This window comes from Spinacia oleracea, chromosome 2 (assembly GCF_020520425.1).
Source record: "Spinacia oleracea cultivar Varoflay chromosome 2, BTI_SOV_V1, whole genome shotgun sequence".
In the NCBI taxonomy this organism is placed as follows: Eukaryota; Viridiplantae; Streptophyta; class Magnoliopsida; order Caryophyllales; family Amaranthaceae; genus Spinacia; species Spinacia oleracea.
The window spans coordinates 26685581-26757669 of record NC_079488.1 but is presented as its reverse complement, the minus strand read 5'-3'; the positions used below and the strand labels follow the sequence as shown (position 1 = coordinate 26757669).

The 72089-nt window shown below is 38.7% G+C and overlaps 2 protein-coding genes across 4 annotated transcripts; both read left to right on the top strand.

Annotated features, from left to right (window-relative positions):
- Positions 1–23583: 23583 nt before the first annotated feature.
- On the top strand, positions 23584–33689 carry LOC110790673 (protein NUCLEOLAR COMPLEX ASSOCIATED 4). The gene is made up of 16 exons (XM_021995445.2): positions 23584–24017; positions 24468–24827; positions 24932–25024; positions 25111–25184; positions 25650–25711; positions 25822–25858; positions 26722–26813; positions 27202–27293; positions 28494–28574; positions 30870–30928; positions 31030–31204; positions 31294–31467; positions 32055–32181; positions 32308–32365; positions 32468–32573; positions 33454–33689. The coding sequence occupies exons 2-16, from the start codon at positions 24480–24482 to the stop codon at positions 33571–33573; spliced, it is 1698 nt and encodes a 565-aa protein (XP_021851137.1). The 5' UTR covers positions 23584–24017; positions 24468–24479; the 3' UTR covers positions 33574–33689.
- A 2633-nt stretch (positions 33690–36322) lies between these two features.
- Positions 36323–39867, top strand: LOC130466840 (uncharacterized). Of its 3 annotated transcripts, XM_056835412.1 has the most exons (4): positions 36323–37280; positions 37378–37518; positions 38257–38545; positions 39536–39867. In XM_056835412.1, the coding sequence occupies exons 1-3, from the start codon at positions 36504–36506 to the stop codon at positions 38542–38544; spliced, it is 1206 nt and encodes a 401-aa protein (XP_056691390.1). In that variant the 5' UTR covers positions 36323–36503; the 3' UTR covers position 38545; positions 39536–39867. The 3 variants fall into 3 exon arrangements, with proteins under 3 accessions (XP_056691390.1, XP_056691391.1, XP_056691392.1); XM_056835413.1 differs by lacking the exon at positions 39536–39867 and having other exon boundaries at positions 38257–39518; XM_056835414.1 differs by lacking the exon at positions 39536–39867 and having other exon boundaries at positions 36325–37280; positions 38324–38464.
- The last annotated feature ends 32222 nt before the right edge of the window (positions 39868–72089 follow it).

Genomic DNA, 72089 nt, shown 5'->3' with positions numbered 1-72089 from the left:
GTTTATGAATGTTTGGGCAGTTTTTAAGGTCGTCGTTGGTTTTCTAGCATTATTTGTCTAGCATTATTCGTGCGCACAATCATAACATAGTCACATAGTTCGCTACACATAACTACATTACAAACATGGATTTGAAAATTAAATATGCCACGTAGTTTATGATAGGCTTCTATGGGTAGTTTATTTGCGCCTGGCTTGGTACCGCTTCTATCGTAGATCCAACACATGCCCCGGTCGAGGTAGTGTTTTCAACAGACGAATTTCGCTCAAGAGGCCAACCCGCAAGTGCAAGCCAAGGGGGCATGCAGGCGAGAGGGACCTAATGAGCGAGCGATTGGGTTCGGGATAGGTGTACTACCTGCACAAGTACCGAGTGGGCAACATGTGCGGCGTATGCACCCCCCTATTGGCGAAAAAAGGTATCCTTAGTCCCAACTCCCGAGGGAGCCGAGATTCGTTATGCGGTTCTGCCCGTTCACATTAATATGCTGATTTTCAGGTCGTCCCAACTTGATGGGGAAATAAACGCGGGGTAGGATCGTTTCACCCTTCGGCTATTTTGATTACCTACAAGCACGAGTATTTCCTTCACTATCCCCAGTGGAGTCGCCACTGTGAGGGGGTCGAAAAAGCGCGAGGCTAATGCGTGACCTTGTCCCTCGTGGGTGTGACGATTCTTTTTATTCAATCAAGTGTAATTGGATTTCCCGTGAGTATACACCCAATTGACTAGTAATATAGGAGTCACCATTCAGTTTTTAACGACAATGAGAAAAACTGACAAAACCCGGTTATCGTGACATAAAGGGAGTGCAATTATGTTTGACCACGATGGCCGTAGGTTCCCTTGTGATCCCTGGTGTGGGGATCTCTCAATATACACCCGCAAGGTAGAGATTGAGGGTTCGGGGGACTGTAACTACCGAGAGGAGTACTTCGCTCGTCGATAACTCCAGAGGCAGGATATCCTTACTAGCTCAGCATAAATAATTGAAGGGACATGCGTTAACTATTAAACTAATCTGAGTTGATTTTAGCAATATGCAATATATAATACTAGATCAATCGCGATTATCTGATTTAGATAGCAATAAGGGAGCTAGCATGATAATCCGATTTCCCAAAAATATTATATTTGTTAGGCGTGATAGGACAATCAGATTTAGTTAGTTTAACAGTTCATAAAAAGGGCGAGGAAAGCAATTAAATCATCGAAAAGGGACACATTACGACGCACCCTTGAGAGGTGTGTCACGGTTCTCGGAAAACTAACCACTTTGACTTTGCTATTTCTCCTTTTTATTTAACGAATCTCAAATTATGGGACAGGATACGTTCTGTTCGATTTATGGATCGATTGCGACAGAACGCGTGAACAGTTTCGCAGCGAGAGGCTTAGGCTAAGGGGTTTAGAGTCAATACTCAGAATATATTATGTGTTGTTGTGTGTTTTCTTTCACGTCGAAACTAGGGGCCTGTTTATAGGGAAGAGTTCGTGGAAAGATAGAATTGTAGAGTTCTAATCCATAAAGAATTAGGAAAAAACACGTCCCAGGTAATTTCGGCGCCCAGCTCTGGGCGTCAAAGATTTCGGCGCCCAGGGCTGGGCGTTGAAAATAGAGATCCATGCAATTTCAGCGCCCAGGGCTGGGCGTCAAAGATTTTGGCGCCCAGCTCTGGGCGTTGAAAGTGATGTCTGGGCCGAATTCTTTGTCAGATTCGGATTCCTGAAATCCGTAGAGTTTGAGATTAATTCGAGTCTTTTAGCGCGTATTAATTTTGTGACGGAATGCGTCTGGGCCCGTTACGAACTCTAGGCTCGTTAGGATTTCAATTAATACGTAACTCTTATTTCCGAATCATATTAGGAATAGGATTCTCGCAGTTTTCTATCTCATTTAGGATTTATGTTGGAATGCAACACCTACTTCTGACAGGTTTCTATCTTTTATGATTTTGCCACTTTTAGAAGCTACTTTTTACGGCAGTTACTATTTTTAGCAGGTTTCCATAAATAGCTGGTTTCGGGTGACATGAAAAGGGGAATTGTGATTCGTTTATTTTATAGGAGATGCGTTGTCAAGTGGAGTTTTTATGCTTTCATCATCGAACCTTTCCCTTTCGGGAATGGGGACAAAAGTAGGTGTCTACAACGAGGTAAAACATTTTAAAGATTCTCATTTTCAGGGTTAGCTAAACGAGAAAACCCCCTTGTTTTTATAGGACATAAAACGAAGGAAAATCCAGCACATCGCTCTTTTTTGGAAAAACGAGAAACCAATCCTTTGATTTTTGGAAAAGGGAAACCATCCTTTGATTTTTGGAAAAGGGAAACCATCCTTTGATTTTTGGAAAAGGGAAACCATCCTTTGATTTTTGGAAAAGGATAAACCAGGAAAAGTTATCGCTGCGGCGACTAAGGACCTGTGCGGTTAGTGAAGCAGACCCCGCCCGCTGAAGGTGGGCGAGCCTGTCCGCTGAGGGTGGGCGCCCCGTCCGATAGAAGTGGACGAATCTGTTTTGATATTTTGAAAATAAGGACCTACGCGGTTCGTGACGTAGACCCCGCCGGCTGAAGATGGCGAGCCTGTTTTTGTTTTTGAAGATTTTATTTTCTTTTCATTTTGCCTATGTTTTATATATTTTTTTTTTATAAAAGGCTTTTATGATTACAACCTGTTGGTGGGTCGCAATATTTCCCAATTGGTTGTGTCCTATAAGTGGGTCCACACTGTGTATGTCTCTCGTTAATAAATAACGAGATTTTTGGAATACCGTTGTTTTTCTACGGGAAAGGAATATTAAGACAACGGATAATCTTACAAAAGAAAACTCACGCATTTCAGCACCCAGCGTTGGGCGCGAGAATTTCTAACGCCCAGAGTGGGGCGTTGAAAATGCAAGGGGAGACTGGTCTTTAAAAGACGCGACCCGTCTCCCTCTTCCCCATTCTTTCGCCATTTTCGTTCGAGCTTTCTACTCAACTTACTCATTTTTCACTCGTTTCCTTCATTTTTCTTCACGAATTCCACTCCAAGTCACTTCCTAATCCTCCCAGTGTAAGTAATTTTCAGTAATTTTAAGATTTTTGTCAAATTGAGTATTTTTTGTTGAGTGTTCTTGAACTTTGAAATTGATTTGGGGGTTTTTGATTTCGTGCCCCTTTCTTTCAATTAGATAGCTGAAAATGTTCTATGTGACATGTTAATTAGTTTGTGCATGTCAATTTTCACAAGTATGTTGGTTTTTGTTGAATTTGGACATATTATACTAGTCCCCAAGTGCACCTACGATTCTAGTGTTTTCTTGCAATGTAGGTGTTCTTGGTATACTGCTTGCGTTCTTCATAATTCATGAGTGACAAATTATGAAAGAATTTTGATTTTGTTGGAGTTAATTTTTTTTAAGGAGGTTTTTGCTCAATTTGAACTTAGTACCGTGTTTTTAGGGAACAAAATTGTATGACTCCATTTTATGAGCGGAATGCACTCTTTTTAGAGATGGTAAGTGCCATCTTGTTAAAGGTATAATACCTTATTGTTATGTCGTTGGCCAGCATGTCTTGCGAGTCATCACCGTCTTCTGGCGACCATGTGGAGCGTGGTATGACACGTCAGTCCATCGGTGCGGGACCCCTTTGGGTGGGTCCTGTGTATTACGACGGTCGGGACTTGCATTACGACTTGGAGCATCACGTGACTACCCGTCTTCACGCGAGGAGGGATACTTCAGTCCGTGGTTACGGTGCGGCGATGAGCGAGACCGTCTTTGGCTATCTGAGTTTGGACGCCCAGGCTTTGGTGAGGGAGAGTTCGCAGTTCCCGGTAGTTGAGACTTTCTGGGAGATACTGCGACTCAACATCTCCCTATCTTTCTTGCGATCATTTATGAGATGGTGGTGGGACACTACCAATACCTTCCATTTTCCTTGGGGCAAGACGACGATTACTCCCGAGGACTACACCGCTTTGACAGGCTTGGCCTTTACGGGGATTCCCGTTCGACTGAGGTCTGATGGCCCGCTGCCGACTGTTGTTGAGGGCACTAGGCTCATGGGCTCGTGGCTGGGTCGGAGATTGCCTTCGTACCAGGCCCGTGGGATACCCTATGCTGATTTGATGTGGGGTCTGGAGCATGGGGTGGAGGAGTCGCCTTTGAGATAGGCCCGGCTGTTTTACCTCCACTTCATCACTTCTACTTTTCTGTCGGGTCCTACTGACACCTTTGACCCGAGGTGGATAGACTTGGTGGAGCACGTGTCTTCGCTAGGCGCCTACTGCTGGGGCGATTTGGGCTATGCGACGCTCGTGGGCCAGATGAGTTTGGCGGTGCGAGACTCGGACCCCTGTAGACGTCATTTCATCATCGCATTGGCGGGGGTGCCGCGCTTGATTGAGGTATGTGCCTCGCTCTCTTTTTTTGCTTTCTTGCCTTATTGGGCTTTTTGATGTACATTTTGTTTTACTGCCCATTTTCTTTCTTTTATAGCTTTGGGCCTTTGAGCATTTACCTTTGCTGGCTCCCCGAAAGGGGCAAAGGCTTTTGGAGTACCCTGCTGGTCGTCGTTGGGGCTGGAAGAAGAAGCTGACGGCGCATCCGCTGCCTGATACCGTGTGGGATCTCATTCGGGACGGGAACCCCGAGCATGTAAAGCACCTTTTCCTTATCTCGTTTCTTATTATTTATTTATTTTTTTTATTTTTTTATTTACTTTTTTGTGTGCAAGATCTGATTGTGTCTGTATTCACAAATAGGTGGTCTGGACCCCATGGATCTCTTTTAGGGGTGCCTACGCTTCGGTCAGGGATAGTTATGCCCTGAGCCAGATGCGGGTTTTATTCATTGGTCGCCGTGACCCCGTCTGGTATCTGGGGGAGCGGGTATGTATGCAGACCGTTGGAGTCTTCTCGGTGCCTCATCCTCCACCTGCGACCATGTTGGCCACCCGTTTGATAGGCGAGGCCTGGAGGGTTCATTCGAGGGCAGGCGTCCCGGCGACGGAGTTGGTGATAGCGGGAGCTAGCTATCATCAGTTCATCCTGGATTCTCTTCGTCTCCCGGAGCCTGGCGCTGTAAGTCGCTCTTTTTATTTTTATTTCTTGCTGCATTCCCATGCTCGTACCCATATATTCATGTTATCGTGTTTCGTGCAGGAGCATCCTGATCCTGCGTTACGGGGGTGGGTGCCTCCCGATGCTCGGATCTCATATATTGGGGAGGGTGGATCCGAGCTTGTGGAGATTATCCCGGAGGGCCGGGTTTTCCATGCTCCGCTCCCTGAGGGAGTATAGGCGGTATGCACCTTTCATTTATGCATCTTTCTTATTCCCTTTTTTGTTTTCTTTTGTTACTGACATTCCCATTTCAGGTCCCGGCCCGTACGGCCAATGCGATGATGGGGGTGATCAACCGGTTGAAGTCCGCGTTGGTTCGGGCCCGATCCGCACTTTCTTGCAGGATCCCCCGCTCTACTCAGGTAATGTGCCTGCTTTTTGAGGTCTTTTTGAGATGTACATTTTCTTTGGTTTTCTGTCACTTACTTTTCTTTTTGTTTCTACAGACGGAGACAGGGCGAGTCGGGGGCGATGACGCGGGACCGTCGGGGTTTGGGGGACGCGGCCTCGAGGAAAGGGAACGGGAACGGTACTCGCCCCTACAGCATCGCCGTTCTGACGTGGGGACGAGCACTTCTGGGGAACGACCTGGGCCGGAGCGTGGGCGACGTTCCCTGTCAGTGGCTCGTGAGCCTAGCCCCGAGTTGCAGCCACAGCCTCAGCATTGGGGAGGTTCAGCCTGGGGATCCTCGCACCATGGGGGGTGGATGGGATGGACCGGTGAGGCTTGGAGGGGTGAAGCCGAGGACGAGTCTTAGGCTTACTTCCACCTTTGTATTTTATTCATTCTCGTATTTCGCATGTATATATGATTTATTATTTTTTTTGCGAATCTTTGGTGCAAGAATGTTTGAGCCTTCATTGGGCTTGCTAGGTTGCCTTTATCAAATGAGGTTCCAACACGTAGCATTATGACGGTACTAAACTTTCAAACCAACGACAATTTTTGAAAAAGAAAGGATTCCATATATTGTATTAAAAAAGAGTGAGTTTTTTACAAGAGTGCACATGTACTAGACTAGCCGACTACTTGGGGGGTATTACATATGTATATTTTCTCATGTCTACATTTGGGGTTTTCGTCCTTGTCAACTCGTGCCATACTCCTTTGTTGGGCTTGTACCTTCATAAATTCCTGTGGCTACCTTTTTCTATTGGGACTTTTAGCCTTACTCGTGCATGGGTCGGGGTATAGTGCCCTTGTAGTGTCTTTTCTTCTCGATGTGTTCCATGACTTTATTATTCTTTTTTTTATCGGACCGAATCCTTGATAAGGATTGCCTATGTATCTTTGTCAGAATCAGGTCGTGCGTAGTTCTAATTATATTTTTTTTTTGAAAAGGGTGTTCATTACACGCATGCTACCCCCCTAAGTGTTCGTGATTCTTTTGATAATCCGAGAAAGAAGTACGAACACTTGCAGAAGCGGGAGGACTGGTGGCAGAAGAGAATGACGCCCAGGTATGGGCGTTGGAAAAGATCGGCGCCCAGGTCTGGGCGTGAAAAATAATGGCGCCCAGCCCTAGGCGTTGAAACTAAGTTCTTGCGAGCTTTTTCGTTTTTTATTTTAGTGAGCCTTATGCCGTTTTGTTAGAGTAGTGTGCAGAATGCTTGCTTATGAGTTTAATGTGTATTACTAAATGCCTTAACTCCGGACTGAACTTTATTAAATATAATACCTTTTCAATTGGTCTAAGTTCGTGAGGTTAGCGAATTCCGCTCCATCTATGTCAGCCAGTTGGACTGCACCGCCTGGTAGGATGGTTTTTACAAAGTATGGTACGGTCCAATTAGGTCGGAATTTCCCTCGGGGATCCGTGGTAGGTGCACGGGCCTCTTTTAACACGAAATCACCTTCTTTGATATTTCGAGGTTTGACTCGTTTATTGAATTGCCTTGCGATACGCTTTTGATACACTTGCACGTGATGTAAAGCGCTCAACCTCCGTTCGTCTAAAAGGACGAGCTCGTCGTACCTAGCTTGGATCCAATCGGCCTCGGGTAGCTTGCTTTCTAAGACGATCCGGAGGGAGGGAATTTCCAACTCGATTGGTTGGACTGCTTACATTCCGTATACCAAGGAGTAAGGTGTTACTCCAATAGAGGTGCGGATTGAGGTTCGATAACCCCATAATGCAAAGTGTAATTTGTTGGGCCAGTCTCTATAATTTTCGGCCATTTTTTTCAATTATGACTTTAATGTTTTTATTGGCCGCCTCTACCGCGCCATTCATTTGCGGCCTGTAGGGAGAGGATTTATGATGTTTGACATGATATTTTTCGAGTAGGTTTTGGACTTCGGCCCTAAAGTGGGAACCTTGGTCGCTTATGATTTCATGTGGAACCCCGTATCGACAGAATATCTTCTTTTCGAGAAAGCGAGCTACATGCTTGGCCGTTAATTTCGCGTAGGAGACTGCCTCTACCCATTTAGTGAAGTAATCAATTGCGACTAAAACGTACTCGTGTCCCCCTACACCTGTGGGTGTTACTTTGCCAATTATGTCTATACCCTAGGTAGAAAAGGGCCATGGGGAAGTGAATGTGTATAGTTCTGAGGGAGGTAAATGGTTAAGGTTACTGAAAATTTGGCATTTTGGGCAGGTTTTCACAAAGTGATGGCAATCGGTTTCCATGGTGGTCCAATAATATCCTGAGCGGGATATTTTTCGGGATAGCATTTTGCCGTTCATATGAGGTCCACACACGCCGTTATGGTATTCTTCCATTAGTCTTTGGGCTTGGTTTTGGTGAACACAAAGTAACTTGATTTTATTCGGCGTGTATTTGTATAATTCTCCCAAGATTATGCTATATTGTGACGCGAGGAGGCGTAGGGCCTTTTGTGCTCGCGGGGAGGTGTTTGGGGGGAATTCCCCACTTGTTTTATAATGAAGGATGTCCGTATACCATGGTTCTTCTTCGGTATTTTCAGGTTCGGAGTCTATGGCACAGCAATAAGCCGGCTCTTTTCTTCGTTCGACCCGAAGGGTCATTCCGTCCCACTCACTCGGGATGTTGAGCATCGAAGCTAACTTTGCTAGTGCATCCGCGAATTGGTTGTCGTCTCTTGGTAAGTATGTATACTCGATTTTTTCGAATTGCTCAACTATTTGGTCTAAGTGAGCCTAATATTTTGTGATACTAGTGCTTCGGACTTTCCATCTTTTGGATATGTGGTTGATTATTAGGGAAGAATCCCCGAAGACTTGTTAATGTTTGTCCGAGGCTAACCGCGGCCTCTAGCCCGGCTATGCAGGCTTCGTACTCGGCGGCGTTGTTTGTGACCTCGAAGTCAAGTTTGACGGAAATTGGTATATGGGCCCCTTCGGGACTGACTAGGAGAACTCCGACACCGCATCCCTTTTGATTGGATGCACCGTCGAAGTATAGTGTCCAATAGTCGTCTCGTATCATCAGAAGTTCCTCGTCAGGGAGGAGGTAAGCTTCCGTGGTTTCCTCATTTGTAGCATGTTCAGCCAGAAATTCGGATACCGCTCTTCCTTTGATTGTTTTTTCTGGCATGAATTTTAGATCGAATTCTGAGAGCATGGCTAGCCATTTGGATAAGCGACCGTTTAGCGCGGGCTTTTCGAACATGTATTTTAAGGGGTCTAGTTGTGACACTATATGAACGGTGTGGGCTAATAGGTAATGCCTGAGTTTTTTGGATGCCCAAACGAGGGCGAGGCAAGTTTTCTCAAGTTCTGTATATCTCGTCTCGTACTGTATGAACTTCTTGCTCAAGTAGTAGATGGCTCACTCGGATCCATATACACACTGTGAGAGCATAGCTCCCTCTGCAGTATCCGTGACGGTTAAGTATAGACGTAAAGGAATTCCGGGCAAAGGAGGGGAAAGGACGGGTGGTTTGCTTAGGTATTCTTTGATTTTATCGAAGGCAGTTTGGCATTGTTCATCCCATTCCGCTTTTTCTTCTTTTCTTAATTTTTTAAATATTGGCTCGCAAGTCATAGTAAGCTTGGAAATGAACCTACTAATGTATTGTAGCTTTCCTAGGAAGCCCCTTATCTGTTTTTCAGTTTTTGGTGGGGGCATTTCGGTAATGGCTTTAATCTTGGATGGGTCGATCTCGATTCCCCGTGTACTAACCACATATCCTAGTAATTTTCCGGAGGTTACCCCGAACACACATTTTTGTGGATTTAGTCTCATGTTATATTTTAGGATTCGGGTGAAGAATTTCCCAAGTGCCGGGAGGTGACTGTGCCGGTCTTTAGATTTGACGATCATGTCGTCTACATAGACCTCGATTTCTTTGTGTATCATGTCATGAAGTAACGTGGTGGTTGTTCTTTGATAGGTGGCCCCCGCGTTTTTCAAACCAAAAGGCATTACAATGTAGCAATATGTACCCCAAGGGGTAATGAAGGTTGTTTTTTCCATGTCTTCTTCTGCCATAAGTATTTGGTTATATCCTGCGTACCCATCCATAAAGGAGAGAAGCGCATGTTCCGTTGTGTTGTCTACCAATATGTCAATGTGAGGTAGAGGGAAGTCATCTTTGGGACTGGCTTTGTGGAGATCTCGAATCTTTTTTAGCTACGGGGACAATATTGGCCACCCATTCTGGGTAGTTGGAGACCTTTATGAAGCCCGCGTCTAACTGTTTAGTGACTTCTTCTTTTATTTTCAAGGCTATCTCCGGCTTAAGTCGTCGTAGCTTTTGTTTTACTGGCGTCATTTTGGGATCCAGCGGAATCCTATGCTCAGCGATTTCTCGATCTATTCCGGGCATGTCTTTGTAGGACCAAGCAAAGACACCCTCGAATTCCCGTAAAGTGGAGATTAGATCGGTTTTTTCAGTGGGAGTTAAGGTGAGGCCAATTTTAATGAATTTAGGATTTTCTTCTGTTCCAATATTTACTGATTCTGTGTCCTCAATTATATGGGTTTTGAGTTCTTGTTCATTTACAGCTTTTATTAATTCGGTGTATTCATCTTCTGGCTCTTTTTCGTGCTCATTAGTGGCGAGGCATTCTGCATTACTACTCGGATTTTTAAGCAGCATATACTCAAAAGTTTTGTTTATCTTATTAAAGTCGTGAAGCATTACATCAAAAAGATCTCCTGGAGTGGATATTTCCGGGTCTAAACTAGTTTTGGGAGGGATTACAACTTTATTAGGTTCAGACTCGGATTCGGACTCGGATTCAGACTCGGATTCAGACTCGAATTCTTCACACATTGGGCCCTCTCCCGCAGATATCTTGAACTTCATTCCACGAGCATTAGTCCATTTGAAGGTCTTGCGCCACCCTTGTTGGGTTTGGTCGACCTTTAGGGGTGATGGAGCGATCAGTTTAGTGGGATCAAATAATTCATCTTGAAGGGCCAATGCCATGATTTCTGTTTTGTTCCTTGTTCTTTTCTTTTCTAACCCAAACAATAGCCCGAAAGCATGTGCGTTGGGGGAGGCTTTTGGCATCGTGCAGTTCTTTGAGGCGAGTGGCCTTTTAGAACGTAGAGGGTCGTGTCCCAGAGCATGCATCTCTTGGGTTTGTGCGACCTCTAGGAGTAGATGTTCAGGATATGCTACTTCCATTGCGATCCTTGATGGCTATCACGGGTAGGTATTCAGGGGCCCTGTATCAACATTATGGAGTAGGAGACACATTAGTTTATTTCACGAGTTGGTCTTTTAGACACATTATGACTACCCTTAAGTCGGACTAGTATATTTGGACTATTGTGTGTGCACTTTGAACTCTTTTATATTTTCGAAAATCTTTGCCCGTGTGACATTCAAGGTTATTTTAATCAGCATGCTCAGTTTTAGTGCCGAACATAGTCGTTATAGGAAGCCTAACAACGACACAAGGAGTTATTTATTTTATAAGTCGTTCTTAGAATCGAGTGCCTTTTTTCATACGTCCTCGTAGCAAATTTGTTACAAACTTTTTTTTATTGCTACGTATACTTCATGCGCGGGTACCGAAGCTGATGTGCCTGACCAAAAGGCCAGGCAGCAACTTCAGCGCCCAGCTCTGGGCGTTGAAAATGATTGGCGCCCAGCCAGGGGCGCTGAAAATGCGTCCCTGACTGGTACTCGTATTCTGTTCGCGTATCCTTTTTTCGTATATACGACTTAATTTTGCGTGCTCACCTAATAACGTCCTTTACACGTTGTGCAGCGTTTGTGGGATCCGTTACAGGCTATCCTGGGCGTCGCTTATTTTTTTGGCGATCGCCCGGGGCTACGGAACACGTATTTTGGTATAACTCTTTGGCCAATTGGTGTCTATGAATGTTTGGGCAATTTTTAGGGTCGTTGATTTTCTAGTATTATTTGTCACACACAATCACATAATTCGCTACACATAACTAACATTACAACATGAAGCAAAATAATATGTCACGTAGTTTATGATAGGCTTCTATGGGTAATATCTGCGCCGGTTTGGTACCTCTTCTATAGTCGATCCAACACATGCCCCAGTCGGGGTAGTGCATTCACGAGCGAATTTCGTCCCAAGAGTCCAATCACGATGTAAGCCAAGGGGGCATGCACCAATGAGAGGGACCTAGTGGGCGAGCGATTGGGTTTGGGATAGGTGTACTACTAGCGAAAGTGCCGAGTGGATAACATTCGAAGCGTATACACCCCCCGGGTGGCGATGGGTATCCTTATTCCCAACTCCCGAGATGAAACATGCCAAGGGAGCCAAGATTCGTTATGCGGTTCTGTCCGTTCACATTAATATGCTGATTTTCAGGTCGTCCCAACTTGATAGGGAAATAAACGCGGGGTAGGATCGTTTCACCCTTCGGCTATTTTGATTACCTACGAGCACGAGTATTTCATTAACTTCCCCAGTGGAGTCGCCACGATGCATAACGTGTTTTACTAACCAGCTATGTGGGCCATTCATGATAATGAATGGGTGAATGGTATATATATTGTATATGTACTGTTTTGCAGGTTATGAAGTGACTAGTATGGCCCAAATAGGATAGAAAATATGGTCTGCGTACCATTAATTTGAATGTAATTGGTCTAAGGTACCAAATTTGTTTTTCAATTCAAATATGGTCTGCGTACCATCAAATAGTTGTAATTAGTTTAATTATAGCTTATCCTATTTGAAGAAAATGGCGCCTCCCACAGAGATTTTCAAGACGGACTTTGAAGTTGAAGCTTCAAGATGAAGTCGGGCCATACTAGATCACATTTATCTTATGCATGTTTTAAGTTATTTATTGCTTTTAAATATGTCTTAAATCTGCATGAGATCGAAGCTTGATTATGTTGCATGATTAAGGATTTTAGTTCACTTAAAATCTAACCAACATAGTAAGAGCCTTAAGTTCCAAACTTAAAAATTGAGTTAAAAGGTGCCATGCCAAAATAACACTTACTTGGATATCCTTTTTTCATCGATCTTAGTAATAGTTTTCCGCCATAGCGAGGTGTTACTTATCGATACTAAAGGGGTAAGGTACACAAATAATTGTGAGTACGTGTTAGTTTTGGTAAAACTCAACGATATAAGTAAGGAGTCCTTTTATGTCGTGGAAAAATCGATAGGTTTACCTAATAAGTTCTTAGACGTACCTATCAACCAAGAGTAGTTTCTACACTATTAGCAAAAGGCTTTTGCTTACCTAAAAGATTTTAGAATTGAGTCTTAATACATAATGTGCTTAATTCTTCTATGGTTTGTAGGATCTTGGAATCATTTTATTCACACCTGCCGGAACACATAACTTGAATAAAATGCTTAATGAACATTGAATTATGCATGTATGCTAGAATTTAAGTTTATTAAGAGAAACTGTGAATGATTATTTATTTGTTTATTCTTTTTCAATTGTAGTTTTAATTATGGAAAACAACAATTCATTCAACATTCGATCAATTCTCGAAAAGGAGAAGTTGAGCGGGAAAAACTTCCTTGACTGGCAAAGGAACTTGCAAATAGTTCTTATGCAGGAAGAAAAGGAGTATGTCCTGGAAGAGGCGATGCCCGAAGCCGCAGGAGAAGGGGTCACTCAGGCAGCCCTCAATCGTTGGATTGATGCCAACAAGGATGTGAAATGTCTAATGCTTGCAACCATGAGTGCAGATCTACAGAAAACGTTCATCAACTCAGATGCTTTCACGATCATCAGTGAGTTAAAGAACATGTTCCAAAATCTGGCTCGGGTCGAAAGATTCGAGACTCATAGGCAAATTCTTGAGACCAAGCTTAAGAAAGGCCAGCCCGTAAGTCCACATGTTCTCAAAATGATTGGACTCATTGAGAATATGAGTTGGCTGGATCAGCAATTCTCTCAGGAAATGGCTGTAGACACCATCCTCCATTCTCTTCATAACGGGTATGATCAGTTCAAACTGAACTACAGTATGAATAGTCTGGACAAAACGCTCACTGAGCTTCACGGTATGCTGAAGACCGCTGAAAAGACGCTCAAAAGTGATAAGCAAGATGTGCTTATGGTGCGTGGGGGAAAGTTCAAGAAATCTGGAAAGAAGATGAATGCTAAGAAAGGTGGCAACAAGGCCAGCCCAACTAAGCAAACTGGCGCCAAGTCTGAAAAGAGGAAGGTCAGTCAACCCACTTCTGAATCCGAATGCTTCTACTGCAAGAAGAAGGGGCATTGGAAGAGAGATTACTTGAAGCTAAAGGAAGATCAGAAGAACGGAACAGTCGTTCCATCTTCAGGTATTTTCGTTATAGATTGTACACTTGTTAATTCAACTTCTTGGGTATTAGATACAGGTTGTGGCTCACACTTATGTTCCAATTCACATGGACTAAGAAGAAGTAGAAAGTTAAGCAAGGGTGAAGTCAACCTACGAGTGGGAAATGGAGCACGGATTGCTGCATTAGCTGTAGGAACTTATTACTTGTCGTTGCCCTCTGGGCTAGTTTTGGAACTGGAAGAATGTTTCCATGTTCCAAGACTTACTAAAAACATCATTTCTGTTTCTTGCTTAGATGCTAAGGGATTTTCCTTTTTAATAAAAGACAATAGTTGTTCGTTTTATTTTAAAGAGATGTTTTATGGATCTGCTAGATTAGTCAATGGACTTTATTTATTAGATCACGACAAACAAGTTTATAACATAAATACCAAAAAGGCCAAAAAGGATGATTCAGATCTCACCTATCTGTGGCATTGTTGATTAGGCCATATTCACTTGAAACGCATGGAAAGACTTCAAAAAGAAGGAATTCTAGAACCATTTGACTTAGAGGATTATGGTAAGTGCGAACCATGTTTACTTGGCAAAATGACAAAGCAACCTTTCTCTAAAGTTGGAAAAAGAGCAACTGAACTATTGGGTTTAATCCATACAGATGTATGTGGACCAATGAGTACAAATGCTAGGGGTGGTTTCAGCTACTTTATCACTTCCACTGATGACTTCAGTAGATATGGTTATGTCTACCTAATAAAGCATAAGTCTGAATCCTTTGACAAATTCAAGGAATTTCAGAGTGAAGTAGAGAATCAATTAGGCAAGAAGATTAAGGCACTGCGGTCTGATAGAGGCGGTGAATATCTGAGCTATGAATTTGATGACCATCTGAAAGAATGTGGAATTCTATCAGAATTGACTCCTCCTGGAACACCACAATGGAACGGTGTGTCTGAACAGAGGAACAGAACCTTGCTAGACATGGTTAGATCAATGATGGGTCAGGCCGAACTTCCAATAGAATTTTGGGGACATGCACTAAATACAGCTGCACTCACTATAAATAGAGCTTCGTCTAAAGCTGTTGAAAAGACTCCATATGAGTTATGGTTTGGAAAGCCTCCAAAAGTGTCTTTTCTTAAGATTTGGGGATGTGAAGTATACGTCAAACGATTAATTTCAGACAAACTTCATCCAAAATCTGACAAATGTATCCTTGTGGGCTATCCAAAGGAAACAAAGGGGTATTACTTCTACAATACATCTGAGAACAGGGTGTTTGTTGCTCGAGATGGTATCTTTTTGGAAAAGGATCACATTTCCAAAATGACAAGTGGGAGAAAAGTAGACCTCGAAGAAATTCGAGTCGAATAACAAACTCTAGAGAATGCTCAAGATGACATTCAGGATGAAACTCAGAGATCTTTAGAAGTTTCTGGTGAGAATCATGGACAATCTAGAGATGTAACCCCGCGTAGATCGCAGAGATATAGATCTCAACCGGAAAGGTACTTAGGTATTTTGACGAACGAGACCTATGATGTTTTATTACTTGAAAGTGATGAGCCTGCGACTTACAAACAAGCTATGACGAGCCCTAGCTCCAAGCAATGGCATGAAGCCATGCAATCTGAATTAGACTCCATGTCTAAAAACCAAGTATGGGATTTGGTCGATTTTCCAGATGGCTACCAAGCCATTGGAAGTAAATGGGTTTTCAAACTGAAAAAGGACAAGGATGGGAAACTTGAAGTTTTCAAAGCTAGATTGGTTGCAAAAGGTTACAGGCAAGTCCACGGTGTGGATTACGATGAAACCTTTTCACCAGTTGCAATGCTAAAGTCTATTCGGATAATGTTAGCAATCGCTGCATATTACGATTACGAAATATGGCAGATGGATGTCAAAACCGCTTTCTTAAACGGCGTTTTAACAGAAACTGTGTTTATGACACAGCATGAGGGTTTTGAGGATCCAAAGAATGCTAAAAAGGTATGCAAGCTAAAGAAATCAATCTACGGATTGAAGCAGGCATCCAGGAGCTGGAATATACGTTTTGATGAAGCAGTCAGTGACTTTGGTTTCATCAAGAACGCAGACGAATCTTGTGTATATAAGAAGGTCAGTGGGAGCAAAATTGCTTTTCTAGTATTATATGTCGACGACATATTACTTATCGGAAATGACATTCCTATGTTGAACTCTGTCAAGATTTGGCTTGGGAAATGTTTTTCGATGAAGGATCTAGGAGAAGCACAGTACATATTGGGCATCAAGATTTACAGAGATAGATCTAAAAAGATGATTGGACTTAGTCAAAGCACTTATATCAATAAAGTACTTGATAGGTTCAAGATGGCAGACTCCAAGCGAGGCTACCTACCCATGTCTCATGGAATGACTCTAAGCAAGACTCAGTGCCCAAAAACACTTGATGAGCGTAGACGAATGAATGGGATTCCGTATGCATCATTGATTGGTTCAATAATGTATGCTATGATATGTACATGCCCGGATGTTGCGTACGCACTCAGTGCTACGAGCAGATACCAGTCATACCCAGGAGAGGCACATTGGACTGCTGCCAAGAATATTCTGAAGTACCTGAAAAGGCACAAAGATGACTTCCTGGTCTATGGTGGAGATGATGAATTAATTGTTAAAGGCTATACGGACGCAAGTTTCCAAACTGACAAAGATGATTTCAGATCACAGTCTGGGTTTGTCTTCTGCCTCAACGGAGGAGCAGTAAGCTGGAAAAGTGCTAAGCAGAGCACCATTGCGGATTCTACAACTGAAGCGGAGTACATTGTTGCACATGAAGCAGCAAAGGAAGCTATATGGCTAAGGAAGGTCATAGGTGAACTTGGTGTAGTCCCCTCCATTAAAGGACCAATAGCCCTGTATTGTGATAATAACGGAGCTATTGCACAGGCAAAGGAGCCTAGACACCACCAAAGAGTCAAGCATGTACTTCGTAGATTTCACCTTCTACGAGAGTTCGTTGAAAGAAAAGAAGTCGAGATAAGCAAGATTGGAACTGATGACAACATATCAGATCCATTGACTAAACCTCTGCCGCAGGCGAAGCACAACTCGCACACTGCAGCTATGGGAATCAAGCATATTGGAGAATGGCTTTGATGTCCTTGTTTAATGTTTTAAAGTTTTAGAGTTTAATTCTTTGTAAAACATTATTGGTTAATCATTCACAATAAATGAATAGAATTTATTTTTCCATTTAATTTGTGGTTTATTAAATGATGAGTCCCTTCAATTTGACGAAATATTCAAGATAGACTGTCAGGACCAGTCATGTGACTAAGAAATGTCTATCAAGTGAACTTGAATGTCAAAAGTTGAAAATGGTCCCTGGTCGGAGTTTTCTATAAAATTGGACGCATAGAAAACGTTAGACGACTAGAATGCAAGATGACTAGTAGTTCTGTTTCTTGAACTATGTGGACATGGCAATGTCATAATCATTTGCATAGATACTTACTTTGGGAAGACTAGTATCGGACAGACCTATGAAACTTTACTGTAAGAGATGAAAATCTTTCATAAGTAAAATTCATTAAAATTATTAGACACTAAATCCTCAATACCTGAGTGATTTGAGATTACTTGTTTGAGAACTGGTTACTTTGACGTTGACCAACCATCGCACCGTAAAAGGAGGCTATAAAGGCAACGCTCGGGTAATCACCTATCAAACGAAGTCTAATCTCAAGATCGCAAGATTGGGATTGTCCTCCCATAAATCGGGATGAGATGCTTAAAAGTTGTACAAGGCCACTCGGAGAGCTAGAAACTGTAAAATGTATGGTCGTGCTCGGATGAATCATAGGCTATGATTATCTGTTTATTTGATCAGTTGAACTCTGAAACCGAGAAACACCTCTGGACATAATAAGGATGACAACTCTTACCTTATGTTCAAGAGCAAGCATCGAGCGACAAAGGAATTAGGTAATGCACACTTGTCCCCAAGGACAAGTGGGAGACTGAAGGAAATAGTGCCCTTGGTCCAAGTATGCATATAATATTAAGTCTAATAAATGCGGTTCAGTATTAATTAACAAGTTAATAATTCAGTGAGATCAAGTGAGCTGAATGCCTAGCTAGAGGCCGCTTCAGTTCAAGTTGAATTAATTATATTAATCCACAGCTTACTCTTGACTGAACCCGTAGGGTCACACAAATAGTACGTAAACGGATCAAGTATTTAATGGCATTAAATACTCCATCTATGGATATTCGGAATCGACGGATCTTGGTTCCAGTGGGAGCTGAGATCGTCAAAGGCAAGAAATGAATACTCCGGAAACGATGATATTGCCGGAAACGGAAATATGGATCGTATCGGAAATATAAATATTATCCAAGTCGTAGATGTTGCCGGAAACGGAAACATGGTACTTATCGGAAAATATTAATGGAAATGGAAATATTGCTGGAATCGGAAATATTTCCAGAAGCGGAAATATTGTCTGAATCGGAAATATTTTTCCGGAAACGGAAATATTAAATATTTATTCGAAACGGAAATTAATTCCGGAATCGGAAATGTTAAATATTGTTCGTATCGGAAATAAATTCCGGAATCGGGAAATTAATCGGAAGCATGTCGTACGAATTAGCATCGGACGAGCTTGCTAGACGAAGGCCCAGCACGAAGCCAGGCCCACGTCCAGCAAGGGAAACGCACGCCACAACACGCTAGCCCAAGGCTGCGCCAGGCCCACCGCAAGGCAGGCCCAGCGCGCGCCAAAGGCTGCGGCAGTCGTGGGCTCTGTGGCAATTGGGCTGCGTTGCTCGGGCTATGCGCGCGCGCGCATAGGCGCCCCTCGTGGGCTGCTGTGCGTGCGTATGTGTTTGTGTTCACATACGAAACCTAAAGCGTATAAGATTCGTTTAATGATTAAATTCCTAATCCTAAAAGATAAATTAATTAAATAAGAGTTCTACTAGGATTCTAATTTAATTAATTCGTATCCTAGTAGGATTTCAATTCTCTTTCCATACCCCTATAAATATGTGGCCTGGGTTCACAATTTATAACGAGTTTTTTTTCAAGTATTCAAAGTGATTTTGAGAGCAAAAATTCAGTCACATTCTTGCCCATAATTGCCGAAAATTATAGTACCTTAAGGGCGATTCTAGTTGGTCAATCTTAAGGCGGATCCGGACGTGCTGTGGACTATCTACGGAGGGACGACACTTGGAGTCCTAAAGACTTGTTCTTGTTCGGTTCGGGCGCAACTAGGGAGGGCACGCTACAAAGTGTATGCATCTAAATTATGCTATATGATTATGTGTAAATAATATGTTTCCTGGCTTTATGGTTTTTCCGCATGATTTATGTTTATTCATATGTATCATAACCTAACAAAAAGTACATTAAATTTCAAGTACATTAAATCTCATATTTACTTATACTAGTTGTTGGACCGTGCGCTAGTGCGCACGATCCCCCAAGGTATAAAAAATTATATTGTATAAATATTTCGTAAAAGACGGGTATTTACAAACTTACGATAAATGTTTGAAAACAATGCTAAGGGTCAATTTGCGCGTAATTGATAATACGAAATTTCTTACACGTGGCCACTTGCTATAACATATACTTTTCTACACAACTATTATGTCTTGTACTGTTCACATTACATTGTTTATTATCAAATAGCATTGACATCCAATGAAATCTTCATTCTTAAACTATAAAAAAAAAAAAATCTAGATGACCAACCTACGTAAGATTTGAACCCACACCTATATGCATTTGCATAATGTTCCTCCAATTGAGCTAGTAGAATAGGTTAGGTTGGTCACTAAATTGCACTTAAATAAGTTAGAACTATGAATCGAAGAATCGAAGCATGCTGCTCATTTTGGGTAGAGGCAACACCATGTGCTCGAAGATGCGATTGCAGGTTGTGCTTTATTTTGTCTCCAGAAGAATGCTTTCAACATACATGAATACATGATTTAGTCCTTATCCCAGAAGCACACTCAAGTCCAGTAAAGTTTCGCAAACATTAAAATTCCAGGAAGGTATTTGCTTCAGAACTGGCGTTGTCTTTGTGGCTGTATGCTGACATGAAAAAAACATTGTTTTGTGCAGTCAATTTTCCGCTATAAATATGTTTTGAGTTCTTAGTTTCAGAATCATGCAGGACAGACAAAGCCATAAAAAACCATTGGAATAGTTGTTTAAAAGAAGTCGATGCAACATTTCTTCATAGTTCTACCAAAAGTGTAAACAAGGCTACATTTGAAATAAATTGTTTTGAGAGAAAGTTAGATTCTTTGCAGAGGTCAAAGCAGCTGCAAATTTATATGAAGACAGGTTGGCACAACATCTATCTATGGTATTGAAACATGCTTTAAGACATATTTAAAAGCAATAAATAACTTAAAGCATGCATAAGATAAATGTGATCTAGTATGGCCCGACTTCATCTTGAAGCTTCAACTTCAAAGTCCGTCTTGAAAATGGATTTGAAACTCTGTCTTGAAACTCTGTCTTGTATTTCTAGGGGCTCTACTAAATTAGCCCCTAGAAATACTCCCAGGCGATCAAAGGCTAGACTAAATCGGTCATGTAGGATGTTGTTTGATGAATAAGAAGCCACTCTTGACTGGAGTAAATCTTCAGCTATCTGGTACAACTAATACATATACCTGTTTGAATCTTTCGACAATGACAAAGTATAAGGCTACACCTGTAACTATGTTAACACTGAATTCTCACAAAAGACCTCGGAGTGGTGGTATTCCTATTGGTCAGACGTTCAGAAGTTTAGACAAGTCCTTCCTGAGGTATATTGGAGTCGATTATGTAGAGAACAATGACTTGAAACTAATAATCCATTGTATTTTTCTACGCCGCCAAGTCATGTAAGAACCCTATAACAGATGGCAGTCCAGAATCTATATTGAGGAACTCTGCGATGAGCTTTAAGATCCCTAAAACAAGAATCAAACTACTATCAAAGTGCACCAATCATATACGAAGTATTATATTTCAGAAAAAAGAATTCCATAGATGGTTTTCAAAAATAAATTAGGAAGAATTTAATAGAAAATCAGGAAACCAAATATGTTTCTACACACACCATGTCTCTAACCCCCCCCCCCCCCCACCCCCTCGACAAAATATAGGTCAAAACAAGGCCGAAAGAGGGAAACTGAGTCATTCAGCCTCACTCTTCCAGCAACTTGAATTTATATGCTGTTTCAAATAAATGGACGATAAATTCTGTAAAATTGAAAACCAAATTCTCCAAACAGTGTTTCATAGAATGAATAATTACGTACCTTTGATTTCCCTCTCAGCCATCCCAGCAGGAAGGACAAAAAACTTAGCTCCTTTGCTTGCTGCAGCACTCATTTAAGATGGAAAGGGAGCCTAAATTGAGGATGATATATACCTACATAGTTTTACCAAAAAAACACCAAGCAAAAAAACACCAAATGAGCCTCCCTCAAAATAAAAAACCAACGTAACCCCCAAACATTACACCACATTCACAATCGATGACACAAAATCCAGCACAAACAGACTCTAGTTGTCTGGATTACAAGGGAGGGGAGCGAGAAACATAAATCACATGAAGCATGATAAGAACCCAACCCCATGATTCATGCATATCCTCCAAGTAAAACTATTAGTAATGCAAAATTGAAATCCAACGAGAAAATGCTTTTATCAAACTTAGACCTGAATCTTGAACCACGAAAGCTGAGATAACTTAAAATTTAATTGATCATGAAACTACTCAAGACTTTTTCATCAAATATACAACACAAAAATTGACTTCTAACTCAATTAACACCCTTTCATTGAATTTTTAAGTAACTCCTTATAAACTCCCAAACAAAATATGGATCGAACTCAAAATTCTAACAATTTTAATAAAAAGTTACATTGAAACATACATGTATCAAAATTCACCACAAAATTAACCAGATTACAAAATAGGGGAAAACCTTGGCATAGCAATCCTTCCAAACTCGACGAGCAATATGATGACCACCCAAATCAAAACCATTAAACTTGATTTTCCCAATACATCAGATGCTGAGTAGGCTGATGTTGAACTAATAGTTGAAAAAAAATCAAAATCAAAATCAAAAAACCAAATGCATTCAATAAATCAATAAAAGTCAAAATCCCGATTGACTCCCCAAGTTAAAAAATCAAAACCCTAGAAAAATCAGTGTACCTCATCTTGCAACATATGAAGGGGAGTAGGTTTTCCGACATTATCGAGACCGGAGAAGAGAATTATGGTCTCTTTCTTCCATAAACCCAATGATGCGAGAATTCCATAAAACCAAATGAATAGAAACATTGTTTAAGTTTTTCGATTGAATTTGATGAATTGGGAACCGTTTTGAATTTAACCACGTTTCCTTGGCCAAAACAAAATTGCAAAGGTTATATAGTAAACAAAGTCTATTAAGTTGTGGGAAGTTTGCTAGGGATTAATAATGATATAGGTGAGTTCAGGAAATAGACGAGAAAAATTGAAGCAAGCTTTACCAACATTGTGAAATAAACAAGAAAGAATAAAAGGAAATGAAAGAAAAACGAGTATGTGAACACCTTCCAATATGGGTTTATAATCAACGATACATAAAAAATCATAACTTATTCCGCCTAGGATTACTAATGGTTTCGGCCAATGAAAAATAAGATTTCTAATTTATTTTTGAATTCAAAAAATAGAGTGCCACGTAGATAATTAATTAGGTGCCACATAGATATTTAGATTAATTAATTAATTAATTAATTAATTACTAATATATACAATTCCATCCAAAATCAAACGCTCTAATAATTAAAAAATAAATCTAAATAAAATTCATCCAAAAATCAAACACTTGTCTAAAATAAAATTCAATCCAAAATCAAACATTAATCCAATATTAGACCGCCATGTAGGAAATCTAATGGTTTCGGCCAATGAAAAATAAGACTTCAAAATTATTTTTGAAATAAAAAGTCGAATGCCACGTAGATAAATAATTAGGTGCCACGTAGATATTTTTATTAACTAATTATTAATATTTCTTATATACAATTTCACCCAAATCAAACACTATAATAATTAAAAAATAAATCTAAAATGAAATTCAATCCAAAATAAAAAAATCAATCTAATCTAATACTACCCATTCTTAAATGGACTTGGTCCACGCTAAATTTATTGTGGACTATGTCTTAAAATAAAGTCAACAACTTGTTCCTTATTTATTTTGGCATTGTATTAGGATTATTATGAAAAAAAAAATAAATCAAATTAGTGTTGTTGATACATGTTGTGCTTGAATAATGTGATTTTAAGTCATAATTTGCTTTCAAAAATATAGGGTTACTATACCTCAAAAAATGGTTACTATGTCTAAGAATTTTGGTGTTTAATTTATTACAATTACTATAAGAACAATAAAGGTCACTATGAGTGCAAAAATGGTGCTAGAGAAAACTATTGATTTTGGGTTCACACTAATATTAGTGTGGACCAGGTCCACGCAAGAATAATCCGAAGAAGTTTGTCAAATATATCTTTATCATATTAAGTAGTCAATCATGGCAAGACTCTAATATTATTATTTAATTAATTAATAACTTAATTATATACGATGACGTGGAAATCATGCATGGACACAACCCATGCGATGCACGATTTTTATTAATTTGTTACTTTAAAATAAAACTGATATATATATCAACTGCTATATTATACCTTTTGTATATATACATATAAACTTTAGTTGGGGATCCACAAAAACTCAAAATAGTTGAACCTAAGAAGGTAGGCCTTTGTTTGAGCAACATTCCATCAGCTACGCCATTAATGAGCTCGAAGAAGAAAGAGGGTTTTGTTGAGTTATAGTAGTATAACAACTCCTATTATTGTTGATATTTGTCTACTTGGGCCAGGCCCAAATTTGTAGCACGGTTTCGAATATAGGCTATGCAAGTGTTTCAATACAGAGTAATTGATATCTTCTTCAACCTATCTTCTTCAACCTAATTTCAGTTTTCTGGCGGAAAAACTTTGATACAATCAGCAAGTTTGCTTGGGAAACGTGAATATTAGATTGAAATCTCGTTTCCGGGATAAATTCAGTTTCAAACACGTCTCTATTTTTCTGAAACGGTTTCGGCGCGTTCCGAATCGCGTTTCCCGGTTTCCCCGTTTCAGGACGTTTCGGAAACGGTACGTCGTGATTTTTTGGCGTTTCCGTGCTTCGTAGATTCTTGCTAGACGATTGATTATTAGTAATTAGTTAATGAGTTAAAAGTGGATTATTCATGAGTTGTTATTGGTTGTGGTTGACTTGTTATTGGTGGATTGTTGTTTTAATTCACGAGTTAATGCATCAGTCGGTGTAACTGAGTAACTATTGTTTGATTGTTCTTCTAATTTTGTTTATCTTAGTGTATGTGTATTGTTTTGTTTTGTTTTGTTTTGTTTTGACTAAGCAATTAATTGGATAGTAACAATTATTGCGTATGTTTCCAAGCATCTAGCTAGGATAGTAACGAGTCGAATCTAATTGAGAATTATTTCATGTCGATTTGCTCTCTGCGTATAGCACACTCTGCATACAGCACGAATGAGTTAGTTAGCTTTGTGATAATATAATTTTGTTTATATTCTAAAAAGGTAATATTAACAATGGCGTCCAAACGCTGCCACCCCGACAATCAGCAAGGATGCGGAAAGAAGAAGAGGAAGGGCGAAGCCAAACTGTCATTCCCAGAACTAGAAGAACTCAGCCACCAACTTCTTGTAGCATCGTCAATTGAAAACGAGAACCATGTCAGAATCCTATTAAATTATACCACCCCAGAATCCGACTCTGAATTTGTCGTTCAATCCATCCTCTCTCTCCAAACCTTCTTTGCCGTTCGCCTCCTTGATGGACATGTGTTCGATTCTCGCCTCCGTACCATGTTCGATGACTTCCTCGCACATCTTATCCACATCGCTTCTTCTCCTCTCTGCAAATTTCACCTTGTCAGGGTCAGTGACTGCCATTTCTCTATGTCTATTGTTTTGATTAATTCTGAACACATGAATGAATTTGATGACATTGGCTTGGCTGTTATGTTATGTTTTGTTTGTAGATGGCTGTTTTGGAAGCGATAATGGTGTTTGTGAAGCTTAACAAAAAAGGACATTTCTGTTTTACGCTTTACCAAAGATTGATTCAGGCTCTTGTAAGTGATAACAATACAATCATGATTCATGTGCCCAACTAAATTTACTTCCTTTGCTAATGTCATATCATATTACTCACTCTCAGATTTATTCTCCCTTGGAAGTTGACTTCTTTCTTGACTCTCTATTATCAAACTACTTCAACTACATTGATGTACGGTATGAGCCTGCCTGCCTTTCATCGTGTTTGGTTACTACTGCTTTACCATTGAATCATTCATTTATTGTAATTTTATGCAACGAACTATTACACTTTATTGGGCTGATTTCCGTGACTGTGTGGCTCAATATCATAACTTGAGCAACTGTGTCAATATCATAACTTGAGCAACTGTGTCAATATCATAACTTGAGCAACTGTTTACTTGCTAAAACTTTTAGTGTTTGATATCTGACAAGAGTACACAGCCAAGTTTCCAACTTGGCTATTTTCTGATAATTTTTCAAGAATTTGGCCCGTTAAATGAGTGTCTAAGTCTCTTACCATGTCCTAGTGTCGAGGTTCCAACACTTGAAATAAAGAGTTGGAGTAACATAGCATATACCCGCTGAAACATTTTTAGAATTCCTACATGATCTTGTGTTTTGCCATATACTCACAAAAAAAAAAAAAAATTGCTGCAGTTATTTTACCTTCATGACTGTGCAGAACATATGTAATACACTTGACAAACGGATCAGTTCAGGTACTTTAAGTTGATTCTTGTCATGGTTTACTTTCTTCTTCTACTTTCCACCATCTTTCATCTAGAAATCCTTGATGCAATTTTCAAGCACCTTTACCTAATTTTTATAGGTAACAATTATGTGACTCAAGATGGCCCACAAGCAAGGTCAGTTTGTTTTTGCTCTTGCTACCCTAATAGTTTCTCTTTTTTTTACTTGGTGCTGTATGTCATCAGCATGTTCATGTCTTGTCATCTCATTTGCTCAACACTTAGATAAAATATTGCAATCTCGTTCTCTCAATGTTTTTCTTTTTCCAATTTTAAAAAATCCTGAATACAAAAGAGGAGTGGTTGACTGGTTCATAATTCAGTTAACTAATGAAGTGGCTCGTATCTTTACTTGTGATCTGTGGAAGATTTTGGTTGAGAGTTGTCATGTGAGGAAGGGATACTCTCTAGTTCATACATCTTGCGGGTTGGAATAATAGTTATGGGTGATCAAGGTCTTGTGTTAAGCTTCTGAATTTACATCTTTCTTCTGCTTTTACTCAACCTCATACATATGATTACTTAATTGTTTTGTGAGCTTAATGCTTTCTCCATAAAATTGATTGGCGCTTGATTGGAGTTTGTCTCCTAAGTGATGGTTGTGATGTCACAAGACACGATATTTTGGGAAGGGTTAGTTCTTGGATTCTTGCTGAAGCAGTTTGGTTATTTTGTGGAAAATTCTAGCTTCAGTTAAAGATATGTAGAGATGTCATTTAAGGTTTGCAATAGCAATTTTGTCGGACACTAGCTTATTAAGTTACAAATTTGTGGGACTCTCTCTCTCTCTCTCTCTCTCTCTCTCTCTCTCTCTCTCTCTTGGTGTGTTGTAAGTCAATTTCGTCATCAAAGATTACCAAATGTTAGCCTCTGGAAAGTAGAGTGAAATTTTTGCCCAGGTCAACTTAGTAGAATTATCAATAATTGGCCTGAAGTTTGCTTTTGCTTTCTGACTTTTATTATATATTGTGTTTGAACAGCCTAGATCACTCGATAAACAAGATCCACTTCATCCTTACACACATTCCTCCACTAGGTGACTCAGATACTGATTTTGAAGTGTGGAGCGAAGGTCAGTACTCTTGTGAAATGATCATCTCATTTTTTTTAAGTCTCTGGATTACTGTCTCTTGATTCTTCATTTGTTTGTCTTTGCATTGGGATGAAGTGTGTCATTTGCCCATGATATTGGGGACTTATGAGTTTGGGCAGCGTTAACTTTGTCTTTTTTTCTGTTTCACCTTCTGCCTGTTGCCAGAGGCGGAGGGGGGGGGGGGGCAGCAGCCCCTGCAAGATAGGATTTCATTTTCCTGATACATAAAGGACATTTAGCCCCCTCATCCTTAAAATCCTGTTTCCGCCATTGCCTTTTACTATATAGAAGTGACTTTAAGTTATTTATCTTCTCTCTCTTGCTGCTCTCAAATCTAAATATGTTGTCTTTATTCACGACATATCAGGCTTTTTATCTAAAGAAGGCGATAATCAGGAGAATCCTACTCGTAAAGAAGGGAAAGGTGGCTCGGAGAGAAAAGATAAGTCTGCTAAAAAGGTAAGGGAAAGGTGCTGCTTTGTTTGTTCATGCTTTTATTGGGTATGGTGTGAAGATGATAAAAAGGAGGAAGCATAGAATTAAAATTTGTTCGCACGCACCATCTCGTCTGATTTTGAAGATTAAGAGGCAGAAGCTCTTGTGTGCTTGCACATTAAGCACCTGTTTATGCATGTGTCCGCTCATGTTGAGCTGCTTTTTTTTGTTTGTAGAAATTCGCTGTCGTTTTTTTGGAGCTTGAGCATTGATTTGTAGTCCTCTTTGCCTCAAATCTAAATTGGATTTACATATTGAAACAATCTCTAGCATTTAGAGAGAGAGATGTGTGTGGATCATTAAATTCATCATAAATAATGCTTATATTCATCATTCATCTTCTTCATTACTTAAAGGACTTGTTTGGTAGGATTTTGGTACTCGGGTATTCCCACGTTAGTTTGGTGTGTTCTCTTTAGTCTTTAATGTCTTTGTCGTCATTGTTGTTTGGTTCTTTCAATTTCCATTAGTTTTACTTATTGTTGATTTCAATTAATTAGAGTTTGCTTAGTCTAAATCCTGATAGCTTTGGTCTGTTTATGTTTACATTCTGCACTGAATAGACTTGGATTTAGGCCATTTTCTCTTCACCTGATTTCAGAAACTAATTATTTATTCTTGCTAGAATAAGATCAGAATAAACCAAACCAAAAACCAAAAAATTCAGACCATGCCATATAAAACCTCTTGTCCACTAATTAATGCGGGGTATTCATCACATACAAGATTGGTAAAAAAGAGTTTTTGAAACTTCAAATTTGTACTTTATTTTTCTTTGCTTTTATTTTACTTTTATAAGGTATCTTCTGATCAATATGCATTGCTCCCGGTTTGAATTCACCTTTTCTCATAACACATACTTCATTCGACTTTTACACTATTCACCAACTCTACTTAGTTTATCTTTGGTGATTTTATAGTTGGAAAACATATTCATGTGGGATCCTGTTATGTTCGTCTCAATGTATATTCCCGAATGTCTTACTTTTTATAATTTTTAATTATCGGTAACTAAAGAGATTAATGGTTACAAGAAACAGGGGGAGTATTTGCTATTATGTGTAATGAGCATGACATTCTTCTGTATTGTATTTTATTATATGTTCCATTTATTTTAATTTTTTTTTTTCAACTGTTATATTCTTGTATATGAATGTCTTCCAGATAGTAAAGCTGAAGCTGAAGTTTACCAAGGCATGGATGTCATTCCTTAAATTACCACTTTCAGTTGAGGTCTACAAGGAGGTAATATGTTTGCTTTCTATTTATAGTTTAACAATTTGCATAGTGAGCTGTGATTGTTTGAAGAACTACACAAAGATGTGCAATTACTAAGTAATTTTGAAGGAGTATTCAGTAATTTTGGTACGAAAGAATTGTTTCCGTGTGGTTGCACTCGCTTTGGCTGGGGTGGGTTCAGGTGTCTGTGTTCTTAACCAACCATCATTTTGGTATTGCTCAGAATGCTCTAGTCTCTTGCTTGTTAGGTTTGACAATGCCTAACCTACATCAGTTTACTTGCGGTCAGAACCTAATCAACCTATCTAACAGCTTTAGATTCGATACTTAAGGTAGCAAAGAATATCCAATGTTTACAGTTGCGTCAACTTTGAACTGTAGATCATTAATTGAGTTGTGATCCCACAGTAGTGTCAAGGATAAAGGTTGCAAGGTTGATAAGGATGAAATACTGGAACCAATGTAACAAGGGACGTGGTACGGTTCGAAACGGGGTACGAATTCGGATTCGCGGAACGCTAGCTTGAGTGAATCGGGTGCGATGGGTACGAAAATACTTATATATATGTAGGGTAAGAGCATTTGTCAAAGTAAAAAATAAGAAAAGAAATACCGTGAGTAGAGTAAAAGGAAAGGACAAGAAAAAGGGTAGTAGAACCCAGCTGTCAAGAAGTAAAAAAAAAAAGAAAAAGAAGAGAATACAAAGAAATGACAGTTGTTATAGTAGTAAAAATGATAAGGGAAGGAAGCACGTTGTCAAGTGCTGATTATTTCCAAGCCTTATGCATGTTGTCCACTAGTGTCATAGTAAGAAAGCAAGTAAGAGTGTTTGGAAAGATTTTTATATTGCTTGAGAGTGTTAACAATTGTGTTGGGTGGGAGTACAAATGAATGGGGCAACCTATTTATTGGCACCCCAGTCTCTAAAGCCTAGAACATTCTACTCTCTAGAATATTCTACACCATTCTTTACAAGGAAAGAGCCTACAATTCTCTAGATTGTCCCCACCTCTAAGGGAAACCTCTAAGCACAAGGAGGTATCTAAAAGTATGTACAGAGTTCTAGTACCCTAGCTAGAACCTTCAAGAAACAACCAGAATCTTCAAGAAACAACCAACCTAGAATACTCAAGACTTATCCCGGAGCACTCTAAAACCTTCCGGTGACCTGCTGCAAAACTGGGCCTTTTGGGCCTCAAACTTGAATTCTGGCCCAACCATTTTCATTGAGCCAGAATACATGGGACCCCCAAGGTTCACCAATTTGGATGTCGTTTTCTCCCTAAACGGCCCATTATTACATTACTGTGAAGTGGGTGTTCACTAGGAATTTTCTCCCTATTCAAAATAATCCTCTAAGGGGTGGGTGCTTCACTTGCCGCTAGCACTCTAGCGCCCAGTGCTAGTGCCCATGTCCTGCACCCGATGCACTCCGTTGCCTCGATGACCCACACGACCCGATTTCCGATGGAACACCACGTTGTCCGGTGGTGCCCAATGACCTTGCCGCCACCCTTGGCGGTGCACTGGGATGCCTTCCAATGCTCGGTGCCTTGCATACTGCCGCATGCGATGGTGTGGGAGGCCATCCGTGACAACGTGACTCATTAAACCACTTTTTGAGCAATGAGTCATCTTCTTCCTAGCTTCCTTTCTCCTCTCCGACAATTCTCCTACCCTGGTCACCATCTCTCCTCCCTGGCAGAACTTCTGGCGGCCAGAATTTTTTCGGCGTGGGCCTAGAACGCGGTCATCATCGATGTGATGCGCGACTCTGAGCGATCTAGATCGTGTTTGTTCCGCGATCAGGAACGAACGACCCAGGTCGAAAAAAGTGGCTCCGTCCCTCGTTCCTTGTATCACTGACTGAACTCCTTTGCTTTAGTGTTTTATTGGGCGGCGAGTCATATGTGGATTTTAACAAGCTTGATTTCATGTTTCATAAGGGGAAGGGTATGCAGTTTTTTTTCTTACCTTGATTTGGTTTTTTTGCGTGCTTCAAATTTCCTTTTCAATGTTTTCAAAAGATCCATAGGATATTGTTCCAAATTTTAATGCTTCAATCATCTTTGGGCCGAGGAAACTAATATGAGTTATGTAGTACATGAGTCTCCTAGCTTTATATTATAAATGTGATACCATGGGATAAGGTACCTCTCGGGCTAGGAACCTGAGTTGGTTGATTGACATGGAATCCATGGAGATTATATTAATTATAATTGCTTTTGAAGTCTGGACCGATTACCTGAAAACTATGTTTCTATTTCTTTTTTTTAAAATTAATTTATTTATGATGGTCAGGTGCTCGTCAAGTTGCCTCAGGCTGTCATTCCTTATTTGTCCAAGCCGGAGATGTTGTGGTGAGTTTTTTATGCAGTCTTTTCTTTCCTATTGCTCCATCCTGATTTTTTTATAGTTCTTTTTCTTTGTATAGTTTTGATTGTTTTCTGCTGGTTTTCAGTGACTTCTTGACAAGATCCTATGATGTTGGTGGAGTTGTCAGTGTAATGGCTTTGAGTGGACTCTTTGTTCTCATGACACAGCATGGTATAGAATATCCTGACTTCTACCAGAAGCTATATGCACTTTTAGTACCATCTGTATTTATGGCAAGACATCGCGCTAAGTTTCTTGAGGTGAGGCTAGGTACATTTGTGGGACTTAGCTCTGTATTTTCCCTCATAACCAAGTGTTTGACTTTTGTTTTATTGATTTGTATATGTAGCTGTTGGATGTCTGTTTGAAGTCCCCTCTTCTTCCAGCATATATAGCAGCTGCTTTTGCAAAAAAGTTGAGTCGACTATCTCTTGTAGTAACCCCATCCGGGGCACTGGTTATCATAGCACTGGTCCACAATCTTTTGCGGAGACATCCATCAATTAATTGTTTAGTTCATCAGGTGAATCTTTACTCTATTGTCTATTTGCATGTTTTTGTGAAATGGTCAATATACTGCCATACATGATTTGAAGTCTGTTTAATTAGCTTCTTGATTATTTCCTTCATTATGCTATGCAGCTTATTCAGCTTCATGGCTTGTTCACCTCCTTTCAATTAGTATTATTGAACTCGTGTTCTTTTCATTGAAACTCCAGCTTTATTTTGGCATGCAAGAAGTAGTTAGAAGGCTAAGCCATGGAAAAAGTTGCAAAATTGACTTGCTTATCCCTTCTCTAGTTGTAATTTTTTGTCTGCTTTTCTAACTTCCAATCTAAACCTGGCTTGGGATTGTACATACTAACATGCTTGTAACCTTTTCTGAACTTCGCATCAAATCTTTTTTTTTGTAACCTTTTCTGACCCTAATTTGTGGTTTATCACGATATATATATTGTTGTAGCATTCTGCTTTTGTGCTTCATTGCACTTCAGAAAAGCTCCTAGATTATAGGAATTGTCCTTATATGGGGCATGCTCTCATAATATCCCTCTCACTTGTAATGTTCTGGACCTTTTGTGCCTTAAACTTCTATTTCACCTTTCACAGGAATTCCATGGAAAAACTTATAGTCATGATGGGAATGCTGATGTTGCCTCTGACATAGCTAGAGGAAAACAAGGAGTTGATGTTTTCAAGGATAAAGAAAGTGATCCTTTAAAATCAAATGCGATGAGTAAGCATCTCCGATCATTTTGTGTTTAGAACTTTGGTTTGATTTTTATGTTCTTATTCCATGACAATATCAATAGCTTTTTGCATATATATATTGTCCATTCAGTAACAATTGTACTTGGCACAGGGAGTTCTCTTTGGGAGATTGATATGCTCCGCCACCACTATTGTCCTCCTGTTTCTAGGTATATATTTGATATTACTATCAGTTACTTCAGTTATAAAAGGTAATTATGCATATTAAGTTGTGTCTAATATAACTAATTTGTTTTGCTGCTTTTCTTTAGATTTGTTTTGTCGCTGGAAAATGACTTGACTGTAAGGGCTAGAACTACAGAAATGACGGTTTCTGACTTCAGTTCTGGTTCATATTCTACGATATTCAAGGAGGAGGTAATATACGAACACTTAACATTTTAGTTGGTAACTCTTTACTTATTTAAGTGTCTCATTCAGAAAATAGAGTGTCTTCTTTTAAAATGTCAAAAAAAAGATGCGTCTTGTTGAAGACTTTGAAAAATTTCTTTAAACAATCTTTTTGTTTCTCGTGTGTCATACTAAATTAGCAGCAGGAAGTTTGTGTGAGTTTATGTGAAACCTAGAATTAGGACTGGAGAGTTTTCATTATGTAAAGATAAAATTGCTAGCCAAATATTTTGTGAAAAAAATGATCAAAAATCCGTACGTGCACGAATAACCTGATAGAATTAGGACTGGAGAGTTTTCATTATGTAAAGATAACTTTTACTGATGTTTTTTTTGTTGCAAATAGCCAAACGTTGAAAGTTCTTTTGCGAATATATTTTATATGCTCAGATGTTTTCATGTTAAGCAGTAATATGTTCATTTGACTAAAAAGTCGAAGATTTATTATTAATGGCTTATTCTATATTAAAAAGTGTCCACAGGGCTGCGATTTGCGAAAATATCATTATAAAAGTTGGTTTAAATTATCAAATTTAACCGGTGACGGTTAGCAAATTTTTCATCTGTAAGAGATAAACGTTTCAGTGAGCACATTATAAAAAATTGACACAATAGTTGTTAGGAGTAGGGGTTGGTGGTGCATGATATGGGTATATTGGATACAAATGTGTAGAGTAGTTCATTTTGGTTCTTTTTCCACACTTTAGGGTTGGAATGTTAGGTTGTAAATCATTTTTTGGGTTATATTATTATCATCTTACTTGCCAAAAAAGCTTTTTTTTTTTTTTTTTTTTTTTTTTTTTTTTTTTTTTTTCACTTTTTGAACTGGTGGAACTTTCAAATGCAGATGAGAAGAAGGGTTAAACAAGTTCCTCTGGCGTTCTATAAGACGACACCAACATCCTTGTTTTCAGAGTTGGATTTTCCCGGTTGGACTTTCAATGGCGAACAATTGAAAGTTATGTAATTACTATAGTCTGTAATTTAGTTTATTTAGATAATCTAGTAACAAAAGTTTGAATTAGGTGTATATAACATTTTTTATGTGGGTTTTAAAATTTGGATATCAAGCCTTATCATTTATTGTTGTCGAGTGTGGCAACCAGTTTCCGATTTAGTTTATGGTTCCTTAAAGCGCATAAGTATGCATTTTTCATTATCTTCATGTATAATTTTTTGGGAAATCAAGGGTGTTAGAAGCTGAGTTAGCGTATATTCAGTTGAGGTCGTTGGCCTAAAATAAAAAAGGTTGAGCTGGTTGGGCCGACGAATTGGGCTGAATTGCACAAACGCATGAATTTTAGAAAAATGCTCTCCACCTAACTTTTATAGGATTATTTTTAAATTATTATGATAGAACAAGTTTGACAAATTGGGATGGTTGATTATGCTTAAATTATAATGATACTCTCTCCGTCTCTTTTTGTTATTTACGTTTGGTATTTTTCACGCATTTTAACGATTAATTAATTTGCATCGAGATTCCTCAATTTTTTTATTTAAACAAGATAAATTATAGTTATTTATAATGTTCTCTCGTTTATCGAAATTCTGATAGTGGGAAATGAGAAAATTTTAATGGCCCAATGGAAAAGTATGAGAGATTAAATGACCCAATGAATTTAATTGGTTAAAATAATAATTGGACACAAATTTTGATAGAATACTAAGTCATTTATGTGATAATATAAAAGAAAATGTAAAGAACATTTTGAAATACCCAAAAAGGAAAACGTAAAGAACAAAAAGAGACGGAGGGAGTAGAATTTATAAGAAAATAAATATGAGTGAGTATGAAACTGAATTCATATTATAAAATATTTAAATATAAATGTAGTCCGGTTAAATGTCTCTTTTATTTAGGAATTGAATTGTGTATGTAACATAAAAATGAGAGTATGAAATAAAAATGTACTTTGTCTTCTTTTAACTATACTTTAGCCCGTGCGATGTACGAATTCTATTAAATTGTTAATTTAAAATAAAATCCTATATGTACCAACTGCTATATTTTTTTGTTTGTGAGAGGACCGACTGCTATATTTTATATATTAGATTAAATTAGTTTTTATTTATTTATTTTGGATTGAATTTCATTTTAGATTGATTTTTCAATTATGAGAGTGTTTTATTTTGGATGGAGTTGTATATGCGTAATAGTAGTAATTAATTAATAAAAATATATATGTGACACCTAATTATTTATCTAAGTGGAACTCCACTTTTTTAATTCAAAAATAATTTCTAAATCTTATTTTTCATTGGCAGACACCGTTAGATTTCCTACGAGGCGTATTATTATAGGATTAATGTTTGATTTTGGATAGGAATTTATTTTTGATTAGTGTATGATTTTGGATGAAATTTATTTTAGATTTATTTTTTAATTATTAGAGTGTTTTATTTTGGATGGAGTTGTATATATTAGTAATTAATTAATTAAAATATCTACGTGGCACTTAATTAATTATCTTCGTGGCACACGATTTTTTTAATTCAAAAATAAATTAGAAGTCTTATTTTTTTATTGGCCAAAACCATTAGATTTCCTACGTAACGCTCTAATATTTCTGCAAATATGCCTCCTTTATATATATATACACTAGGTTTTACCCCTTGCGATGCACGGATTCTATTAAATTGTTAAGTTAAAATAAAATTCTATATATACTACCAACTGCTATATTTATATATTATATTAGATTAGTTTTTTTTATTTTGGATTGAATTTCATTTAGAATTATACTTTAATTATTAGAGTGTACGATTTTGGGTGAACTTGTATAATGCGTAATATTAATAATTAATTAATAAAAATATCTACGTGGCACCTAATTATTTATCTACGTGGCATTCGAGTTTTTTTATTCAAAAATAATTTCGAAATCTTATTTTTCATTGGCAGAAACCATAAAATTTCGTATATGTCGTTCTAATATTAGATTAGTGTTTGATTTTGAATTGTACTTATTTTATATTAGTGATTGATTTTGGATGAATTTATTTTAGATATAATTTTTAATTTTTAGAATGTTTGATTTTGGATGGAATTATATATATTAGTAATTAATTAATTAAAATATCTACGTGACATCTAATTAATTATCTACATGGCACTCGATTTTTTTAATACAAAAATAAATTAGAAATCTTATTTTTATTGGCCGAAACCATGAGATTTCCTAGGTGGCTCTCTAATAATTCGGCAAATATGTCTTCTTTATATAATATATATATTAGATTGCTTCATTTTCTTTTTCAGAGTTTTCAAAATACCACATAAAATAAAAATAGCTTGAGTTATGAATAATGAAAAGTATAAAAAATATTTATTTGAAAAGTACATTCGAGACGAATTAAATAAAACTCAACATGACTATGTTTTCTAAGATGCTCCGTATGTAAAACCAGAGTGAGCCAAAATTTAAATAGTAACCAAAGTCAAGATGTAGTACTTAATAAAAGACGGAGAGAGTCGAATAATTTTTGTTTTTTTTCTTTTTTTTTGAAAGGATAGGTAATAAAATCCCTAAAAATCCTAATTTAACTAAAAGAGTAGTAATAGAAAGTGGTAGCCCAAAATACCCTAATGTGAAAATAATTTATTTTTTTGAACTAATAATGTGAAAATAATTAGAAAAAGAAAAGATAAAAAAAAAACATGAAAACTCAGTATATACATATATATTTCTTTTTTTTAAAGGAAAGCAGTACGTACAACCATGTACGTGACTACGTGTACTATATCATTCGAATCATCCCCATCAATTTATAAATTCTCTACTGAAAATCACTCCATCCTCTACTCAAAAATTAAAAATCCAGTACACCCATCCAGACCTTTCTGCTAGATTGTTGTCATTCTCTGATCCGATCCGAAAAATAAAGAAAAGAAAAATGGCTGATTCTCTCACCGATCTTCCAGAAGGAGTTCTTGAGGAAATCGTTCGCCGATTACCACTTTTGGACTCCGGTAATTTAGCGCATCTTCATCCAAAACTAGGTCGAATTTACCGTCAAATGATTATCTCAGAGCTAGAAGAGGGCGGCATTACTTGGTCTGATTTTGTGGTTCTCATTGACGGCGTTTTAACGACTCATGTTGGGGTTCTTGATAGGTTATCCATTAGGTTATCACAAAACTACTCCAAACAAGGTAATCAGGGTGACATCATTGCTGCCGCCACCAGATGGTTGGCTCATGGTCGTCGTCTTCATGTCTCCATTCTTGAGTTAGAGGGTATCTCAAGAGGCGGCGGCGGTGTAATAAATCGCGTAATTACTACTATTAATCTCCAACATTTTCATAATTGGGAAGAATTATCTCAACTTCATCTTTCCTCTATACATTTCCCTGTTCTTGATGGTGTTGGGACGACGACGACTCTAGTCAGTTTACCTAATCTGTATTACCTCGATTTGCAACACATTGCAATGGCTGACGGTAATGATCTGGGGAACTTCTTGAATGGTTGTCCTAATCTTCGACGCTTTACCCTTCATATCGGTTTGGGAAATGGTTCATTGTCTCTCAATTTGCCGCTTCTTGAGTTGCTTGAAATCTCGCATGTCAGATGGATTGTCACCTTTACCCATTTACCTTCGCTCACCGATTTTCACCTTCATTCTCGCGACCTCATTCGGTTTCGGGTTTTCGGACAACCCATGTCCCAGGTTAATTAACCTTTAATTTGATTTTTATTTCACTATATTTCCTTAATTGTACTTAATTAAGCTTTCATTACTTAATTAATTTTTGTTTTGTTTTTAGGTCCCTATTCCTTGGGCTCGACGACTCATAGTGTCCACCGTTCAGAGTCTTTGTATTACTGTGTTGGACGATTTACGTGCAGTCATTACATTTATACAGTGTTTTCCGTCGCTTCGTCATCTCCACCTCATTTGGCATGCCGTATGTACACTCAACGAACTCATATAATTAACATGCTGCTAGCTTTTCTTAATTTTGTAACTAAATTATCTATTATCATCCAATCCTCATATTATGTTAGAATGTTAGTATGCTCGCTATTAGTTTCGTTAATGTTGAATTATTGCTATAATGTTATTATAAGGGTACATACGTATATTGTGGGGGTGATACAATGATACTTGTCTAATGGCCAGGGTTTAAGATTGGAATATCCCTCGATTTCTTTTTGTTTTGTACGTTTTCTTTTTTTTAGTGTTTTAAATTTTTTTGTACATTTCATTTTATATTATCACATAAATGATTTAATATTCTATCAAAATTTATGCATGTACAATGGTTATTTTAACCAATTAAATTCATTGGGTTATTTAATATTTCACACTTTTCCATTATGACGTTAATTAGTAGTTAATGAATAAACGTGTAAAAATGCAAAAGTAAAGAAGAAAAAGAATCGGAGGGAGTAGAAAGCTGGAGTTTAGAATTTATTTCAATAAACCTATTCTTGCTTTACTGGTGATGGATGTAATTAATTTCTTACAATTGCATATCAAATATAAATATGTAATTCGCCCTCTTGAATTAGACGTTGTAGTACAATCAATGTGTTATTTGAAATTTAAAATTAGAGCTAGCTTGTGTACGTTATTCAATTAGTTGATTAAACCTGTGTTGGTATATTAAATGTTATTTGTATATGTCTTTGTATATATGTAGCCAACAACCATTGATCGTGGATTCGATCATGTGTACGAGCTTTTGTCACTTGACACGGTTACTATAGGAGGGATGAGCCCTTGGTTGGATGAGCCTCCGGTACGGGTATTTGTGGAGTATGTATTACGACATAGTCCGAATCTGAGCAGACTGTCACTTGTTGTTCCTCGGCATCCACATGTTCGTGTTCTAGGAGATGACTACCTTTCCGAGATCTGTCAGATGATCAGAGAACTTCCCCGAGCATCTCAACAAGCACAACTTGAGTGTTCATGGAGACACAACTGAGGTTGGGACGTACACTTAGCCCTCTAATCTTAATTTTGGCCTGTTTTTTAGACTTCAATTCATTCCACTATTAATTGTTATTTGAGTATATTAATTTTGCCGGTTTGAGGATGTTGGATTGATATCGACATGTGCGCATATGTAAGATTGAGGAGGTTGAAAATTGTTAAGGATATATTTGTTATGTATTATTATTTAAGTCAAATTAATAAGCATAGTACGTAGTAGAGTTTGTCTTGGACAATATATTACGGAGAATATTTCCGTAAGAATATTATAAGTCCTATGCCTAATGGTATTGGGTTTGTCTTACGTTAATCTTTCTAGTATAAATAGGGGCATTGCCTAATCAATACAACTCAAGCTTTTCATCCTATACTAGAATATTTTACAGAAATGTATATTGTTGAGTGTTGACAAAGATATTGATTGATATCTCTAGGATAATTAAGTTGGAGGTTAATTGGCAAGTATGGCAACGAGTGTACAGTACGTGTTTAGAATTCCAAGGAAATTCTGTAGAGCGAACTAAGGTCATAGATATCCATGAAGAACTTGAAGCAAGATGGAGTATATGGTATTCATTTATCTTAATTTTTTCAAGTATTTAATTGAGCTTTTCATTATGATTAAAAGGGGGTAGGAGTTGGTATGAAGCGCTAAAAAGGATGTAAGCCTTGGTAGTAGAGCTAAAGCCATATTTAGTTAAGCTAAACGCAAAACAAATCCTATGTGAAACTGGCAATTAAGTTGAATTTGTGGGTTACTGGTTGAAATGCTAGATTGCTAGACCCCATTGATGTAATATTAATTGTCTATGTTATCGCCATTTGGATTCAAGAATATGATACTAGTGTATCCTTGTTCGTTATCAAACTAACATAGGTTTTGTTGCATAGATAATGGTTTTTTTTTTTTGCAGAATTAACCATTTCGATCTTCTAATTGAGAAATAAATCATGTTCATGTGTCATCACTCTACTGCTTGCAGTATTTTTATTGTTGAATGCAGGGAACTCCTAGAGTCACTGCAAACTCGCTTTTGAGGAATGGAGTACCAATGTTGTGGCTGATAGCATTGCAAAACCAACAACGAAAAAGGATGACTTCAATAGTTTCCATGAACTATTTGGAGGTTGATTGATTACATTAGTTGTAATTTCTTATCTGCAACTACAAACTCTACTCATATCTGTAATGAAGCTTGCTACCTTAACTATATATTTTGCTCCTAACTTTCATAAAAACCAAGTGGTTGCATAATTGTATACTTGTTTGGAACTTCTTTTTCTAACTATTAGGAATTATATTGTATATAGATTCCTAGTGTTATATAAAGCTCCCTATTGTTATTAGGTTTATATTTTAGGAGTTTATATTGTGTTAGGGTTGTGTAGCCAACTGTATGTATATATATATATATATATATATATATATATATATATATATATATATATATATATATATATATATATATATATATATATATATATATATATATATATATATGTATATATATATATATAGGGAACCGGTGAAAATAGGTCCCTATGTGAGTATACTAGTATATATGAGAATGAATCTAATCCATAGGATTAGATGAATTTCATGGGTTATGATTAAAAGAAATTAATGGCAATATTGTAAATATGAAGGAAATAATGCCCTTGGTCCAAGTATGCATTCTATGTTAAGTCTAATAAATGCGGTTCAGTATTAATTAACAAGTTAATAATTCAGTGAGATCAAGTGAGCTGAATGCCTAGCTAGAGGCCGCTTCAGTTCAAGTGGAATTAATGATATTAATCCACAGCTTACTCTTGACTGAACCCGTAGGGTCACACAAATAGTACGTAAACGGATCAAGTATTTAATGGCATTAAATACTCCATCTATGAATATTCGGAACCGACGGATCTTGGTTTCAGTGGGAGCTAAGATCGTCACAGGCAAGAAATGAATACTCCGGAAACGATGATATTGCCGGAAACGGAAATATGGATCGTATCGGAAATATGAATATTATCCAAGTCGTAGATGTTGCCGGAAACGGAAACATGGTACGTATCGGAAAATATTGTTGGAAATGGAAATATTACCAGAATCGGAAATATTGCCGGAAACGGAAATATTGTCAGAATCGGAAATATTACCGGAATCGGAAAATAATTCCGGAAACGGAAATATTAAATATTTGTTCGAAACGGAAATTAATTCCGGAATCGGAAATATTAAATATTGTTCGTATCGGAAATAGATTCCGGAAATGGAAATTTAATCGGAAGCGTATCGTACGAATTAGCATCGGACGAGGCCTGCCGGACGAAGGCCCAGCACGAAGCCAGGCCATCGCCCAGCAAGCACGCACGCCACAGCCCAGCGCGCACAAGGCCACGCATGCGTGGGCCGCGCTGCGTGGGCTGCTGCTCGCATGCGTGGGCAGCCCTTGTGGCTGCCGTGTGTGTGTGAGTTTGAGCTCATGCGAGATTCCTGAATCTGCAAGAGTCAGTGTATGATTAAATGTCTATTCCTATTGGATAAATTGATTAAGTAGAATTCATGTAGAATTCTAATTCCAATTAATTCGCATCCTACTAGGATTACGATTCCTTTTCCATAACTCTATAAATAAAGGCCTAGGGGTCATAATTTATATACAAGTTTCAAAGTATTCAAAAGTGAGTTTTTTGAGAGAAAATTAAAACCCATCTTGCCCCAAAAGTGCCGAATTTTCTGAGTACCTTAAGGGCGATTCTAGTTGGTCAATCTTAAGGCGGATCCGGACGTGCTGTGGACTTTCTACGGAGGGACGACACTTGGAGTCCTAAAAGACTTGTTCTTGTTCGGTTCGGGCGCAGCTAGGGAAGGCACGCAACAAAGAGTATGCATCTAAACTATGCTAAATGATTATGTGTAAATAATATGTTTCCTGGGTTAATGGTTGTTTCCGCATGATTTATGTAAATGTCATATGTATCATAACCTAACAGTGGTATCAGAGCCCCTTATTATTTTCATAATCTAAATTGCATGAACATGGTTAAATATTACAAATTTGCAAGAATTAAAAGGGGTGATTAATTTTCGTAATTGTTAATTAGTTGCAAATTGCGTTTATTTAATTATACGTACGCAGTTTTTCGGCAGTTTCTTCATTACTCATCCGAATTGAGTGATTTTTGTGTCAATTCCGCATGTAAAAGGCATTCTAAAATTTTGACAAAAAATAGTATTTTTCTGCCGAACCCAGAATTCTCAAATTCGAAGCCTAACTATGACTTTTCGAAGGTTTTAGTTTTTCGAATGCAAAATTTCGTAAATTTAAGATGTTAAATTAAATATTTGCGATTCCTGTTGATAAATCTTGAATTTTTGATTGACCTACTGCATATGTTTAACAAGTTTGAATGCCTAGTCTTGTTAATTATGCAATCTAATTTGTAATTATGATTAATTTGTTGAAAATTAGAATAATTTAGAATTAATTTGATTTTCATAATTAATTGTAATTTAATTAGAAACCTATGATTAAAAACCACCATAAAAATTGTAAATTTATGATAAATTTTAAATTTTTATGACCTAGACTTGAATCCATAACAATCGGAAATCAATTGGATAATAAATTTTCGATTTTTTCGCCCTAAAATTATGAAATTAATAATATTTATTAATTTGTCATTAATTTTAAATATAAATTTTAAATTTTTATGCGATCCGTTCAAATAACTTGCACGCACGAAGCAATGGACGCTTCGTGTTACCCTTAAGGGGTGTTGTATAATGCGGGCATGCGACGACGAGCAAGGGAGCTCGTCGCCCGTGCGGCACGAATGCAATGAGCAAGGGCGTAGTGCACGAGCGCAAGGCAGCAGCCCTGCCTTGTGTCGTGTGCCACGAGCAATGAACGTATGGGCATGGGCGAGGGGCGAGCCAAGGCAGTCGCGTGTGGGCAGCAAGCGAGCTGCGCCACAACGCGCGCTGCCTCGCACAAGTGCGCGCAGCCTCGCGCGCAGCGAGCGCAAGCTCGCGTGCCACGAGCGCTGCGCACAGCATCACTCGCGCGCACAGCGCGCGACGTCGCCCGCCCAGCGAGCGATGTCGCGCACCAGCGAGCGATGGCTCGCGCGCGCGCAGCGAGCGATCTCGCGCGCCAGCGAGCGATGGCTCGCGCGCACCAGCGAGCGATCTCGCGCGCCAGCGAGCGATCTCGCGCGCCAGCGAGCGAGCCAGCGCGCCCAGCGAGCGATCTCGCGCGCGCACTGCGAGCGATAGCTCGCGTGCGATGGGGCGCTGTGCGGAGGCTTGCGTTGGGACAGCAGCAGCTATGCTACGAGCGCATGGGCTGCGCGCACATGGCCAGCAATGGCTGTGTGCGTACGGCCCATGGGCGTACAACGCGTAGGGTGTTTGCGTTTCGATTAGATCGTTTTGAATGTTTAATTTGAAAATTTCAGTTCACGTAATTTTAATTAATTTTAAAATTAATAATTTGAATTAATTTCTTGGATTTTAATTTTGAATATTATAATTATAATAAATGGAATTTATTCTAATTATTTTACTAAAATTAAAATCATGAATTAATTTAAATGCGACTGAAATTAAATTAAATTTTTGGATTCAATTATAAATTTATATGAGCTTTAAATTTTAATTAAATTTGTATGTTTCCGGTTAGACTAGAAATACAATTTTATGTTTAAAATTAGTAAAGCATATGAATTTATTGGTTTAAGTGGGAGCGCTTTTTAGTCATAAACTCTTGATTAGGTCTACAAATCCTTAAGGTTAAAACAACTCGATTAGAATTAATAAGGACTGAATAATTGGTAGATTATTGGTGACCTTGATTAATTGCTGCAAATGTTTACGTGATGCATAATGTGTTTTAACTAACCAGCTATGTGGGCCATTCATGATAATGAATGGGTGAATGGTATATATTGTATATGTACTGTTTTGCAGGTTATGAAGTGACTAGTATGGCCCAAATAGGATAGAAAATATGGTCTGCGTACCATTAATTTGAATGTAATTGGTCTAAAGCACCAAAGTTATTTTTCAATTCAAATATGGTCTGCGTACCATCAAATAGTTGTAATTAGTTATAACTTATCCTATTTGAAGAAAATGGTGCCTCCCACGGAGATTTTCAAGACGGACTTTGAAGTCAAAGCTTCAAGATGAAGTCGGGCCATACTAGATCACAAATATCTTATGCATGTTTTAAGTTATTTATTGCTTTAAATATGTCTTAAAATGCATGAGATCAAAAGCTTGATTATGTTGCATGATTAAGGATTTTAGTTCACTTAAAATCTAACCAACATAGTAAGAGCCTTAAGTTCCAAACTTAAAAATTGAGTTAAAAGGTGCCATGCCAAAATATACACTTGCTTGGATATCCTTTACATCAATCTAGTAATAGTTTTCGCTCAGCGAGGTGTTACTTATTGGTCCTAAAGGGGCAAGGTACACAAATAATTGTGAGTACATGTTAGTTTTGGTGAAACTCAACGATATAAGTAAGGAGTCCTTTTATGTCGTGGCAAATTCGATAGGTTTACCTAATAAGTTCTTAGACGTACCTATCAACCAAGAATAGTTTCTAGACTATTAGCAAAAGGCTTTTGCTTACCTAAGATGTTCTAGGATTAAGTCGACAAACTGTGCTTAGTTCTTCAATGATTTTAGGATCTTGGAATCATTTTATTCACACCTGCCGGAACACATAACTTGAATAAAATGCTTAATAAACATTGAATTATGCATGTATGCTAGAATTTAAGTTTATTAAGAGAAACTGTGAATGGTTATTTATTTGTTTATTCTTTTCAATTGTAGTTTTAATATGGCAAACAACAATCAAAACATCATCATGGGTTCTGAGCTTATGGTCAAGCTGAACCTGACAAATTTTCTTGAATGGGAAGCTAAGCTAGTTGAAATAGTCAAACTCAATGGACTTGAGTATGTACTATCACATCCCATGCCAAGCTACTATGCCAGAGACATGACCCCTGAGAGATTTTACGCCTGGGATGCGGATCTCAAAAAGGTTATGAGTCTCATGCTGAACAATATCCCTGATGATTGGGCTAGAAGGTTTGTAGCCTATGAACCTTTTACGCTCATCAAGAATCTGAGGGATATCTGTCGTGGAAGTACGGAGGACAGGGACCTGAACGTCCATGAGTTGATTGAATCAATGTCTGGACTAAAGGTTAGTTCTCCCAACAGGTGTTATAGGATGGAGGTCCAAGAAACACATGTTCAGCTCCTTCGCACTAAACAGAGGGTAGGCGTCCCACTGAGGTTCCATGTGGATCTTATGTGTTCATATTTTGATCGCCTAAGTCTACTAGGAACACCAATAAGCGAAAGGATGGCAGTCTCTGTCTTGCTCAATTCACTACACAGTGGGTTTGGTCGCTTCAAGCAACAATACCTAAGTGAACCAAGAGAAGAAACAGTTGCAGAATTTATTCACCTTGTCAGAAAGGCTGAAATAGTACTGGACTGTGAAGCCAAGGATTTACTCAAGGCTAGAAAGAGACCATTCAAGAAAGGTGGAAAGTCCAAAGGCAATGCTAAATCAAAGCAGGACAAGTCCACATCAAGCTGTCTTTATTGTGATGGAATAGGCCATTACAAAAGAGAATGTCCAAAGCTAAAGGAAAATCAGAAGAACGGAACAGTCGTTCCATCTTCAGGTATTTTCGTTATAGACTGTATACTTGCTAATTCAACTTCTTGGGTATTAGATACAGGTTGTGGCTCACACTTATGTTCCAATCCACAGGGACTAAGAAGAAGTAGAAAGTTAAGCAAGGGTGAAGTCGACCTACGAGTGGGAAATGGAGCACGGATTGCTGCATTAGCTGTAGGAACATACTATTTGTCGTTGCCCTCCGGGCTAGTTTTGGAACTGGAAGAATGTTTCCATGTTCCAAGTCTTACTAAAAACATCATTTCAGTTTCTTGCTTAGATGCTAAGGGATTTTCCTTTATAATAAAAGACAATAGTTGTTCGTTTTATTTTAAAGAGATGTTTTATGGATCTGCTAGATTAGTCAATGGACTTTATTTATTAGATCACGACAAACAAGTATATAACATAAATACCAAAAAGGCCAAAAAGGATGATTCAGATCTCACCTATCTGTGGCATTGTCGATTAGGCCATATAAACTTGAAACGCTTAGAAAGACTTCAAAGGGAAGGAATTCTAGAACCATTTGACTTAGAGGATTATGGTAAATGCGAATCATGTTTACTTGGCAAAATGACAAAGCAACCTTTCTCTAAAGTTGGAGAAAGAGCAAATGAACTATTGGGTTTAATCCATACAGATGTATGTGGACCAATGAGTACAAATGCTAGAGGTGGTTTCAGCTACTTTATCACTTTCACTGATGACTTCAGTAGGTATGGTTATGTCTACCTAATGAAGCATAAGTCTGAATCCTTTGACAAATTCAAGGAATTTCAGAGTGAAGTAGAGAATCAATTAGGCAAGAAGATTAAGGCACTGCGGTCTGATAGAGGCGGTGAATATCTGAGCTATGAATTTGATGACCATCTGAAAGAATGTGGAATTCTATCAGAATTGACTCCTCCTGGAACACCACAATGGAACGGTGTGTCAGAACGGAGGAACAGAACCTTGCTAGACATGGTCAGGTCAATGATGGGTCAGGCCGAACTTCCATTAGAATTTTGGGGACATGCACTAAATACAGCTGCACTCACTATAAATAGAGCTCCGTCTAAAGCTGTCGAAAAGACTCCATACGAATTATGGTTTGGAAAGCCTCCAAATGTGTCTTTTCTTAAGATTTGGGGATGTGAAGTATACGTCAAACGATTAATTTCAGACAAACTTCATCCAAAATCTGACAAATGTATCCTTGTGGGCTATCCAAAGGAAACAAAGGGGTATTACTTCTACAATACATCTGAGAACAAAGTGTTTGTTGCTCGAGATGGTGTCTTTTTGGAGAAAGATCACATTTCCAAAATGACAAGTGGGAGAAAAGTAGACCTCGAAGAAATTCGAGTCGAACAACAAACTCTAGAGAATGCTCAAGATGACATTCAGGATGAAACTCAGAGATCTTTAGAAGAATCTGGTGAGAATCATGGTCAATCTAGAAATGTTACCCCGCGTAGATCGCAAAGATATAGATCTCAACCGGAAAGGTACTTAGGTATTTTGACGAACGAGAGCTATGACGTTCTATTACTTGAAAGTGATGAACCTGCGACTTACAAGCAAGCTATGACGAGCCCTAGCTCCAAGCAGTGGCAAGAAGCCATGCAATCTGAATTAGACTCCATGTCTGAAAACCAAGTATGGGATTTGGTCGATTTGCCAGATGGCTACCAAGCCATTGGAAGCAAATGGGTTTTCAAACTGAAAAAGGACAAGGATGGGAAACTTGAAGTTTTCAAAGCTAGATTGGTTGCGAAAGGTTACAGGCAAGTCCACGGTGTGGATTACGATGAAACCTTTTCACCAGTTGCAATGCTAAAGTCTATTCGAATAATATTAGCAATCGCTGCATATTACGATTACGAAATATGGCAGATGGATGTCAAAACTGCTTTCTTAAACGGCGTTTTAACAGAAACTGTGTTTATGACACAGCCTGAAAGTTTTGAGGATCCAAAGAATGCTAAAAAGGTATGCAAGCTAAAGAAGTCAATCTACGGATTGAAGCAGGCATCCAGGAGCTGGAATATACGTTTTGATGAAGCAGTCAGTGACTTTGGTTTCATCAAGAACGCGGACGAATCTTGTGTATACAAGAAGGTCAGTGGGAGCAAAATTGCTTTCCTAGTATTATATGTCGACGACATATTGCTTATCGGAAATGACATTCCTATGTTGAACTCTGTCAAGATTTGGCTTGGGAAATGTTTTTCGATGAAGGATCTAGGAGAAGCACAGTACATATTGGGCATCAAGATTTACAGAGATAGATCTAAAAAGATGATTGGACTTAGTCAAAGCACTTATATCAATAAGGTGCTTGATAGGTTCAAGATGGCGGACTCCAAGCGAGGCTACCTACCCATGTCTCATGGAATGACTCTAAGCAAGACTCAGTGCCCAAAAAACACTTGATGAGCGTAGACGAATGAATGGAATTCCATATGCATCATTGATTGGTTCAATAATGTATGCTATGATATGTACACGCCCGGATGTTGCGTACGCACTCAGTGCTACGAGCAGATACCAGTCAGACCCAGGAGAGGCGCATTGGACTGCTGCCAAGAATATTCTGAAGTACCTGAAAAGGCACAAAGATGACTTCCTGGTCTATGGTGGAGATGATGAATTAATTGTTAAAGGCTATACGGACGCAAGTTTCCAAACCGACAAAGATGATTTCAGATCACAGTCTGGGTTTGTCTTCTGCCTCAACGGAGGAGCAGTAAGCTGGAAAAGTGCTAAGCAAAGCACCATTGCGGATTCTACAACTGAAGCGGAGTACATTGCTGCACATGAAGCAGCAAAGGAAGCTATATGGCTAAGGAAGTTCATAGGAGAACTTGGTGTAGTCCCCTCCATTAAAGGACCAATAGCCCTGTATTGTGATAATAACGGAGCTATTGCACAGGCAAAAGAGCCTAGACACCACCAGAGAGTCAAGCATGTACTTCGTAGATTTCACCTTCTACGAGAGTTCGTTGAAAGAAAAGAAGTCGAGATAAGCAAAATTGGAACTGATGACAACATATCAGATCCATTAACTAAACCTCTGCCGCAAGCGAAGCACAACTCGCACACTGCAGCTATGGGAATCAAGCATATTGGAGAATGGCTTTGATGTCTCTGTTTAATGTTTTAAAGTTTTAGAGTTTAAATCTTTGTAAAACATTATTGGTTAATCATTCACAATAAATGAAAGGAATTCATTTTTCCATTTAATTTGTGGTTTATTAAATGATGAGTCCCTTCAACTTGACGATATATTCAAGATAGACTGTCAGGACCAGTCCTGTGACTAAGAAATGTCTATCAAGTGAACTTGAATGTCAAAGGTTGAAAATGGTCCCTAGTCGGAGTTTTCTATAAAATTGGACGCATAGAAAACGTTAGACGATTAGAATGCAAGATGACTAGTAGTTCTGTTTCTTGAACTATGTGGACATGGCAATGTCATAATCATTTGCATAGATACTTACTTTGGGAAGACTAGTATCGGACAAGACCTATGAAACTTTACTGTAAGAGATGAAAGTCTGTCATAAGTAAATTTCATTAAATTATTAGACACTAAATCCTCAATACCTGAGTGATTTGAGATTACTTGTTTGAGAACTGGTTGCTTTGACGTTGACCAACCGTCGCACCGTAAAAGGAGGCTATAAAGGCAACGCTCAGGTAATCACCTATCAAACGAAGTCTAATCTCAAGATCGCAAGATTGGGATTGTCCTCCCATAAATCGGGATGAGATGCTTAAAAGTTGTACAAGGCCACTCGGAGAGCTAGAAACTGTGAAATGCATGGCCGTGCTCGGATGAATCATAGGCTATGATTATCTGTTTATTTGATCAGTTGAACTCTGAAACCGAGGAACACCTCTGGACATAATAAGGATGACAACTCTTACCTTATGTTCAAGAGCAAGCATCGAGCGACAAAGGAATTAGGAAATGCACACTTGTCCCTAAGGACAAGTGGGAGACTGAAGGAAATAATGCCCTTGGTCCAAGTATGCATTCTATGTTAAGTCTAATAAATGCGGTTCAGTATTAATTAACAAGTTAATAATTCAGTGAGATCAAGTGAGCTGAATGCCTAGCTAGAGGCCGCTTCAGTTCAAGTGGAATTAATGATATTAATCCACAGCTTACTCTTGACTGAACCCGTAGGGTCACACAAATAGTACGTAAACGGATCAAGTATTTAATGGCATTAAATACTCCATCTATGAATATTCGGAACCGACGGATCTTGGTTTCAGTGGGAGCTAAGATCGTCACAGGCAAGAAATGAATACTCCGGAAACGATGATATTGCCGGAAACGGAAATATGGATCGTATCGGAAATATGAATATTATCCAAGTCGTAGATGTTGCCGGAAACGGAAACATGGTACGTATCGGAAAATATTGTTGGAAATGGAAATATTACCAGAATCGGAAATATTGCCGGAAACGGAAATATTGTCAGAATCGAAAATATTACCGGAATCGGAAAATAATTCCGGAAACGGAAATATTAAATATTTGTTCGAAACGGAAATTAATTCCGGAATCGGAAATATTAAATATTGTTCGTATCGGAAATAGATTCCGGAAATGGAAATTTAATCGGAAGCGTATCGTACGAATTAGCATCGGACGAGGCCTGCCGGACGAAGGCCCAGCACGAAGACAGGCCATCGCCCAGCAAGCACGCACGCCACAGCCCAGCGCGCACAAGGCCACGCATGCGTGGGCCGCGCTGCGTGGGCTGCTGCTCGCATGCGTGGGCAGCCCTTGTGGCTGCCGTGTGTGTGTGAGTTTGAGCTCATGCGAGATTCCTGAATCTGCAAGAGTCAGTGTATGATTAAATGTCTATTCCTATTGGATAAATTGATTAAGTAGAATTCATGTAGAATTCTAATTCCAATTAATTCGCATCCTACTAGGATTACGATTCCTTTTCCATAACTCTATAAATAAAGGCCTAGGGGTCATAATTTATATACAAGTTTCAAAGTATTCAAAAGTGAGTTTTTTGAGAGAAAATTAAAACCCATCTTGCCCCAAAAGTGCCGAATTTTCTGAGTACCTTAAGGGCGATTCTAGTTGGTCAATCTTAAGGCGGATCCGGACGTGCTGTGGACTTTCTACGGAGGGACGACACTTGGAGTCCTAAAAGACTTGTTCTTGTTCGGTTCGGGCGCAGCTAGGGAAGGCACGCAACAAAGAGTATGCATCTAAACTATGCTAAATGATTATGTGTAAATAATATGTTTCCTGGGTTAATGGTTGTTTCCGCATGATTTATGTAAATGTCATATGTATCATAACCTAACAAAATAACCTCCCACCTACCAAATAACAAAAAGGCATACGTTTCTCTCTCTAAAGATAATAATAGATGTTCGCACCCTCTCTCTAAAATTCAACCTTCTTCCTCTCTCTCTCTCACCATTTTCTCTCTCCTAAAAAAACTGCCATTAAAACTTCCTTATAAAAAATGTTAGAGAGAGAAAGAGAAAGAGAAAAAAGAGAGAATGAGGGAACCCAAAACACTTTACCCCCCCCACCCATACCACCACCGCCAGTATTACCAGAGAAACCACCAGAGGCAGTCACCGGCGTTCAGCGAGCTTGGTCAGGACAAGGGCAGCAAGGCAGTCTTCAACAACAAACAGCTCAAGGTAGTCGAAATTCGTACCTCCACTCCCTAATCTCCCCCCCTCCCGCCTCCCTCACCCCTATTTCCACCCTATACCCCACCGCCATAGCCAACCCATGCTCAATCCACCACATATGCTCCGCAACACCTCCACCAGCCTTTAACCCATCCACGGACCTTTTCTTCCCCTGTCATTAGATGAAGCAACCCCACTTTGCTCAAAATGGTGTAATTCCTTGATCATTAAGGTGGTTGGGAAGTCATTCTCCATGGATTACCTGAAGGCTTCCTTACAAAAAATCTGGAAATGCTCGACTTTACTACAACTGATTGCCTTAGGTAAGGGATTCTATAATGTCTCCCTTCCATCAATTGCGGAAAGGGACAGTATACTAGCGGAAGGACCATGGTTTATCAACCAATTCATGGTTCTAGTCCAGCAGTGGGCACCGGGTTTCAAACCGTCGGAAGCAATTATCTCAAAAATTCCGGTCTGGATATCTCTGCCGGAATTACCAATAGAACTACATTCCGTTGCAATGCTAAAAAAGATGGGAGACTCACTTGGTACCTTTCTCAAAACGGATATTAGAGCAATTGAGCAGAACCGAATGCGGTTTGCGAAAATTCTTGTGCTCCTGGATCTTATGAAACCACTAAAAGAAAATATTTGGGTGGGTTCCTTTAAACAAAAGCTGGATTATAGTGAAGTCCCTCTTTTTTGTACTGGTTGCAACTCGATCGGTCATTCGGTCCATTTGTGCCAAAGAATTAAAAGTGCAGAATTACGGTCAGTCGAGGAAGCAAAAAAGGGTCAAAATTCCTCGCCGGAAGATATGGAAGTGGAAACAGTAACAGAGAAAGACAAAAGTACGATTGACCAAGGATGGCAGGAAGTCAAAGGAAGGAAAACCCTAAAGCCGAACAACTATGGTCAAAGTTTGGGCGGGAGTTCGTGTAACCCACACCAAGTCCAAAATTCGAAAAAAGACACCCAAAAAAAGGCCACCCAACAACGTTTCTGGGCCAGCCCAATTCGTGAAAGATACCAGAATGAAAGACAACATAAGGAAAACCCTAATGGCCATGTGGGCAAATCTCAACCATCCATCCCCATAAACCAAACCCAATCACCCACCATTCAGCCAAATACGAGTAAAACAACAACAAACCAAATTCTGGTTAGACCTCAGCCGTCACTTCAAACCAAAAACACCCAAACAATCCCGAACTCAGCAAACAACCCAGCTACGAAACCACCTTCCCCTCTACCACCGATAAAAACACCTACCAACAACCCGAAAAAAACCAATCTCAGCCTAAATAAGTCATAAATTTCGTCTAATGTCTTCCAGCAGTTCGGAAAGTTGCCCTTTCAAGTGGGATTGGGAGTCGGAATCGGAGGAGGAGGAAATCTCCAGAAACCCAGCCGTAATCAAACACATGAAGAAGTTCTCCACAATAAAGCCCAGCTTCACAATGCCTTTTCAAACACCACTCATCCTACCACCACACCTGGTAATGGTCCAGACCAAAACCAACCCGAAACATGCGATCTTCAATTGCCCACCAATACCGACATACCCGAAAGTCAACTACAACAAGATGAAATTCTATCTACAAACACCGTCCCAATGGTATTTAGTGCCGCCGAAACAGCTCAGGGAGTTCATTCTAGCGCCGGAACTTGTAGACCCCCCCTATCAGGAAATAGTGATGTCGGCAACAGACGGAAAACAACCAGTACCGGCGCTACTGCCGGACATCAGGGATTTACAAGCAATATGCCCAGCAGTAGCGGTGTACCTCCGTTGGTGGCTGATCAAGAACAGAGGAACAAAATCCCAATTGCTGATACCGGAGGAGCTAAGTTTTATGGTGGATCCGGTCCCGATTCTCCCTCAATCCAGGACAGACTTCATATTGAACTCAACATCGCTAAAAGCGACCTTTGCATACTCCAGCTCGGGAGTTTGGGTGGTATCAACGATCGACCGGATTCCACAAGTGGAAATCTGAAGGAAATAATGCCCTTGGTCCAAGTATGCATTCTATGTTAAGTCTAATAAATGCGGTTCAGTATTAATTAACAAGTTAATAATTCAGTGAGATCAAGTGAGCTGAATGCCTAGCTAGAGGCCGCTTCAGTTCAAGTGGAATTAATGATATTAATCCACAGCTTACTCTTGACTGAACCCGTAGGGTCACACAAATAGTACGTAAACGGATCAAGTATTTAATGGCATTAAATACTCCATCTATGAATATTCGGAACCGACGGATCTTGGTTTCAGTGGGAGCTAAGATCGTCACAGGCAAGAAATGAATACTCCGGAAACGATGATATTGCCGGAAACGGAAATATGGATCGTATCGGAAATATGAATATTATCCAAGTCGTAGATGTTGCCGGAAACGGAAACATGGTACGTATCGGAAAATATTGTTGGAAATGGAAATATTACCAGAATCGGAAATATTGCCGGAAACGGAAATATTGTCAGAATCGGAAATATTACCGGAATCGGAAAATAATTCCGGAAACGGAAATATTAAATATTTGTTCGAAACGGAAATTAATTCCGGAATCGGAAATATTAAATATTGTTCGTATCGGAAATAGATTCCGGAAATGGAAATTTAATCGGAAGCGTATCGTACGAATTAGCATCGGACGAGGCCTGCCGGACGAAGGCCCAGCACGAAGCCAGGCCATCGCCCAGCAAGCACGCACGCCACAGCCCAGCGCGCACAAGGCCGCGCATGCGTGGGCCGCGCTGCGTGGGCTGCTGCTCGCATGCGTGGGCAGCCCTTGTGGCTGCCGTGTGTGTGTGAGTTTGAGCTCATGCGAGATTCCTGAATCTGCAAGAGTCAGTGTATGATTAAATGTCTATTCCTATTGGATAAATTGATTAAGTAGAATTCATGTAGAATTCTAATTCCAATTAATTCGCATCCTACTAGGATTACGATTCCTTTTCCATAACTCTATAAATAAAGGCCTAGGGGTCATAATTTATATACAAGTTTCAAAGTATTCAAAAGTGAGTTTTTTGAGAGAAAATTAAAACCCATCTTGCCCCAAAAGTGCCGAATTTTCTGAGTACCTTAAGGGCGATTCTAGTTGGTCAATCTTAAGGCGGATCCGGACGTGCTGTGGACTTTCTACGGAGGGACGACACTTGGAGTCCTAAAAGACTTGTTCTTGTTCGGTTCGGGCGCAGCTAGGGAAGGCACGCAACAAAGAGTATGCATCTAAACTATGCTAAATGATTATGTGTAAATAATATGTTTCCTGGGTTAATGGTTGTTTCCGCATGATTTATGTAAATGTCATATGTATCATAACCTAACAGTGGTATCACGAGCCCCTTATTATTTTCATAATCTAAATTGCATGAACATGGTTAAATATTACAAATTTGCAAGAATTAAAAGGGGTGATTAATTTTCGTAATTGTTAATTAATTGCAAATTGCGTTTATTTAATTATATGTACGCAGTTTTTCGGCAGTTTCTTCATTACTCATCCGAATTGAGTGATTTTTGTGTCAATTCCGCATGTAAAAGGCATTCTAAAATTTTGACAAAAATAGTATTTTTCTGCCGAACCCAGAATTCTCAAATTCGAAGCCTAACTATGACTTTTCGAAGGTTTTAGTTTTTCGGATGCAAAATTTCGTAAATTTAAGATGTTAAATTAAATATTTGCGATTCTTGTTGATAAATCTTGAATTTTTGATTGACCTACTGCATATGTTTAACAAGTTTGAATGCCTAGTCTTGTTAATTATGCAATCTAATTTGTAATTATGATTAATTTGTTGAAAATTAGAATAATTTAGAATTAATTTGATTTTCATAATTAATTGTAATTTAATTAGAAACCTATGATTAAAAACCACCATAAAAATTGTAAATTTACGATAAATTTTAAATTTTTATGACCTAGACTTGAATCCATATCAATCGGAAATCAATTGGATAATAAATTTTCGATTTTTCGCCCTAAAATTATGAAATTAATATTATTTATTAATTTGTCATTAATTTTAAATATAAATTTTAAATTTTTATGCGATTCGTTCAAATAACTTGCACGCACGAAGCAATGGACGCTTCGTGTTACCCTTAAGGGGTGTTGTATAATGCGGGCATGCGACGACGAGCAAGGGAGCTCGTCGCCCGTGCGGCACGAATGCAATGAGCAAGGGCGTAGTGCACGAGCGCAAGGCAGCAGCCCTGCCTTGTGTCGTGTGCCACGAGCAATGAACGGATGGGCATGGGCGAGGGGCGAGCCAAGGCAGTCGCGTGTGGGCAGCAAGCGAGCTGCGCCACAGCGCGCGCTGCCTCGCACAACAGCGCGCAACCTCGTGCGCAGCGAGCGCAAGCTCGCGTGCCACGAGCGCTGCGCACAGCATCACTCGCGCGCACAGCGCGCGACGTCGCCCGCCCAGCGAGCGATGTCGCGCACCAGCGAGCGATGGCTCGCGCGCGCGCAGCGAGCGATCTCGCGCGCCAGCGAGCGATGGCTCGCGCGCACCAGCGAGCGATGCAGCGCCCCAGCGAGCGATGGCTCGCGCGCACCAGCGAGCGATCTCGCGCACCAGCGAGCGCGGTAACGCGCGCGCGCTGCGAGCGATAGCTCGCGTGCGGTGGGCGCTGTGCGGAGGCTTGCGTATGGGACAGCAGCAGCTATGCAACGAGCGCATGGGCTGCGCGCACATGGCCAGCAATGGCTGTGTGCGTACAGCCCATGGGCGTGCAACGCATAGGATGTTTGCGTTTCGATTAGATCGTTTTTGAATGTTTAATTTGAAAATTTCAGTTCACGTAATTTTAATTGATTTTAAAATTAATAATTTGAATTAATTTCTTGGATTTTAATTTTGAATATTATAATTATAATAAATGGCATTTATTCTAATTATTTTACTAAAATTAAAATCATAAATTAATTTAAATGTGACTGAAATTAAAATTAAATTTTTGGATTCAATTATAAATTTATATGAGCTTTAAATTTTAATTAAATTTGTATGTTTCCGGTTAGACTAGAAATACAATTTTATGTTTAAAATTAGTAAAGCATATGAATTTATTGGTTTGAGTGGGAGTGCTTTTAGTCATAAACTCTTGATTAGGTCTACAAATCCTTAAGGTTAAAACAACTCGATTAGAATTAATAAGGACTGAATAATTGGTAGATTATTGGTGACCTTGATTAATTGCTGCAAATGTTTACGTGATGCATAATGTGTTTTAACTAACCAGCTATGTGGGCCATTCATGATAATGAATGGGTGAATGGTATATATTGTATATGTACTGTTTTGCAGGTTATGAAGTGACTAGTATGGCCCAAATAGGATAGAAAATATGGTCTGCGTACCATTAATTTGAATGTAATTGGTCTAAAGCACCAAATTTATTTTTCAATTCAAATATGGTCTGCGTACCATCAAATAGTTGTAATTAGTTATAACTTATCCTATTTGAAGAAAATGGTGCCTCCCACGGAGATTTTCAAGACGGACTTTGAATTCAAAACTTCAAGATGAAGTCGGGCCATACTAGATCACAAATATCTTATGCATGTTTTAAGTTATTTATTGCTTTAAATATGTCTTAAAATGCATGAGATCAAAAGCTTGATTATGTTGCATGATTAAGGATTTTAGTTCACTTAAAATCTAACCAACATAGTAAGAGCCTTAAGTTCCAAACTTAAAAATTGAGTTAAAAGGTGCCATGCCAAAATATACACTTGCTTGGATATCCTTTACATCAATCTAGTAATAGTTTTCGCTCAGCGAGGTGTTACTTATTGGTCCTAAAGGGGCAAGGTACACAAATAATTGTGAGTACATGTTAGTTTTGGTGAAACTCAACGATATAAGTAAGGAGTCCTTTTATGTCGTGGCAAATTCGATAGGTTTACCTAATAAGTTCTTAGACGTACCTATCAACCAAGAATAGTTTCTAGACTATTAGCAAAAGGCTTTTGCTTACCTAAGATGTTCTAGGATTAAGTCGACAAACTGTGCTTAGTTCTTCAATGATTTTAGGATCTTGGAATCATTTTATTCACACCTGCCGGAACACATAACTTGAATAAAATGCTTAATAAACATTGAATTATGCATGAATGCTAGAATTTAAGTTTATTAAGAGAAACTGTGAATGGTTATTTATTTGTTTATTCTTTTCAATTGTAGTTTTTAATATGGCAAACAACAATTCATTCAACATTCGATCAATTCTCGAAAAGGAGAAGTTGAACGGGAAAAACTTCCTTGACTGGCAAAGGAACTTGCAAATAGTTCTTATGCAGGAAGAAAAGGAGTATGTCCTAGATGAGGCGATGCCCGAAGCTCCAGGCGACGGGATCACTCAGGCAGCCCTCAATCGTTGGATTGATGCCAACAAGGATGTGAAATGTCTAATGCTCGCCACCATGAGTGCGGATCTGCAGAAAACGTTCATCAACTCAGATGCTTTCACAATCATCAGTGAGTTGAAGAACATGTTCCAAGATCTGGCTCGAGTCGAAAGATTCGAGACTCATAGGCAAATTCTTGAGACCAAGCTTAAGAGAGGCGAGCCCGTAAGTCCACATGTTCTCAAAATGATTGGACTCATTGAGAATATGAGTCGGCTGGATCAGCAATTTTCTCAGGAAATGGCTATAGACACCATCCTCCATTCTCTTCATAGCGGGTATGATCAGTTCAAACTGAACTACAGTATGAATAGTCTGGACAAAACGCTCACTGAGCTTCACGGTATGCTGAAGACCGCTGAAAAGACGCTCAAAAGTGATAAGCAGGATGTGCTTATGGTGCGTGGGGGCAAGTTCAAGAAATCTGGAAAGAAGAGGAATGCTAAGAAAGGTGGCAACAAGGCCAGCCCAACTAAGCATACTGGCGCCAAATCTGCAAAGAGGAAGGTCAGTCAACCCACTTCTGAATCCGAATGCTTCTACTGCAAGAAGAAGGGGCATTGGAAGAGAGATTGCTTGAAGCTAAAGGAAGATCAGAAGAACGGAACAGTCGTTCCATCTTCAGGTATTTTCGTTATAGACTGTATACTTGCTAATTCAACTTCTTGGGTATTAGATACAGGTTGTGGCTCACACTTATGTTCCAATCCACAGGGACTAAGAAGAAGTAGAAAGTTAAGCAAGGGAGAAGTCGACCTACGAGTGGGAAATGGAGCACGGATTGCTGCATTAGCCGTAGGAACTTACTATTTGTCGTTGCCCTCCGGGCTAGTTTTGGAACTGGAAGAATGTTTCCATGTTCCAAGTCTTACTAAAAACATCATTTCAGTTTCTTGCTTAGATGCTAAGGGATTTTCCTTTATAATAAAAGACAATAGTTGTTCGTTTTATTTTAAAGAGATGTTTTATGGATCTGCTAGATTAGTCAATGGACTTTATTTATTAGATCACGACAAACAAGTATATAACATAAATACCAAAAAGGCCAAAAAGGATGATTCAGATCTCACCTATCTGTGGCATTGTCGATTAGGCCATATAAACTTGAAACGCTTAGAAAGACTTCAAAGGGAAGGAATTCTAGAACCATTTGACTTAGAGGATTATGGTAAATGCGAATCATGTTTACTTGGCAAAATGACAAAGCAACCTTTCTCTAAAGTTGGAGAAAGAGCAAATGAACTATTGGGTTTAATCCATACAGATGTATGTGGACCAATGAGTACAAATGCTAGAGGTGGTTTCAGCTACTTTATCACTTTCACTGATGACTTCAGTAGGTATGGTTATGTCTACCTAATGAAGCATAAGTCTGAATCCTTTGACAAATTCAAGGAATTTCAGAGTGAAGTAGAGAATCAATTAGGCAAGAAGATCAAGGCACTGCGGTCTGATAGAGGCGGTGAATATCTGAGCTATGAATTTGATGACCATCTGAAAGAATGTGGAATTCTATCAGAATTGACTCCTCCTGGAACACCACAATGGAACGGTGTGTCAGAACGGAGGAACAGAACCTTGCTAGACATGGTCAGGTCAATGATGGGTCAGGCCGAACTTCCATTAGAATTTTGGGGACATGCACTAAATACAGCTGCACTCACTATAAATAGAGCTCCGTCTAAAGCTGTCGAAAAGACTCCATACGAATTATGGTTTGGAAAGCCTCCAAATGTGTCTTTTCTTAAGATTTGGGGATGTGAAGTATACGTCAAACGATTAATTTCAGACAAACTTCATCCAAAATCTGACAAATGTATCCTTGTGGGCTATCCAAAGGAAACAAAGGGGTATTACTTCTACAATACATCTGAGAACAAAGTGTTTGTTGCTCGAGATGGTGTCTTTTTGGAGAAAGATCACATTTCCAAAATGACAAGTGGGAGAAAAGTAGACCTCGAAGAAATTCGAGTCGAACAACAAACTCTAGAGAATGCTCAAGATGACATTCAGGATGAAACTCAGAGATCTTTAGAAGAATCTGGTGAGAATCATGGTCAATCTAGAAATGTTACCCCGCGTAGATCGCAAAGATATAGATCTCAACCGGAAAGGTACTTAGGTATTTTGACGAACGAGAGCTATGACGTTCTATTACTTGAAAGTGATGAACCTGCGACTTACAAGCAAGCTATGACGAGCCCTAGCTCCAAGCAGTGGCAAGAAGCCATGCAATCTGAATTAGACTCCATGTCTGAAAACCAAGTATGGGATTTGGTCGATTTGCCAGATGGCTACCAAGCCATTGGAAGCAAATGGGTTTTCAAACTGAAAAAGGACAAGGATGGGAAACTTGAAGTTTTCAAAGCTAGATTGGTTGCGAAAGGTTACAGGCAAGTCCACGGTGTGGATTACGATGAAACCTTTTCACCAGTTGCAATGCTAAAGTCTATTCGAATAATATTAGCAATCGCTGCATATTACGATTACGAAATATGGCAGATGGATGTCAAAACTGCTTTCTTAAACGGCGTTTTAACAGAAACTGTGTTTATGACACAGCCTGAAGGTTTTGAGGATCCAAAGAATGCTAAAAAGGTATGCAAGCTAAAGAAGTCAATCTACGGATTGAAGCAGGCATCCAGGAGCTGGAATATACGTTTTGATGAAGCAGTCAGTGACTTTGGTTTCATCAAGAACGCGGACGAATCTTGTGTATACAAGAAGGTCAGTGGGAGCAAAATTGCTTTCCTAGTATTATATGTCGACGACATATTGCTTATCGGAAATGACATTCCTATGTTGAACTCTGTCAAGATTTGGCTTGGGAAATGTTTTTCGATGAAGGATCTAGGAGAAGCACAGTACATATTGGGCATCAAGATTTACAGAGATAGATCTAAAAAGATGATTGGACTTAGTCAAAGCACTTATATCAATAAGGTGCTTGATAGGTTCAAGATGGCGGACTCCAAGCGAGGCTACCTACCCATGTCTCATGGAATGACTCTAAGCAAGACTCAGTGCCCAAAAACACTTGATGAGCGTAGACGAATGAATGGGATTCCATATGCATCATTGATTGGTTCAATAATGTATGCTATGATATGTACACGCCCGGATGTTGCGTACGCACTCAGTGCTACGAGCAGATACCAGTCAGACCCAGGAGAGGCGCATTGGACTGCTGCCAAGAATATTCTGAAGTACCTGAAAAGGCACAAAGATGACTTCCTGGTCTATGGTGGAGATGATGAATTAATTGTTAAAGGCTATACGGACGCAAGTTTCCAAACCGACAAGGATGATTTCAGATCACAGTCTGGGTTTGTCTTCTGCCTCAACGGAGGAGCAGTAAGCTGGAAAAGTGCTAAGCAAAGCACCATTGCGGATTCTACAACTGAAGCGGAGTACATTGCTGCACATGAAGCAGCAAAGGAAGCTATATGGCTAAGGAAGTTCATAGGAGAACTTGGTGTAGTCCCCTCCATTAAAGGACCAATAGCCCTGTATTGTGATAATAACGGAGCTATTGCACAGGCAAAAGAGCCTAGACACCACCAGAGAGTCAAGCATGTACTTCGTAGATTTCACCTTCTACGAGAGTTCGTTGAAAGAAAAGAAGTCGAGATAAGCAAAATTGGAACTGATGACAACATATCAGATCCATTAACTAAACCTCTGCCGCAAGCGAAGCACAACTCGCACACTGCAGCTATGGGAATCAAGCATATTGGAGAATGGCTTTGATGTCTCTGTTTAATGTTTTAAAGTTTTAGAGTTTAAATCTTTGTAAAACATTATTGGTTAATCATTCACAATAAATGAAAGGAATTCATTTTTCCATTTAATTTGTGGTTTATTAAATGATGAGTCCCTTCAACTTGACGATATATTCAAGATAGACTGTCAGGACCAGTCCTGTGACTAAGAAATGTCTATCAAGTGAACTTGAATGTCAAAGGTTGAAAATGGTCCCTAGTCGGAGTTTTCTATAAAATTGGACGCATAGAAAACGTTAGACGATTAGAATGCAAGATGACTAGTAGTTCTGTTTCTTGAACTATGTGGACATGGCAATGTCATAATCATTTGCATAGATACTTACTTTGGGAAGACTAGTATCGGACAAGACCTATGAAACTTTACTGTAAGAGATGAAAGTCTGTCATAAGTAAATTTCATTAAATTATTAGACACTAAATCCTCAATACCTGAGTGATTTGAGATTACTTGTTTGAGAACTGGTTGCTTTGACGTTGACCAACCGTCGCACCGTAAAAGGAGGCTATAAAGGCAACGCTCAGGTAATCACCTATCAAACGAAGTCTAATCTCAAGATCGCAAGATTGGGATTGTCCTCCCATAAATCGGGATGAGATGCTTAAAAGTTGTACAAGGCCACTCGGAGAGCTAGAAACTGTGAAATGCATGGCCGTGCTCGGATGAATCATAGGCTATGATTATCTGTTTATTTGATCAGTTGAACTCTGAAACCGAGGAACACCTCTGGACATAATAAGGATGACAACTCTTACCTTATGTTCAAGAGCAAGCATCGAGCGACAAAGGAATTAGGAAATGCACACTTGTCCCTAAGGACAAGTGGGAGACTGAAGGAAATAATGCCCTTGGTCCAAGTATGCATTCTATGTTAAGTCTAATAAATGCGGTTCAGTATTAATTAACAAGTTAATAATTCAGTGAGATCAAGTGAGCTGAATGCCTAGCTAGAGGCCGCTTCAGTTCAAGTGGAATTAATGATATTAATCCACAGCTTACTCTTGACTGAACCCGTAGGGTCACACAAATAGTACGTAAACGGATCAAGTATTTAATGGCATTAAATACTCCATCTATGAATATTCGGAACCGACGGATCTTGGTTTCAGTGGGAGCTAAGATCGTCACAGGCAAGAAATGAATACTCCGGAAACGATGATATTGCCGGAAACGGAAATATGGATCGTATCGGAAATATGAATATTATCCAAGTCGTAGATGTTGCCGGAAACGGAAACATGGTACGTATCGGAAAATATTGTTGGAAATGGAAATATTACCAGAATCGGAAATATTGCCGGAAACGGAAATATTGTCAGAATCGGAAATATTACCGGAATCGGAAAATAATTCCGGAAACGGAAATATTAAATATTTGTTCGAAACGGAAATTAATTCCGGAATCGGAAATATTAAATATTGTTCGTATCGGAAATAGATTCCGGAAATGGAAATTTAATCGGAAGCGTATCGTACGAATTAGCATCGGACGAGGCCTGCCGGACGAAGGCCCAGCACGAAGCCAGGCCATCGCCCAGCAAGCACGCACGCCACAGCCCAGCGCGCACAAGGCCGCGCATGCGTGGGCCGCGCTGCGTGGGCTGCTGCTCGCATGCGTGGGCAGCCCTTGTGGCTGCCGTGTGTGTGTGAGTTTGAGCTCATGCGAGATTCCTGAATCTGCAAGAGTCAGTGTATGATTAAATGTCTATTCCTATTGGATAAATTGATTAAGTAGAATTCATGTAGAATTCTAATTCCAATTAATTCGCATCCTACTAGGATTACGATTCCTTTTCCATAACTCTATAAATAAAGGCCTAGGGGTCATAATTTATATACAAGTTTCAAAGTATTCAAAAGTGAGTTTTTTGAGAGAAAATTAAAACCCATCTTGCCCCAAAAGTGCCGAATTTTCTGAGTACCTTAAGGGCGATTCTAGTTGGTCAATCTTAAGGCGGATCCGGACGTGCTGTGGACTTTCTACGGAGGGACGACACTTGGAGTCCTAAAAGACTTGTTCTTGTTCGGTTCGGGCGCAGCTAGGGAAGGCACGCAACAAAGAGTATGCATCTAAACTATGCTAAATGATTATGTGTAAATAATATGTTTCCTGGGTTAATGGTTGTTTCCGCATGATTTATGTAAATGTCATATGTATCATAACCTAACAAAATCCAGGTTATGGCAAGCATGGAGATGGAGACACAGGATTGGGAAACAACAGTAACACTGACTCCAAGAGAGAGGGAGTTGTTCTCGGTGGAGACGTGGGAATTTGTGGACCGAACCAAGACCACAAATGCTGATAAACCCGTGGAAGAACCAGTACCTTATCCCACACCTTTCCCAATGATAATCATAGCTTGGAATACCAGAGGTATAGTTCGGAGTGGGTTCAAGGAGAACATAAAACACCTGGTACATGAACATACCCCTGATATCATGATCCTGTCTGAGATAAAAACTTTCAGAAACCATGCTACAAAAATTGCTGCCACGCTGCCTTTTGACCGGTTCGAGCTTGCTGAACCAAATGGCTTCTCTAGAGGGATTCTATTGTTGTGGAAGTCGGCAACGGTTGATTTCCAATCAATTGGGGTTGACTTACACGCAATCCATGGTATTGTACAGGTAATAACCTCCCCTTTCCCATCTTTATTTCTGCAATTTATGCGAGTCCAAGGTTTAAGAGTCGGGTAGAAACTTGGTGTGATTTGGAAAAATTAGCTGTGCATATGAATATTCCGTGGCTGGCTATAGGTGATTTTAATGATGTTACTGGGCAAAATGAAAAATTGGGGGGACGGGCGGTTCGAAACAAAAGAGTGGATAGGTACCTAGCTTGTATGAATTCATGTGGTCTGTTTGATGTAGGGTTCGTGGGAAATAAGTTCACTTGGAATAATAAACGAAAGAAAAAACCTATTCTGCAAAGGCTTGACAGAGCTTGGGTTAATGCACTATGGCTTGAGAAATTTCCTGACTCACTGTTAACCCACCTAACAAGAGACTCCTCTGACCATTGTCCAATTAAACTCTCCTGTTTTAAACCTAAACCTCTGGTAATGGCCAAGAAAACATTTAGGATAGAGTCGACTTGGTACTCTCACCCGGACTTTGCAGACTTTATTGACTGTGAATGGAACAATTCTACTGAAACCTTTGTTAATAAGCTCTCTGACCTCACCACTAAAATTACTTCCTGGGCCAAAATCAATGTTAAGAACATATTCCATGAGAGAAAATTCCTCGCTGCTAGGTTAGATGGTGTTCACAAAGCTCTTGAGACCCGGCCTAGATGTAACCACTTGATAGAACTTGATGAGTCCCTATCCATGCAACTTCAATCCCTCTATCAAAAAGAGGAATCTTATTGGATGATAAGAGCCATGTTAAACTGGTTGTCTGAAGGAGATAGGAACTCAAAGTTCTTTCAAACCTCAGTCTTGATTAGGCGTAAAAGAAATAAAATTGAAAAGCTTTTCACTGATGTTGGGGAAGAAGTCCTTCCTGATCAAACAACGGGTCACATTGTCAATTACTTTAAAAGGCTTTTCTCCTCAGAATCATCCACTATTTAAGCCCTGATAACTATGACAATTCTATATGTATTGCACACCCACCCTCCCTAGCTGAAGTGCATTCGGCCTTGTTTTCCATTGGCCCCCTGAAAGCACCAGGAGTAGATGGGTTTCATGCAAAAAAATTTCAGGATCACTGGGGGAATATGTGGCAGGACATTCTAGCTTTTGTGCAGAAGTGTTTTTCTGATAAATCTTTCCCAACTAATGTTAATGACACCTCTATATGCCTCATCCCAAAGACCATAACCCTCAAAATATCAAGCAATTCAGGCCCATAAGTCTTTGTAACACCAGCTATAAGATTGTCTCGAAAGTCCTAGTGAATAGAATGAGACCGAAAATTAATGGTATTATCTCTCCGAACCAAAACAGCTTTCTCCCGGGGAGGGGGTGTGACACTAATTACATAGCAGCCTCGGAAATCCTTCACTCAATGAAACAAAGAAAGGGGAAAAAGGGTTGGTTTGCCCTAAAAATCGACTTAGAGAAGGCCTATGATAGAATTGAGTGGAGTTTTATTCGCTTTTGTTTTCATAGGAATGGGTTTGACAAGGACTCCACGGACTTAATAATGAACTGTGTCTCCTCCACTTCATCTAGAATTCGTATTAATGGAGTCCTCTCTGAGAAATTCAATGCTACTAGGGGTTTGCGTCAAGGGGACCCTATTTCCCCTTACCTGTTCATAAGTTGTATGGAATACTTGTCCTCCTTAATTTGTGAAGCCCAGGCTAATGGCATGTGGAAGCCTTTCTACCTCAAAAAGAATGGAACCCCGATATCCCACCTCATGTTTGCCGATGACTTACTCCTGTTTGGAGAAGCATCCCAGGAAACTCTCCATGGCATGACCAGTACCCTTAATACCTTTTGGGAGAGTTCCGGCCAAAAAATGAACCCGGAAAAAAGCAAGCTGTATTTCTCAAAGAACACCCCTAATGAAGACAAGGAGCTCTTCACCTCCTATCTAAACGTTCCAGAGAGCTCAGACTTAGGTATTTATCTTGGATTTCCCCTGACAGATAAAAGACCCACAGCAAATCAAGTTAGCCACATAGCTAGAAAAATTAGGAGTAAACTAGCCACTTGGAAAGCCAATTGCCTATCTAAAGCCGGGAGACTTGTGCTAATAAAATCCACCCTTTCCACCGTTGCTAACTACTCAATGCAATCTCTGGCATTACCCAAAAAAGTGCTCCATGAAATTGATAGTCTGTGCTCCAATTTTTTTTGGAATTCCTCAACAGAAAAGAAAAAAACCCATCTTGTCTCTTGGGATAGAGTTTGTGCACCCACTAACTTGGGGGGTCTAGGGGTAAGGAAATCAACGCTTTTGAATAAGTTAGCCATGATAAAATTGTGTTGGAGGTTGAATAACTCCAATAATCTTGCAGCCACCCTGATTAGAGATAAATATATATCCAATAGACAATACCCTGCTAGCTTTAAAACCGGGTCTCATGTGTGGCAGGATGTGGGAAAATGGTGGATTGATTACTCCAAATTCTCTGTGTGGTGTCTTGGGAATAGGCATGAAATTAATCTATGGGATGATAACTGGACCGGGAAGGGTTCCTTAAGATCTTTGATCCATGGCCCTTTACATGAGAACGAAGATAGTCGAACAGTTAGCACCTTAATTAGGAATAATGCTTGGTTTTTTGAACATATTTCTGTACCTATTCCTGTGCATATCAAGCAGTGGATTTTGGCAACCCCCGTTCCGGCCAAGGGTAGAGACTTCCCGGTGTGTTCCTTAGGGAAGGGGAAATTTTTTGACTCCAAATCAACATACTCCTACCTCTGGGAAAAGGACTTCCATACTTTACAGGGTAATAGTGGGGACTGGGATATACCGTGGAAGGTTGAGTGCACCCCGAAAATTAAACTTTTCCTTTGGCTTGTCATGTGGGGAAGGGTACCCTGTGCGGCTCACTTGGCTCATAGGAATATAATCCCCAATCCAAACTGCCTTTTTTGTCCTAATGTTGAGGAGGACATGAATCACCTTTTTAGAGAATGCCCCAGAGCCTGTGAGTTCTGGAACGAGGCCACCAAGGAAACTTACCCTTTTGTTAATGTTTCCCTCCCCTTTAATGAATGGTTCGAGTGTAATATGAAATTAAAAGACCCCCCAAACCATTCTTCGGCACCCAAGTCTGCCGTGTTTGCTTACTCCCTGTGGGGTATTTGGTTGAGGAGGAACTTGTGGGTGTTTAAACAAGAGTCTAAGCCTAGTGCGTCGGTGTGGAAGAAAACTCTATGGTTAGCCAATGAGTTTTCTTACAAAGGCCAAATCAAAACTAAAACCCCTGCTCTGTCGTCTTGGAAATGGTTAATTCTAACTTTTATATCCAGGTTGATGCTTCCTTTTGTCATACATCTCTAGAAACAAGGTATGCAGCTGTGTGTAGGTACAAAAGTGGTCGATGGAATGCAGCGATGGCTGGCAAAACTTCAGCAACAGATGCACTATGTGCAGAATCCATAGCCATCTTCCAAGCGCTGAAATGGTGCAAGGACAATGAATGGTGTGATGTTACTATCACTTCTGACTGTCAGAGAGCGGTACTAGGAATCACAAACGAAGACAGCCCAACGGATATGATGTCTAACATATACTTAATGTGTAGGGAGTACCTCGGAACAATTCAAGGAGGATCCTTAAAGAACGTGCCGAGACAAGGAGTTAAGGATGCAGATTATGTAGCGAAAGCAGCTAGGAACATGGATTGCCCTCATTTTATGAACTCTAATATTCACCCACCCCCCGACATTTATGGTAGTATTTGTAAGGACAATGATGTCCCCTGTTTGTCTCCTCCTTATGATGATTCATCAGGTGGAGAAGGTGTTTCCAACCACACACATTTCTGTAATTTCCTAAGTTAATTTGATGCCTGGTACTCATTTATAACCAAAAAAAAAAAAGCTTAAAAAACGTCGATGAAGTTTCAATTCACTCTATTATTAGCTGATTTCAGGTAGTTTCTTGTCGAATTCTTCTATATTTCTTTTTTTCTTCTACAATTTTCGTCAATTTTGACCTAATTTTTTGAATTCCTATAAGATTGAAGATGAAGGAAGTAGAACATTCCGAAAATTAAGCCGAAAAACCTACGAACAAAGAAGGTAAACAACAATACACAAATTTCGCACCATTTTTCTTGTTTTTAGACCTTAATTTAAGTAATCAATTGATTGAATGTTCTGTTTTGTGATTTGTTTTTTCTAAAAAATTTTGTGCTTATTTTCTGAATCTAGAATTAGTTTGTTCTGAATTTTTGTGATTAGTTCTTAAATTTCTGAATTATTAGGTTAATAATTAAAATCTAATTTTTTGAATTAATTTCTGAAAATTTTCTTTATTTTATAATTTACTGATTGTATAAATTAATTCATGATGTTCTAATGATGTTCTAAAACTTATAGTTTTATGTTCTGAATGTTTAAATAGAGAAAATTCAAATGTCAAAAATGAGAATTATATTAACACGCCAACATCAGAGTCGCAAAGCACAGGTAGTCGTCCTATTGTCGAACAAGCACTTCTGAAAGGCGTCCTTGTAAATGTTGAATAATATTTTATAATCTCAATTCTTTAGAACATGAAGGTTCAACATTTAGAACATGAAGATTTGTTGTTTAGAACAACATTATTTAATGTTTGGAACATGGAAGTTACTTATTAGAACACCAAAATTTAGGGATAGTGATGGTTCAAGTATTGAGAAATGGAAGATATTGGAAGACATTAGATCTTGTTTGACTCAATTACCATATTTGAACCTTATGTGTGACTGTGTAACATCAAATCAACCAATGTTGGCTTGAATTTGAATTTGGTTATTTGATGTTTGCGCTTTTATGTAAGTTGAAGTTTCATCGTCTTGGTGTATGTATGTATTTATATTGAAAACATTGTAATTTATTCAGGAATCATGTGCTTAATACTATTGAATTTCGATTGGTAAATGTTGTCTTTATGGGAAAGTGATTAACATTCTTTAGGTCATATGAAGTGGGTGGAAACACAAGAGTGTTCCTCGATGAAAATAGAGACAAATTTGGAATGAAATTCATTTGAAAGATATAATTTGTCTCAAGAACAAGAGTTTTCCCTGAATATCTTGAAATGGTTCTAGGAAATAATAAACGAGCACATATGCAAACATATTTGTGCTGGTTCTTGGAAGCATTTATGTTGGTCTTAGAATACCAAATCAACCAATGGTATGCCCTTCCATAATTTATAGACAATTACAGGAGTGACTTTCTTTCTTTCTTTGAATCCTTCTGTGTTGATTGATATGTCTCCTTCTAATTAGAACATGTATCTTAACTGATTATAACATTATTTAGACTAATTAGAACATGTAGCTTAACTGATTAGAACATATAGGAATAATGTAAAGAACATATAGATTCACTTGTTAGAACATATAAATTCAACTGTTAGAACATATAGCTTCTCTTGTTAGAACATGTTGATTCACTAGTTAGAACATATAGTACATTGGCTAGAACATATAACATATGTTGTTTTTAATATAATATATACATTTTTAAAACATAACTCAATTTGTTTCATATGTTGCAGGGAAACCGAAGCTCACCTCGATGAAGAAACTAGTCTGAGTAAAGGGGGGACATGGCCTGCTGATGTGCAACATAATGTGGAACCAATTGCTGAGCACAATATTGAGGAGGTGAACCAAAAACATCGAAAACCAGAAACATGTTGCAAAGAGGAAAGAGAGGACAAAAAATATTGTTAGAGATGTCAAGAAGCACGTACAACTTTGTAGTTGAGGTGCGTTCAGGGCCACAAGACTGTGTAGAAGTGTATAAAGAATCAAGATCGATGGAGAAAGCTAGACTCTTGAGTATTGCGCCTATTACTTGCATGTGTGTGTGTGCGGTCTTTCATGTGTACATGTGTCAATTCAGAACATTAAGTTGGAGAATTCAAAACATTTAGCTTAAGAATCCAGAACATTTAGTTTGGGAACTCAGAACATCTAGTTTAAGAATTCAGATAATTTAGTTTGGGAATTCAGAACATCTACTTTGTGAATTCATGACATCTACTTTGTGAATTCATAACATATACTTTGTATATTCAGAACATATGCTATTTTATTGTTTCTAATATTCAAAATTTAATTCATTGCAGTTTGGGCAAATGAAGAGATATTGTGGCAAGATATTGGCGTACAAGGAAAATAATGAACTTCATGTTATGATTTCAAAGTCAAGGAAATGGGCAACAAAGAATCAAATTTAACAAGATCATAATGCCTTTGTAACATCAATGTTGAATTTCTTGTAAATACTTTAGGTTGAATTCGTACAATTAGTAAATCGACAATTTCGATATTGGTTGGTTTTGATCAAATTGTAATAGATTCATTTTCTTAAAGTTTTATCCTTGTTTGAAGTTTAATTTGACGAATATTTGTGATGTGATATGCTAATTAATCTATTACAAAAAAGTCAAATACTTCACAATTCTACTAGCTAAACCTTGTTCAAATGATTGGCAAAGAGAAATATTCTATTTTTCTATGTAGAACAAAATATGTAAAAATTTAGAACATGTTCACCAATATGTAGAAAAAATGTTTTTAATTTTAGAACATGGTCAACAAAACCAATATACGATTAGAACAAAACATATAACATTTATATAACAATTCGAACCGTAACATTGTCCATCCAGAATGATAACTAAAATGTAACACTAAAAACAAGACATAAAAAAATGATGTAACAAAGAGTGCTACGTTAGATAATTCTTCAAAACCAAAAAATGTAACAAATAAATCAACAACTCTTGTTGCACGACACTGAAATCGAGTATTGTCTAAAGAAACGTATTTGGTGACAAAATCCTGAAATAACAAAAGAGATTTAGTGTCAAGACAACTAAACACAAATAATAAAAGTAAATACAAATTAGAACATTCTGTACATTTTTTAGAACATGATGCATATTATTTAAAACATTATGTATATTATATTGTATAGAACACAATATAGAGTTTCTTAGAACATGTTGTGTATTCTTTAGAACACGGTGAACATTTATTCTGAACATGAAAAGAAAAAAACAGAAATCTAAATATTCAAATAACGTTATAAAAAGTTATAACTTACAAATTCACTTCACTTTTGTTCGGTAAATTTCGGATCATGGTAACCAAACTTAACAACTAGATCGACACATTTGAATTAGAACAACTTGCAAGTTGTTCATTATTTACAACATAATCTACAAAAGAATGGAAAAAAGTTCAGAGCATATATAATACTAACATATAGAACATATGAATACAAGTCCAGAACATGAAAATCAATTATTCAGAACATCAGAAACTATTATTTAGAACAACAAAAGCAACTATTCAGAACAAAAAGAATAATAATTATTCAACACATTTAAAATAATTATTCGGAACACAATGACCAATTATTCAGAACATTAAACATCAGACGTATTAATAACAAAACTGATCGGATTTGATGAATGATGATACCGGAGTATGATGAACTTCTAATTACATTACTCAAACAGATAGAATGATCAATCTGAAATAAAAAAAAACAAGAAAAACACAACAATGTTAAACATATGGAGTCGAATCGATCCAAAATCGAATTGGTTCCTGGTCCAATTGAATTCGCACAAATAACAACATGATCGATCGTCATCGGACAATTGAATCTATCAAAGAACAGCATGATCGATCGTCGTCAGACAATTGAATTCGCACAAATATGAATTTCAAACAATAGACTTTCACAAAACATGATGGAATCTGAATATAAACACAAATTAAAAACGAAATTGAATCATAATACAAATAATCGCTCCAAAATGAAATTCAATTCAACAAAATTTGTCCAAAAATCACGAGAATAATCACATAATCATGAAATTAAAAATTGGTATCATACCTTTAAACAATCAAAATATGGAAATTTGATGAATATATTCGAGAATTTGATTGAAATCGCAGCGAATTAAACTGAAATGGAAGCGAAAATCGACCTTGATTGAGGTCTCTAATGGAAGAAAAATGAAGAGAGAGAAAACAAAGGTCAGAGATAGAAAGAATTATGCGTGAAAAGGGAAGGAGATGGTTGGGTTATTGTTCAATGAATTTACAAAAATGCCATTACTAGTCCCTTGATTTTGAGCTGTTAGATTAGAAAAGATCTAAAGGCCAAGATTCATTCTCACATAAGATTGTGTTCTCACATAAAGAGGGTGTTCTCACATGAGCCTTCTTCTATATATATACTAGTATTTTATGCACGCGATGCGTGCGCGAATTTTAGAAATTTTATTGTGCATAGTATT

Coding starts and splice junctions, on each gene's coding strand:
- LOC110790673 (XM_021995445.2), top strand. CDS start 24,480: ATGGCGTCCAAACGCTGCCACCCCGACAATCAGCAAGGATGCGGAAAG. Junction 24,828..24,931: donor GCAAATTTCACCTTGTCAGG/GTCAGTGACTGC, acceptor TTTTGTTTGTAG/ATGGCTGTTTTGGAAGCGAT. Junction 30,929..31,029: donor TCCAAGCCGGAGATGTTGTG/GTGAGTTTTTTA, acceptor GCTGGTTTTCAG/TGACTTCTTGACAAGATCCT.
- LOC130466840 (XM_056835412.1), top strand. CDS start 36,504: ATGGCTGATTCTCTCACCGATCTTCCAGAAGGAGTTCTTGAGGAAATC. Junction 37,281..37,377: donor TCGGACAACCCATGTCCCAG/GTTAATTAACCT, acceptor TTTTGTTTTTAG/GTCCCTATTCCTTGGGCTCG. Junction 37,519..38,256: donor TCCACCTCATTTGGCATGCC/GTATGTACACTC, acceptor GTATATATGTAG/CCAACAACCATTGATCGTGG.